The sequence below is a fragment of the Bubalus bubalis genome, chromosome 5, assembly GCF_019923935.1.
Source record: "Bubalus bubalis isolate 160015118507 breed Murrah chromosome 5, NDDB_SH_1, whole genome shotgun sequence".
Taxonomy (NCBI): Eukaryota; Metazoa; Chordata; class Mammalia; order Artiodactyla; family Bovidae; genus Bubalus; species Bubalus bubalis.
The window spans coordinates 19,588,035-19,643,490 of record NC_059161.1 but is presented as its reverse complement, the minus strand read 5'-3'; the positions used below and the strand labels follow the sequence as shown (position 1 = coordinate 19,643,490).

Here is a 55,456-nt window from a genome sequence, read left to right as displayed (position 1 = left end):
CTCAACCCATAGGAAGCACTCAGTAAGTGCGCAGACATCTATTCTAGAAGCCTAACATTCTCCCAAACCAATCCCACAGTATCACAAGGTTGGCAAGGTCCCCAGAAGTCTCCTAAGGGGAAGACTGGACACCCTCCACCCCAGCGACTCAGGCACGTGGCCCTGATGCTTTTGACTTCAGGCCTCATTTGATGACTTGCAGGTTCCTAAAAGGCTTGCCTCTTGATATTGGCCAGAGAGCCCTAACAGAAAGGCCTGGAGACTATAGCCTTATATCTTCATTTCATTTGAAATAATCGGCTTGTCCTTGTGGAATGATGATGGAAAGAGGGAGAAAGCAGAGGGGTTAGAATAGTATGTGGTTGTGGGGGGGGTACCTATTCCCTTTGAATTGCCAAATGACCTGGGGACCAGGGAAGCTCTACCTGAATATGGGGTTCTGCCCCAATTATCCTTTTCACAGAGTTCCTCATCTTAATATTTCAATAGCTATGTTGGAAAGCCTGATGAAAATGGACTCTACCATTACTTTGCTGTGAGACCTTGCACAAGTGCCTTCACCTTTCTGGGCCTCAGTCTCCTCAAACAGATCAAGAATAAGACCATTGGGCTAAGTGTGAGCAGGAAAGAATAAGGAGCTGGGAAGGGATTGCCTAAGCCCTTGCACGCTGGCACTCTCCAGTGGGTGGCTAGACCCCCAGTTCCCTGTGCCCACCCAGGAGACTCACAGAAGGACGGGCAGGGATTTCTGTGTTTCCCACTCTCATTTCTAAGGCCTTGAAGTGCCCAAGTTTAGGTACAGTATTCTGCCTCCTCTACCTTCCTCTAACCAGCCTTTTGTCTCAGAAGCCCACTTTTATGGACTATAATCAGGATACCCTCACTTCCAGTTTTGATTGGGTTTGGCCAATGGGAGGTGATGGCAAGACAGCAGAGGACTGGAGGAGAAAGAGATGGAAGTGAGATTTCCCTGGCGCCTCCCTGCTTTCCTCCTGGCTCTGTGTCCCTGGCAGTGGCAGCATTTTGTGGTCACGGCTCCTATTGGGAGGCCTCTCTTCCTGGACTCAGCTTCCACCAGTCTTCCTTGCAGAGTTCCCTCCCATAGTTTCCTCCTCTGGAGGAGTGCAAGAAGGACTTCTGTCATTAGTCGCTAGGGACCTTACACGTCTTGTCAGGTCCTTCCACCCACACACACCTCTGAACCAGTCCTTCCATTAGCAACCCCCTCAGCCATCCTTCTGAAGGTGCCTTTTCTTTCCTGCCATATCTAACTGATAATGGACTCTCACGACCTCTCTTCCAACTTTCACAACGGGCATTCCAACTGAGCCCAGGCATGGAGAGGTTCACCTAGAAGACCAAGAGGCAAGTTCTGAAGGGACAAAGCCACGATTCCTTTCCTGCTGCTCGGCCCTTGCCTTCCAGCGGCTCACACCCTCTTTGATCCTCAGTGCTAGTGAGTAAGTAGAAAGTCATCTAGTGTTCTGCCACCGGATGACACGTTTTACCAAACACTATTCTGTTGCTCACCATCACCATCTGTATTGGTGTAGAAGCTGCATTCCTCTTACGGTCTATCTTGTTTTTAGTGGACAGACTCCCAAATTCCCTTTTATTCACGCATAACACACGAATGATCCACAAGTGGGAAAGTCAACAGGGCTCCTTTGACCTTAGTCTTCTCATCGGTAAAAATCAGATAATAGAATAATATTCTCAACCTCATAAGGATGGGGTGAGGATTAAATGAGTAGCGTCTGTAAATGCTCAGCAGAGCAGGTGCAAACTACTAGCCGTTGCTTTTATTCTCGCATCTGATTTATCTTGCCTCACTTTCCTACCACGTGTATGCAGGAAGGGGAACAGGGAACCTGGCTAGGAATTCCCAAATGCCCCCACTTTCAATGCTTTCCTTGGCACGCCGTCCCCCCTCCATGCCGTATCCCCAAGTAGATTTCCTTCTCTGGCACTTTTTCATCCCAGGAAGCTCCTGGAAGAGCAAGCCAGGAAGTTGTAAACTTATGTTTTCTGTTTTCAATTCTAGACCAGTGGTTTTCACATGGTGGTCAAGGGGATCCCTAGGGTTTCCAAGAAGCCCCCATGGACCACAGAAAGTGGTTATTGCTGTAGGTCATACCTTTCAGCTTGCTTTGATCTGAGACTCCTTTTAAGATTCTGTTTAAACAGACTTCTGAGACTTAAAGTTGAGAACCCCTGTATGACTGTTCTGAGATACTGATGTTCCAGATTTTATAAGTCTCAATGCTAATTTCTTCAAAGAAGAAATTGCCAAGAAACCTTATTCCATTCTTATCGTTTGTATTCTTTTCCATTTCTGATATGATCTGAAATAGATATGTGAACAAACAAGTCTTTGTGTACTTACATGGGCTGTCCTTCCCAGGTACTCTTCACGTTCAGCCAACATTGTCCCCTTAATTCCCTAGGGAAGATAACTACAACACTGTTTAACAACAGAATGAAGGCACTTGACTTTTATCGGCACCTGATCTCACCACTGGAGTGCATCCATTCCTGGGAAACCCAGGTTGCTAGGGGACTATCTGTGCAGTTCAAGACTTTGGCACAGAGAATATGAATGGATGAAGGGAGCAAAAGCCCCAGCCTCCAGATATTTGCCTGGAATGCTCTTCTCCCACATTGACAGAAGTTTCCCTCCCATTCTCCATTTGGGTCTTTTGATCAAATATTACCTCATTAGAACTGCCTTCAGACTGGGGGCAAGAGGAACCCCCTACCTTGTCTTCTGAGCTCTCCAGTCCTCTTCCAGCCATGCCCCTTTCCACAGAGTTAGAAGCCCATGGGTCAAGGGGATGTGCCCACCCAAAACTCCTGTGCCTCACCTCTTCTTAGATCATACAGGGAGTACCCGAGACCCTAGAACTCCCATTCCAAGAGCACCAGGCCAACTTCCAGAGACTACATCAGCCTTTTCCTCAAGGTCTATTCTCTTGAGGAACCAAGGACGGGCTATTTGCTAAAGGTATGGCTGGAGCTCAGATGTGCAGACAGGGATGTTATAGGTGCAGGCACAAAGTCCCATGAAGTGTGGGACAGAGTTGGGGTGCAAAGAATGGGAGGAAGTTTGAGGGACAGGGACCAGTTACCACCCAAGAAGCCCCATTCCAGTGCACATCTTAGGGGGAGTCTGAGAATCCTAAACTTAAGTTTGGCCTTCCAGATTTTTGTGACTGTGTACTTGTCAAGATGAAAGGACAGGAATTTTACCTAAGTTTAGACTGGCTTATAATTTTAAATTAGGTAGATATACGTGTGGGGCTTCCCAGGTGCTCAGTGGTAAACAATTCGCCTGCCAATGTAGGAGACATGAGTTTGATCCCTGGGTCGGGAAGAACCCCTGGAGAAGGAAATGGCTACCCACTCTAGTATTCTTGCCTGGGAAATCCCATGGACAGAAGAGCCTGGAGGGCTGCAGTCCATGGGGGTCGCCAAGAGTCGGATGCGACTTAATGACTGAGCACACACACGTGATATGTTTGTCTCCATGTGCACTGTTTGCCCTGGCCCTGTAAATATCAGGGATGGGTCTATCCCTGACCTCCCTATCTAAAATAAAATTACCACTTCCTCTGTCAAATAAAATACCACTTCCTCTGTCACTGTATTCTTACTTTATTGTACATTTCTTCAGAACCTTTGTCAACACAGGATTTACATTCATGTTTCTATCCTTGTCTATGTAGGTTCCATGACTGTAGAATCTTGATTTTATGTACTGCCTTAGCCTTAGTACCTACAGCAGCGCCTCGCACAAAGAAACTACTAGATAAATGTTGAATGAATAACAAATCTAGTCTCAGAAGACTTACAAGCGAGGTGGGCTAACCCAGGAGGCACAGAGGAAAAAGATCACTTGTGACAACACTCTGAGGAACACCTGCTCCCCTGAAGATAACTCAGCATTGGAGCTATAAAAGGTAGAGCAGGGAAAATTAATCATTAACACTTTAATACACACGCACACAAGATTAGTTATTGGGTTACTCCTGAGAGGGATATGTAAGTGAATATGGAGATCCGTGAGCAGACTGGAGGGTTACATGTGGGGGACCTGGGCTGCTGGGAGCCCGGTGGCCAGAACTGCGCGCTGAGCAAACTCTGACGCCACCCAATGGACCACGCCAATCCAGTCCAGTCTATGATGGGAGGGGGCTTCTAATTCATTACCAGGAAGCCCTCAAATATGTTTTCCTTGGATGGTCACAGGCCTCAGGCGGTGTGGACACATCTGATCCCCGTGGGGTCATGGTGGTTACACACTCAAGAGACTGTCCTTCCACCCCTCCCTCTCTCCCACATGCTTCTAAGTCACAACTTCTCGTCGCTTGGTGGGATCCCCAGCACTTTCTGGGAACAACGTCCATCGGTCCAATCCATTCCAACGGATTCCTTTTCCGTTGGATACGGGGCCCATGAGAAGCCAAACAACTTCCCCGGGTCGCCCAGAGACTCTGTCGCCCGGGACTCTGCCCCAGCGTATGTTCCACACCTATCATTTGGCGGGCGGGGCTCGGGGGCCTGGGCTGCGCTCTCCGCCTTTTGTAGGCGGAGCCGAGAACCCGAGTAGCTCTGAGGACTCGGCGAACGGCGAAGAGAGGCGCTCGCAGCGAGGCTGGGAGACCTGCGCCGGGCTTCTGCCTTCGTCGGCTCTGTGGCCGGCGGGCGGGGCCAGAGGGCGGGGCCAGGGGCGGGACCGGACCATGGCGGGCGGGGTCTGCGGGCTCCGCCTCCCGACGGAGGCAAGAGGTGCCGCGGCGGAGCCGCTGAGCTCCAAGTCTTCCGAAAACTTGTACGCAGCGGTGGCCTCGGCGCGGCGGCCGAGGATGGGGTGGTGCGGCCGCGGCTCCGGGCCGCCGCCGTCGCGGCTGCTGATGCTGCTGTCGCTGCTGCTGGCGGTGCGTGGCGCTGGCGCGGCCCCGCGCTCTGCGCTCTATTCGTCCTTCGACCCGCTGACGCTGCTGCGGGCGGACACGGTGCGCCCCAAGGTGCTGGGCTCCCGCAGCGCCTGGGCGGTGGAGTTCTTCGCCTCCTGGTGCGGCCACTGCATCGCCTTTGCCCCGACGTGGAAGGCACTGGCCAACGACGTTAAAGGTGAGAAAGCGGGTGCCGGGGTTGGCTGGGGGGAGGCTCGCTCTCCTCGTCCCATCCGGGCGGATCCCCGCCACCTGCCTTGCGGAGCCCCCTTCGGCATTGCCCGCTTCCCCCTGCCCATCACCTCCGCCCATCTTTCTTTCGGCCCTTCCCACCCCCCTCCCCACCCCCGCGCCCAGTTTCCCAGCTCTCAGCTCCATCTTTAGCTCCCGCCCTTCGCTTTCTTTTTCCCCTTGGCCGATGTCCCGAATTTCTCTCCGTCTTCCCGCGGTCTCGGTCCGCAGACCTGCCCTGCTTTCCATGTCAGTCTTCCGCCGGCTTACGGCCCCAATGCCTGCGACGTGGTCGCCTTTGTTCCTCCTCTCTGACACCTTACACGGCTTCCTGTAGTTCAGCCTTGTGGCAGCAGCACCCCTCCTACCGAGTTCCCCAGCTGCGATGGGATCAGTACTCATTCGACTGCCCTCTTACCCCCACTCCCTCCTTCCTTGCCCCACCCCTTGGCTAGCAGACCCAGCTGGTACGTAGACTCCTTTCTCAGCTTTATCTTTGAGGCAGAGTTTCCCTGTTTCCTGTTTCCAGGCCTCTCCTGACCTGCTGCCTCCAGCTTTAGTTTCTGGGCCCTCCTTCTCTGTCTCCGCTTCCTTCTGCTTTAACCTAAGGAGCCCAGAGGCCTGATTGAGGGCAGCCTCTTGATGTGTCTTTGGCCCTTACTCCATTTTACCATTCATTGGCCTGGCCACTAATACCATGTTTTCTTCATTCTAAAGAGACCGTCAATTGCCATTCTTTTACTATCAGCCTGAGAGGTAGAGGGATAAAACGATCACTAATAGATGGATAGAGATTTAAAGGCATCCTCCATTACAGAAATGTTAATGTTTTTAAAAACTTAAGTTTTGGAGCTGAATAAATATGGCAACCATAGTAATTTATATTTATCTAATGCTTACTACAATGAATGTCAGCTTCCTGAGTAAGTACTTGATGTACAGTATCTCAGTTTCCTTTCTGCAAGTCAGGATCCCTGTGGGGTCATCCATCTGTCTAGCCCGGGTGGTGGGTATTTGGGCGGGGCTGGTATGTGGTAGTGGTGTATTTCCGATATGCTGCTCTGAATGGAGCTATTTCCTGCTTATGGTGCTAGGGCCCTAGCAAGGCTCCTGGCCTTCAGTGGTCACTGAATGAAGACTGCAGTTGTCTTTAGGGAATAGGCCTCTTCCTGGAGAGAAAACAACTGGAGCTGTTGTTCCCCTGCTGTGCTGTTGGTATTTTTTTTCAATAAACTTAACTGTTTGTGGTAGAGTAGTGCATTTGGTGGCACTAGAGCCCGCCTGTGTATGCTGGAGACATAAGAGACACGAGTTCGATCCCTGTGTCAGGAAGATCCCCTGGAGGAGGGCAGTATTCTTGCATGGAGAATCCCATGGACAGAGGAGCCTGGTGGGCTACGGTCACACAGAGTTGGACATGACTGAGTGACTAACACACAGAGATGTTGTTACATTTGTAGATGTTGTAGATGTTACATTTGTAGATTTGTAGATGTTACATTTGTAGATTTGTAGATGTTGGTTTTCAAACTCAGGCCCCCTCTTCCCTGGAGCAGCTTGCACAGTGGTTCCTGAAGTGGCCAGATGGAAAGATGTATCATATGGTCTAGCCATATGGTCTTGGAAAGTTATTTTAAAACAAAACCAATAAACCAGTTTCCCTCCAAATTACATGTAGACACTTGTCTGCAGGCCTCTACAGTTCTGTCACCTAAATATGCCTTTTCTCAGCAGTTCTTCATGCTATTTCAGTGATATCTACACATCTTGTCAAAGCAGGAGGCAGGTAGAATGTTGAACGTGGAATCTGAACACCTAAGCAGTGTTAGGTGTTCAGGGGACACTGTGGTCCTGAACATCATAAAAAGTGCTAGGTCAGTTTCTACTTTGAGGCCATAAGAGGTCCTTATGATGGAGTCCTACAGATGGACTCCATCTAGAAGATTCTTAGATCTTGAGAGTGATGGACAGAAAGATTACCTTCCAGCTGACTCATGAGTTCATTCTCTTGCAACCTAGAGATTTCCAGTGAATTGTACATCCAGACACTGATCCTGCCTGCTCCTAGATGAGGGTCTTCTCCCCACTGTAGGAAGTAAGAGTCTTTCCCTAAAAAAAAGCAAGTCAAAACTTACCCTTAGAAAGGAAAATGGTGTCTCTCGAGATGAACCGCAGTCCATGAGAGGTGGGAGGTTTAGGTGAAAACCTGGAGTCTCCATGAGCCATGGAGGTGTCAGCTCCCTAAGCAGGATCAGGTCGGGGGAACCGACTTGTCCAATCTGGTGTTGTGTTGCCGTGATAAAGAATGCCTCCACTCCAGTCCAAGGAGGTGTTTCCTGGTGAGGCCCTTCAACACCTCTGCGTTCTGAGGTTCCTTGAGAAAGTTTGGTTGTGGACCAGCAGAGGGCTGCTCTCCCACCACCACAGGCCCAGGGGCCTGTGGCCCCTGCCCTCTGCCTTTGGTATGAATGTGTTGGGTAGGAGCAGTGAGACTGTGGAAGGTCATGGGCGGGGTGGAAGTGGGGGAGAAAATTGTGCAATCCTGCCCAGTTGGCCTCAGGCATTCAATCTGACTTGCCAGGGCTCATTTCTTCAGTAACCTGTGGGCTAGGTTCTCTGGGGCAGTTGTTACCCTGGGGCAAAGCACCTGTTTCTAAGGACCCAGATCATCTCTTTCTCCTCCAGAGCAGCTCTTGTTATCTCACCATACATTTGGGAAATTGTGTTCCTTTTAGACCTTCAGGCTTCTTTACTGGCTAATCAATCAGCAAATATTTGTTGAGTGACTTCTGTGTACAAAGCACTGTTTATATTACTATTGGGTAAATCACCCAGCAGGGAAATTGGCACCCCTAAGAAGCTATATTTGAAAAGGGTCAAAGGAGCGTGGCTTAGCCATTTCTTGTTGTGGGAATTCAGGGAAGGGCAAAGTCACAGAGGCCTTTATCTAAATAGTTATTTATTACACACTTGCCTTCTGCCAGGCACTGTGCTAAGGGCCTTTCTAGGCCATTACAGGCCTTTATACAATCTTTGTGAGAAGACATCTGAGCAACAGATAGCCCTGTTTAAAACAAAACAGTTAAGTAACTTTCCCAAGATTACACAGATGCTGGAGGAGGTTCTTTATTTTTTTTTATGTATTTATTTTTAATTGAAGGATAATTGCTTTACAATATTGTGTTGGTTTCTGCCGTACATCAGCATGAATCAGTCATAGGTATACATATACGTCCCCTCCCTCTTGAGCCTCTCCCTCCCACTTCCCACTTCATCCCACCCCTCTGTGTTGTCACAGAGCCCCAGTTTGAGTTTCCTGAGTCATACAGCAAATTCCCACTGGCTATCTGTTTTCCATATGGTTGTGTATGTGTTTCCATGCTGTTCTCTCCATTAGTCCCAGCCTCTCCTCCTCCCCGCCCACCCCTACCCAGCCCCGGGTCCGTAAGTCTGTTCTCTGTGTCTGCATTGGAGGAGGTTCTTGCACCCAGCTCCTCCTGACTTTTTAGAGCCAAGCCAGGTGGTGAGGCGGGAGACGGAGGAAGGGTAAATGCAGGTGAAGAGCGAGGAGGTGACACGTGTGAGACGTGGGTGCTGAGTGACAGCGAGCGGTGTTGGTCCCCCGCTTTCTCTCCCAGGTGTGGCCCTCCCATCCTGCTGGTACCCTTGCGCTACTGGTGTAGAGCCTGGCCCAGGGCAGCCGCTCACTGAACACCCGTGCAGACTGCGGACACGAGCCTCACGGGATCCCCATGAGGCCGTGGGGAGCAGGGCTTCTGCTGCTGCCGTGGCTCCCCTTGACTCAGACCCAGGGTGTCAGCCAGGTGTGAGGTGCGGGGAAGGCATTTTGGCCATGTCATGGTCTCATGGCCCAGAAGCTGGCATCAAGGGGGAAGGGACGTGGTGGGAACAGCCTAGGCTTGGCTCTGGCTCCCTGAGTCGGAAGGACTCCCCAGAGACTCAGGTGGGATCGCGTTCTGACCTCTCCACCTGACTGGCTCCTGTGGCTGGGGCAGGCCTGGCCTCTGCCTGAATAGAGGCCCAGGCTGCGTCACCCTCTGAGGTCTCACAGCCATTCTCCTTGGCAGGAGTGGTTATCAGAGCTGGAAAGGACTTGAGAGACCTTCATCTCGGCCCTCTTTGACCCGTGAGGAAACAGACCCAGAGAGGAGATGTGAGGTGCTCATGGTGCTTCGGCCAGTGACGGCCGTGAGCAGGCCTTGGGTCCAGTGCCCCTTCCCGGCCTTGTGAGTGGGGGCGGGGACGGTGCCCGTGACTCCAGAAGGGGTGCACCCCCCCTCACCACAAGGTCTCCCTCTCCCACCAGCCCAAGGTCTACAGCTGTCCCCTGCCTACCCTAAACCTCCCCTCTCAGCCCCTCCATTTGCTCACTTACACTCTTGTCAGTGGAGAGATTACTTTGCCAGGGCAGTAATTGAATAGGGAAGTTTTTTCTCCCTCGAGAGGAGGGCTGGGCTGAGTCTGCTGATTATTTGCTGTTAGGCCTGCAGGTTGTAGTATTAAGTCACCCAACACCTTAGAAAGCCTCCTCCACCCAGCTGTGTTCCTTTTTGACAGCAGGGCACTTCCCTTAAATGTGGCTTAGCTTTACCAGCGGGGCACCCAGATAAGGCCATCTTTATTCCTGGTGCTGTTACTGGAATGATGAATCGTCAGACCTGCGGTGACTAGTGTCAAACCAGATCTGTGTAGGTCGTTATGGCTCATTAAGGTATTGACATTGATATTCCTGAGAAACATTCCTCAGCCTGGACTCTCCCAGCACCTGACTGGCCCCAGCCTCCCTCTCCCCCTCGGGCTGGGGCTGGTAAGAAGAGGCACTGGGTTTCCATTTCCTGGAGGTAGAGGGAATCAAGGCATAAAGAGAAGAGTCGCAGACTTCCAGGAGCCAGGAGCTGAGAACTCCCAGGCATCACCACCACCCCCCAACCTCAGCCTTCCCCATTACTAACACCCTCCCCACCCCATCCCCTCCGAGCTTCCTGGCTGAACAGAGTAACTCTCTGTTGTGTCCCGGGCCCTCTCGAGACCAACAGAGAGGCTCAAATCCTGGGTTCAGATCCCGTGTTCACCACTGATTACTTGTGTACCTTGGGCACAGTTATCTGATCTCTATTTTACAGTCTAAAAAAGCAGGTCTAGAGCTAAATACCTTCTTACTTTTTCATAGTGGAGTTGTGCACATTAAACTACATAAATAAGGCATGCAGTAACCTAACATGCCTGATATCATCATCTGAGTAAGGGCTGAGTCTGTGATATTGACCAACCCTTGTGTGTTGCAGAGAATGGTATGTAGCTAGAAGAGGAAACCGTTTTAACCATTCTCTCTCTCATGGAGAAGGTTGTGATCAGAAGTGAAGTGAAATTCGCTCAGTCGTGTCTGACTCTGCGAACCTATGGACTGTATGGTCCATGGAATTCTCTAGGCCAGAATACTGGAGTGGGTAGCCTTTCCCTTCTCCAGGGGCTCTTCCCAACCCAGGGATCGAACTCAGGTCTCCCGCATTACAGGCGGATTCTTTACCTGCTGAGCCACCAGGGAAGCCCTTGGTGATCAGAGCAAATGGCAAAAATACAAAGGGAGTGTCTTGACCCTGGTGAGGTAGAGGGATGAAAGTGGGTTTTTGGGTCTGGTAGGCCTTGGCCCCTTGGAGGCCTCTTGGTCCCTGTCCTCATTTGACGACCAAGGGGAAATGGTGCCTGGGGCGGTGGTGGGGTGAGAGAATCTGGAGTGTGCCATGGGTGCTCATGGAACACTAGCTTTGAGTCCTAACCCACCCCCCCACCCCCGCCACCCCCTGCCAGTCCCTTGAGAGCCTCATTCCCCAGCGAGCAGCAAGCAACAACTTGGCCTGAGGGAGAGCGGCCTGTAGTCTCTGAGAAGAGAGGAGCAGCTGAGGCCTGCTGTCCTCGGTCACCCTGCCAAGTAGCCCTGTGAGACCCCTGGCCAGGGGCCCTCACTGTTGGAAGGACTCAAAATTGTCTCTCTTCCGCCCTTAGATCTAATTGACTTGTTGACTCTCTTGAGAATAGCTGGATCTTTCCTGGGGGTCTCCCCAAATTAAATGACCAGAGCCCTAGATACAGAGCTGAAGAAGCCGAGCCTGGAATGTGCTAGATGACCCTACAGGGTGACTTGTACTTCTTACACTTGGCTGGGCCTCCCTTGGGTAGGAGAGGCACCATAGAAAGGAGCTCTGGGGTGCTCTGTCTGTGATCCAGGGCACCATCCTGTCCCTAGCAGTTTGCTTCTCCTGCTCCTGCAGGTGACGGGCATTAACCTCACTCCTTACCTGAACCTGAGGATAGGATGTGGCTGGGAGATGTTCCAGCCCTGGAGTGGCCCTTGCGTGCTATGTTGCTCAGTCATGTCTGACTCTTTTCAACCCCACCGACTGTAGCCTGCCAGGTTCCTCTGTCCATTGGATTCTCCAGGCAAGAATACTGGAGTGGGTTGCTATGCCCTCCTCCAGGGGATCTTCCCCACCCAGGGATCAAACTTGGGTCCTGCCTTGGCAGGTGGATTCTTTGAAGCAGCCCTTGGACAGGGGTCAGTTGTGTAATTCAGTTGATAGTCGCTGAGAACCTATTGAGTTCAGGATAATGCGGAAGCTTGGCAAGGAGGGTGCAAGGATGGACAGGCTGGGGGATGGACAGGCTTGGAACTGTGTGGTGGAAACGAGCACAGGGTCCTGAGCCTTGGGCTTGGAAGGTGACTCTTTCTAGGGGAAAATCCTATTCCAATTGAGTTGTACCTGACAACTGGAAGTTTGTTAGAAGGGTATAGGTGGCCGTGGAGTAGCCTGGGTGAGCATTGTGCTTTTAAGAAAGAAGAAAACCCTCAGAGTTCCTGGGGTATGATTTGGGGAAGTGGTAAGGGGATGCTGGGTGGGGAGGAACCAGACCAAAAAAGGCCTTATACCTATCTAGATGCAATGGGAGCCACCAAAGAATATTGAATAGAGAGTGACATAGATCTGCAGATAGGAAAGATCACTGGAGGCCAGCTAAGCCGGTGATAGAGCATAGTAGAACTTTGGCCAGGAGGGAAATGAGACATTTCATCTGGACAAGAAACCCTGCACTAGCTCACTGGGAGGGTGGTTAGAGGTGAGGTTAGAGATAAAGAACCCAGGAGCAGGAAAAAGAGACTAGACTAGGGAGTGGGCGGGAGGAGACTTGCGAGGGAGGGTGGACAGGACACGGAAGCTGGTTGGGATTAGCGGTTCCGCGTGGCTGGACTGCCTGACTCTGTCCCTCCCGGCTGGACTGCCTGACTCTGTCCCTCCCACGTGGTGCCCACAGTGGGGGTGGGGATGGGGAGAGCAGAGTGGCAGGGAGGGCAGGAGGGCTCCTGTCCCAAGCCTAGCACGGAGCAGACCCTGATCACTGACCAACAGCCCCATTTGTGCAGGCTGCCCTGCCAGCTAGATGTAAGACCAAAGGACACAGGCCATTCGGGCTGGCAGGTGTTTGTAGCTCAAAAGGCTGTCCTTCTGTGCCAGGGGAGCCAGGAGCTCCCTAAATGGGGTTCAATGAGATGGGGGGACATTAGGGAAATGGCATCACAGGCTGGGGCTCACCTGTCTCTGCAGAACACTTCCATTTATGCCCCACTCCCCCATCCTCACGTCTCTCTCCCACTGGGATTCAGTGCCAAGAGGAGACTGCCAGCCAGAAAGCAGAGGGGGTGGGGGGTGGGGAGGAAGTGGGCATTGCCTCTGGCCTGCCTCACAGTCCCAGACCCCCTCCTTTGTGTCACCCCTAGAAGGACCAGCTTGGCTGCTCTGAACCTTCAGAGCCTTTCCTTTGAGGGCTAGCTCAGGGTATGCAGTGGTATCCTGGCTCTTCTGTCATGGAAGTGAGGGTGACCCTTCTCCTCTGGGCATAAACAGTTCTTGGGAGATCCGATGGTTTTTCACATGTTGTAAGGGACAGTTCTGGGGCGAGGTCAGAGGTCCTGGGTCTTGGGGATGTTATTTGGATGTTAGTCTCCTGTCATCAGTGGGCTCTGGGTGGGCTGCCTGTGTCACCCCCCACTGCACCCCATCCTGTGCTCCAGATGGGAGGTGAAGGGCCCTGTGGGGAAGATGTGGGCTCCCCGAATACCCGGGCAGGCTTGCTGCTTCCCTTACATGCCCGGAAATGCCAATGCTGCAGGGTGCTGTTGGAGTCAGCCCAGACCCCCTGCCTGCACGCCCATGCTGGCCCCTGCCTGCCTTCCAGCAGCGCCTCTGCAGCCCGCCTGGTCTGTGTACACGCCCTCACAGTCCACCTGCTCCTCGCCTGCCCACCCTGTTCCCTGGTTCCCTGGCAGCTCGATGACTGTCAAGGCTCCACTCGACTCCCACCTTTCCTGCCGGGCCCCTGCATGGTCCCCAGGGCTGGTCTCCCCTGTGGCCACATTCCTCCAGGGCCCTGTGCCACTCAGCGTGGTACCACCCTTCCATTGCCACCTCACGGTCTGTGCAGCTTCATGTGCCTGTCTTCCTGCCTGGCAGGAGCAGCCTCACCATAGCGTGGCACTTTGGTGGGTACTCCCGGGGCACCTGACCTGGAGCCGGAGCTCACGAGGCCTGCCTGGTTGATGAGTTTGTTTTCTGTTTCCCAGGTCCTGGGCTGCGGCCCAGATTGGTGCCATTGTTCTCTCTGCTAGTAAGTTCCAGCAGTGGGAGACTCATGGCCTGGGGCCTGACGAAGGAGCAGGGTACCCAAGCAACTGGCCTGGGGCGCTGCTCGACTCCTTCCAGACCTGGCCTCAGGGCTTCTTTCCCAGCGGCTCTAGGTCCCAGGTGTCTTCGCCCACCTCCTCTAGACCTCTGCCTTCATCTCTGGTTGGGTAGCCAGTCCTCACCGCCCTGTGTCCCACCCACCCAAATGGGGCTGACAGCCAGCACCTTTGGCCACAGAAGCCTTCACCGAGGGTCCACTGGGGAATTCAGAACTCCTGAGGCATGCTCTTCACCCTTCTGGAGCTGACCCTCTCTAGAGGCCAGCAGGGGCTGAGGCAACTTCCCAGAGGCTTTTCCCCAGGAGGGCCAGGCTGGTCTCATACCTCCCTTCAGCCTGTGTCCCTCCTCCACCCCGGAATAATGGAGAAACACAGATTGCCGTCCTGAGTAGGCTGCTGGTGCTGGGTAACTGTGCCCTAAGCACAGGCTAAATGCAGAATAACCCAGCTATCTCAGAGGCCCTTTTTTGAAGAAGGGGCGACCTTTCTCCTTAGAGCTTCTGGGACAGGCACTGTGGGCATTGGTGGGGATGGCGTGTACTTACCCCAGGGTTTTTTTTTGTCATTTCAGATTGGAGGCCGGCGCTGAATCTTGCTGCTCTGGACTGTGCTGAGGAGACCAACAGCGCAGTTTGCAGAGACTTCAACATCCCTGGCTTCCCGACTGTGAGGGTGTGTGACCGGGAGAGGGCAGTGCGGGCCTAGCGGGGGAGTGTTGTTGGAGCACTTTGCCAGCTGCCGGTGCTTCCCTGGCATCTGCCCGGCTGAGCTCCGTGGGGGTCCTCCCAGGCTTCTGGGCCTGACCTGATTAGATCCCAGCCCCTGGAGTCCTGTGCTTTGATGAGACGCCTTCTCTAGAGGCAGAAAGGCCTGTGAACTGGGAGGCAGAAAAGGAACAGGCTCACGTGGTGTGCGACCTTCTCCCCTTTATAAAAAGGGGCTGTGTGGTGTGGTGTTGGGACCCACAGATTTTCGCTGTGAAAAGTGATCATCCCCTAGGTTGATGAGAGCTCCCAGCTCCTGGGAACCTCTTTCCAATCAACTCCTCCCCCCTCCCCCGCCCCCCGACCTCCCAGCCTTAGAGGGCTGATTTCAACCATGTAAAACCAGGGTTTAGGCTCTGACATACCTGGAGGCAGGATCAGACTCAGGGGACCTCATAGTCTCCCCAAAAAGGACCTGAGAGACACTGGCAGGCCTCATCCTCCTCAGGCCAGTGCCTTGAACCTGAGTGTCTCGGAAGTGACCTGTCTGGAGAGCCTTAGCCCGTGCCTCAGGCTGCAGGGATACCCATCACAGGAGTCGACACATGACAGCCTGTCACCCGGCTCCGGCTGCAGGCAGCATGAGTGCTCTGATGAGACCCTGCCTGCCCCCCGCAGGGCATCAGCCACTTAGTTAGCATCTGGACGCCTTCCAAGGCTCTCACGTCAGAGGCCCTGGGAAGCCCAGAGCAGCAAGGCTGTGTGCCCTCCTCAGGGCTCAGGCCCGGCTGTAATCCAATTAGTTCTCCTCCAAATTAAAGAATCCACATCCGCATCTCTCTCTCCAGCCATAGATAATTAGCCTGCTCCCCACTGCCCCCCAGAATGGCATCTAGAAAAGCAGTTTCCTCTGCTTCCACTAGGATTAAGCAGGAAATGCCTTTGAAGACTGAAAAGCCAAGCATTGTCCCCAGAACAAGAGATCTCTGAATTGAGGGGCTTCAATTGCCAGGTGGAACTGTGAACCATATCTGAGCCTGAGGACACCCGGAGAATTCCTCTGGAGAGTAAGACCCTGGGCTCCTCCAGCCACGTCCAGTTCTGAGTCCACATTCTCCTCCAGCCATTTCCAGCTCTGAGTCCATGAGACGGTCCTGTTCTCATGGCCAGTGACCTCCTGCTGGATTCAGGGTTTCTGTGGTCCAAGAGAGCTCCCTCCCACACTCCTGTTTACCACTTAGGGTGGGGGCCCTAAGCCCCCATTCCACTGGCCTGGGAGGTGTCCTGAGGCAGCAGCTGCTGCTGTTATCATTTAGAGGAGGCAGCAGAGACATTTTCTATTAACCATCTCTTTTACATTAAAGACTCCCATGATGGGACCACTCCCGTATCCCCAGCCCCAAGATATGTAACTTGAAATATTCAAAATTATTCTCCAGGGGCAGCATGGAGCCTTCTGTTCCTTCTGATGAGTCAGAGCGAGCAACCCCTTGTGGGAAGCTGAGGGAAAGAGTCAGGGTGATGGCAGGAGTCCCTGTTCACAGGCCAGAGTTTTGGTCCCACTGAGGGTTCTGCTCAGGGGTCCAGCTATTGCCCAACCCCCGGGAAGAGGGTTGGTAATGGGCCTATGGCCAGGTCGGGACCTTCTTGGGGGGTTCCATGGGGCCTGGCACCTGGGACATTCTGTTTCTGTCTGGGAGAGGCTGGGGCTCAGTGGGTGTGAAGGAGGTGGCCCAGCCACACCAGGAGATCCAGAGCTTCTCAGCGCCTACCCGAGTCACGCAGAACACGCAGCCCGGGTGCCTCAAGTGATTCATCATCTCCCCAGCCGCCCAGGTGGCTGTGGGAGGGGCGCTGGGAGGGCCCCTGAGCGGGGCTCCCTGACCTCTCCTGCCTCCACATGGGCAGCGCCAGGCTGGGCCAGGCGGGGCTGGGCTGGGAGTCACCTGTCCATTTCTTCAGAACTGCAGAGACCAGAGTGGTGACCTCTCAGCCTCTCCCAGGCAGCCTGCCGCTCAGCCCCGGCAGAGAGAGGCAGCGCGTGTAGTTCTCGCTACTGGTGCATCTCAGCTCTAAGGCCCCAAGCAGTGGCTTTCAGATCTTGGTACTGTGGCCAGCAATATTTACAAGGAGATCCAGAAGTCGATTTGGATCCGTTGTCCCTAAAAGCAGTCGTTTCATAAAACAATGTTCTTAGTAAGTGCAGTACACACTGATATTTTCTATTCTATTTATTAAAAAAAAAAATACTGGCTGTGATTCACTGAGTTGATTTTACAGCTTACTGCTAGATTGCTTCTGGTGTTTGGGAAACACTACTCAGATTCCAAATCTCCAGAAATTCTGGCCTCCTGAGAGCCCAGTCTGCCTGTGAGCAGCATGGCTGGACTCCCTGGAAAGCAGTGCAGAGGCCAGAGGTGGCCCTGGCTGCCAGCCGGCCAGAGAGACAGCCCTGGTCCCCTGGGGACTGGAGCCCGTCCTCGCCCCCACCCACGAAGGCTGAAAGCTCTAAGATGATGAATAGGCTGAAGAGAGAGTGTTGCTGGTATAAAGGGGACAGGCCCACACAGGAGTCTGGCCACCCCCAGTGACATGTGTCATTGTCCCTTTCCTCTCCTTCCTGCCTCTTGTCACCCTAAGCAAACAGCTTCCACCAGCCCATCCTGTTTAGCAAACAGCTGGCCCTGCAGGGCGGGCCAGCTGCGTCGGGGCCCAATCAGGCGGGAGCTTGTTCCCAGCTGGAAGAGAACAGAGGTGAGGGAGGGAGAGGATAGCTGGAAGCAGGTTCTGGCTTGTGCTTGGGGGACCTAGAGGCTAGAACCTGGGGTCAGGGAGGCTTTGCCATGAGTCACAGGAGTGCCCCTCAGTGGGTAATGGAACAGTGCAGCCAAGGGCCTGGCTGGGATCAAGATTACAGGAAGCAGCAGCCTTGCGTGGGAGCAGACAGAAGTCTTCCCTTTGCAAGATTCTGAGGAGATAATCGACACAAGTTCAAATCTTGGCTCCCCTGCTTACTGTGACTCGAAAAGTTGCTTAACAATGCCCTAGCCACCAGCCTCAGTTTCCTCCTCTGAAAAATGGGATGATAATATCTCCCTAATAGATCGTTGCCACGTGTGAAATGAGGTCTTACATGTGAGAGTGCCAAGGCACTGCAGTGTTCACCAGAGTTCCATGAACCTTAGTGGTCTTCTTTCCGGTTGCCATGGGCTCGTGGTGGCCCCTCTGTGATGCTGCATTTGAGGCAGCCCATCTGTCAGCAGCTGTGGAGTGAGTGTTTTCTGCGGATACAGCCCCCTGCTCACCATTGCAGAGAAGCCAGACCTGTAAGCCACAGCCAGAAAGATAAGCGAGGCTGGCCAGACAGGAGAGGGCTGTCCGCAGGGCACTGGAGTGCCCAGCTAGTTGCCAGGCAGGGAGTGACGTGTCTGTGGTGAATGCAGGGGGAATTTGGGCTCACCGAACTCTCCCTCCCACGTCAGAGAGGCCTTCATGTGGGAGGAGGAGCACCCAGAGGAGGGGGACTTCCGCAGGATGTGAAGGACAGATCGGGTTTGGCTGGGAGGGAGGAGGAGCATGGGCAGGGAGGATGTGAGGGCAAAGGCTGTGGGCAGAGCCATGTGGTGAGCTGAGAAGGCTGATCTGGCTGAAGCAGAGGCTCCTGTGGGGGCTGAGGCAGGGCCCCCGGAGGAGGGAGCCCAGGGATGGCCCGTCCTGGAATTCAAGGCTGGAAGTAGGGGTTGCAGTCTGGGCTGTTATTTTGCGTCTCTCATTATATGGTGAGATGTCAGGGAAGAGGGGGACAGGGCTCAGAAAGATGTCTCCAGACTCTCTGGAAAAGGAGATGGGTTCGCTCTCGGCAGTCACTCACGCTCTCCCAGGCATCTCCTCCACGGACAGTCTACAGGGTAGGAACCGTTAAGCTTGTGCATATCTTACAGGCTCACTGTAAGATATTTGGAGGTCATTTTCCTTAGAACTTGTTTCAAAGGCTGGACTCAGTGCCACTGATGGTTGCCACCTGCAAGTGTACTTCCTGCTTAGCCTTGTTTGCCCCCTGGGAAGGCAGCTGTTCCTGGATAGGTTGGCAAAGACCTGCCCAAGGCCATCCAGTCACCAGCCTTTGGGGACATCCCCATGGTTGGGAAAGGCAGAAACTCCTGGGCAAAGTGTTGAGAGGAAGGAGACTGGGTGCTGACTGCTCCTGGAGGAAAGAAACCTCACTGCTGGCATCTTAATGGCCTGTTTCCAAGGAAGGTGGTGGTTTCCCTTGGTTTCCCTTCCAACAGCTGACTTAATAAGGATGCACATTAATAAGAGGACAAAAATGTGCCCTGACTCGATTTTAATGTGATTTTTACATGAGCTTCCAAGCTGATCAAAGGGTAGAGGTTCTCTATTCAACTGAACAAATGTCCTTTGAGGGTTTCCATGTCCTTGACACTGTGCCAGGCACTGTGGGGCTTGCAGAGGTGAGGAAGCTGTCGTCCTGCTCTCCCAGTTGGGAGGTGGATGGGTGGAAAGATCAGGTTCAAGTTCATCATAGCTGAAGTGTAAGAAATAGGGGGCCAATGAGAGGTAAGTGTGGGTGGGGGCAGATCCCGGAAGGCCTCGAATGCTGTGAGTTCACACTTTATTCCTTGGCAGTAGGGCGTGATGGAAGGGCTTTTTAGGAGGAGTGACATGATCAGACCAGAACTGTCCTTTAGAAATCCATGCAAAATGGCAGTGAGGGTGATGGCTGGAGAGTGAAAAGATGGAGCATATTACTGTTTCTAGGGCATGAGTCAGGGGCACAGGTAGAGACAGTTGTAGTGGTCCTGGAAGTAAGTGGTAGGCCCTACTTTAGACAAGGCATCTGGTCTCGACTGCAGAAGAAGTATCACAAAGGTCAGGTTCACAGAACACAGGGCTTGGGGGAGAGGGAGGTCCTGGGCTGGGTGGCAGGGAGGAACTGGGTGTAGAAACAGGTTGGGGGAGGGGTGACTCAGTCTCCAAGAGTGTGTGTGTATTGAGTGAGGGTGCCATGACATCTGGAAGAAAGAGAAGTTAAGACAGCTGAGGCTCTGAGACAGGGTTCAGGTCACAAAGCGTTTGGACAAAGTAGATGACATCAGCCAGGGAGACAGATAATGGGTTTGTCTGTCCATTCACCCGTTTATTCACTCGTTCATTCAAAAGCAGAGATTGAGCCCCTCGTTTCTGACAGTGGCTCCCTGCGCTTTTTAAACAGAAGAGTGCCATGGTCTGATGCGTGGCGGGGGGAGAGACAGGGGCAGGAGATGACAGGGGCCATGGGCACAGGGAGGAGCCCAGGACGAGGCTGAGACGAGGGCAAGGGGAAGGCCGTGGAGATGACCACGAAGGCCTGGGTGGTGTCAGGCAAACCAAGGGAGGGTGATGACATGAGGTGGAGAAGGAGAGTGTTGGGAAGATGTGGCCCAAAAAGCCCTGGCTGAGGGGAGGAGAAGCAGGCAGCGGTGGCGATAGATACTGCGGAGAGAGTAGGAAGGGCTGGAAGGTCATTGGATGGCCAAAGAGGTCAGCCTAACTTTCCTGGAGCCCTCACAGCTGAGTCGTGGGGGCCTGAGCCACAGCCGGCTTCCTGGGAAGGCAGAGCACACTGTTCTGAGAAATTTGGCAGTGCAAGAAAATGGGACATGCCACAACTAGAGAAGCCGGCCCATCCTTCATCCCTTCCTGTCCCTTCTCTTTTTTTTAACTTTAAAAGAAAAAATAGATTTTAGTCTATTTGCAGGCATAGGGAAGGAGCTGGTAGACTAGGGGAAAAGTGAAAGAGAGAATGATCGATAGGAAAAAGTTCCTCTAGAGTGCGAGGTGCGGGAAATAGCACTCCGGTGGTGACATTGTTCTGGAAGGTGGCTGGGACAGAAGGGGCAGCTGTGTGAGGGGAGCTCTTAGAGTTCCTGCAAGCTCCTAACTCAGGCCCCTATTTGACTTCCCACTGCCCATGGCTACAGCCTTCAGAAGGCTCAGCTTGGGTCTGGGGGGCTCCCGTTTGATGGAGGTCATGCCAACCCCCTTTTCATAAGGCCCCTGCTCAGACCTTGGAGACCTGATGGTTGAAGAAGAAGAGGCACTGCACTACTCTTCAGTAATGGACAGTAGCAACTATTGCCACAGAAAAGCCACACGGCTTAAGGCGTCATGGCGTCAGTCATGTTTTTACGGCTATGGAAGCAAGTTGAAGTCTGTCCTGTCTGTACAAGGACCACATCACTCTGAGTAATGACAGCTGTAGAGTCCAACCTCTGGGATATTATTTGTGGGCAAACCAAACCCCCAGTAGGTGCGTCTTTTATTTTGTTTCTGAGAAACAAAATCAGCCTATAACATGCCCTCTCTACTTGATCTCATGTCATAAGCCTGGAAAAGTGTGCTCATTTTTACAAGTATAAGGATGGCATATAGTTTTCTTAATTCAAAGTATATTCAGTATCTACAAAGAACACTATTGGGAATACAAGTGGCATGTGCCAGTGAATGGTTTTCACCCAGAATAGAAGTTTATATTAATGCTGTAAGTAGAGAGAGGATAAAACAGGGTCCAGGTCCAGGGTCCAGGTGAGGTCAGCAGGAGCAGATTGCAGGTGGCAAGAGGTGCGTGACTTCTCCACATCTTTGCTGTTCACGGAGGAGAGGTGGGCAGGTGGCCTCCACATTTTAGTTTTCTACCTACAGATGGCTAGAACAGACAGGTCCAGCTGATCGGTGTTTCCTAGTATTTAAAAGGAACAAAGAAAGGGGATGATGATGTCAACACGTGTTGATTTCTTGCTGTCTGTACCAGGCACCATGCTAAGCACTTGAGTTGCCATTGAATTGTCAGAGTTCTCCAAGGTCGACAAGTGTCATCCTCATCTTAAAGATGAGAAGGTTCAGAGAGGTGGACAGATTGCCCAGGGTCACACAGCAAGAACGTAGCAGAACCTGGTAGACCCGAGGGCCTGCACTCAGCCACCAGCTTGGATAAGGCCGAACGGCCGTGCTGTTGGAGACAGGGGCCCAAGATGGCTACAGGTAGCCCTGAGGTTAGGGACCTCAGGAAGAGACCTCTCCCCAGCCTGCAGGCTCTCCCTCAGGCAGTTAAGTAGCCACCTGTCAGGACGACCGAACTCCGTTCCTCCTGAGCCCAGGCCGGGGTTCTGGCTGCTCTCTGAGATGGGAGCCCAGGTTCTGAGGTGCCCTCCTGTGTCCTCTCTCCCAAGGGGGTGACAGGCTGGCCCTGGGTGTCATGTGAATGGGGAGAGAGTTAGCCTGGCCCATGTGGTACAAGGCTTGTTTCCTCAGGGGCTCAAGCCTACCCTTCAGTAGAACCGAACTGGAGACGCCTCCCTTCTGGAGTGTCTGCCGAGCCAGGCCGAGAGTCCTTGGAGGCCAGAGACGCCAGCCTCTCTGCCCCTCTTCCAAGATAAGGAACCAGGACAGGTGGCCTCCAAAGGCGGCTGACATTTTCCAGGGTGGGGCTGGGGGTATGAAGTGACTCCGCTTTATTTTTTCAGACGGGCCTGCATCATTTAGTCACAGAGGAGCTATTTACTAGTCCTACGTGCTGGGTCCCTGAGCTTCGTAGAAACAGGCCGCCTCCAGTCAAGTGTCTGAGCCACAGCTTCCCCCGGGGGCTCCAGAGCTGTGGGGGCAGGGCTCGGGCGCAGGACACTGGGGAGAGGAACCCGGGTGCTCTCCAAGAGCAGACACCCCCTCCTCTCATTTTACAGACCAAGAAACAGGCTCACAAAAGTCATTTCCCCATAGCTGCCCCGCTGAGTAAACAGCTGGGCCTCCACAGCCCAGCTGCTGTGGCTGTGGTGGTCGGAGCTCCACTGACTCCTGCTGTGTGTTTGCTTCCAGTTCTTTAAGGCCTTCTCCAAGACCGGCTCAGGAACCACGCTCTCAGGTGGGTGTCCCGGCTCTCGGGGTCCCGTTGGCGCTGTCCGCGTCTTCCTCTCCCTCCTTCACCTGGGCTTCTACTGAGAGGGGAGAGAGAGCCCAGCAAGGTCTGCAGGGGGAGGAGGGCCCCAGGGAAAGCCAGAGGGGTGTCCTCCTGAACCTGCCCTCCCCAGCCAGCCTGGAAGATTCCTCCGAGAAAACAAGGCTGAAGAAGCCCTTCCTGGGAAGCGAGGTCAGGTGTTCCCAGAATAGCCCTTGTGTCGAAGTGGGATGGGCACCCAGAGGGGCAGCCGGACAGCGTGTGGAGGGCTCTTGGGGCGCTCTCTCCTGCCCTGAGGGATGGGTCCCTCTGCCGTGTTTAGGGCCAGGGGGCGACCCCCGCCTGCCTCATGTGGAGGAGGACTGACAGATGCTTCATCTTGCTCAGAGCTAGCTCATGTGCTGGGCCCTTTCTTCTGTGAGGGAAGCTGGGATCTGCACCCTTCTCCTCATCCCCCGCCCCCTTCATCACTCCCCTCCCCCATCGTCATTTACAGTGGCCGGAGCTGATGTGCAGACGCTTCGGGAGAGGCTCATCGATGCCCTGGAGTCCCACAGTGACACGTGGCCCCCGGCCTGTCCCCCGCTGGAGCCTGCCAGGTAGCTGCGGCCAGGGCGGGCCTGGGACGGGGTGGCAGGATGGCAGGCCTGGCAGTGAGAGGGTGGAGGGGACAGCAGGGCTGTGCAGCGGCTTGGGTCCTCCTGTTGCCTGTGCTGTGGACACCTGTGCAGTGGGCTGGAGGGCTTCCCATTGCTGGAGAAGCCCTGACTTCCTGGGACTGAGCGGGGTGAGAGGGCCCACCCCACCAGCTGGGAAGGGAAGGATGGGCCGGGATTCTCTGGGTCATCCCTGCTCTGCTTCTCACAACCTATGCTCAGGAACCTTTGAGGAATGAGACAGGATGTCGCTCAGTCTGACACAGGGAGGGTCCCTGAGAAGGTGGGCATGGGGAGGAAAAAGGGAGACCAGATGCCATTTAGAGGAAATAGGACGGGGAACTGAGAGGCACAAAGCCCTGTCAGATGAAGGTGCTCCTTTCCTGAGCCGTGGCTGTGCCTGGGGGAGGGGGAGCTGACTCTGCACCCCCCACCCCGCCACCCCACCCCCGTGCTGCAGAGCATCCGGTGGCTGGGATTCAGGCAGCCTCCCAGGATTGCCTCTGTTCTAGGAAATCAAGATAACAGGGTGCACAGTCTCTGGCCCTAACTCCCCCATGAGGGAGACAGGGAGATTGAAAACACGAGGTCCTGCCCTTCTGGGTGAGAACTCCAGATAGGAGACAGCCCACCTGAGGGGCCAAGAAGGAACAGATGCAAATACCAGCCAGGACTGCTGGAGGTGCCCAGCTGCAGGACACAGTGAAGGTTCCAGAGGCTGAGAGGGCCTCGGGAGGCAGACCCTGGGCTTAGGGCCCCCTAAGTGTGTGTGCTGGTGTCTCGAAAGCTGAGGCCCTGCTGAGAGATTGTGTTTCCAAGTGTCAGTGGCTGTTGAGTCCAAGTCACAATGCTTCTTTTATCCTCTTTCCCAATTCTTCATCCTCCCAGAGAGCCTCCCAGAGACCCTGGACTGAATATCTAGTCTTGGTGTGGTTTGGGGGGTTCCATAAGCAGACCCCATCTCTGCAGGAAACACCCAAGCCAGCCTGTGCCCCACCCCTCACTTCTGACGTTTCTCAATGACTGTGTCTCTATGTCTGTCTCTCTCATACCCACACTTCCCTCATGGTGCCTTTCAGCCCAGAGGGATCTCGAGAACAGTCAACTGGGTAAACCTGCCAGCCTCTCTCAAAGTGATCCTTCTAAAGAGCTTTAGGGAGGAGGCAGAGACGTGTGATGGAAGGTGGGCTGCCTCCTCCAGAAGTGTGAGAGGGAATGAATGGGGTGGGGGTGGGCTGTGTGGACAGCAGGCTGCAGGGCCTGCTCTTCTGCCAGCCTGGGGACACCTGCTACCACCTCAGCGGCTGTCAGTATCCATCCACCCACTGGGGCAGGCTCTGGCCCCCACCTCTCTGGCATGTCGTTTTTACCGTCACTGGGCTGGAATCCATTGGCCAGCTGTTGTGTCATTGGATCCAGAGAAGGGAGACAGATCATCAGTTTGAGGATAAAAGTAGTGGCCATCATGTCCTGTTACATGTCTGATGAGGTTCTGCTTTTTTATTGAAATGAGGACACAGATCATTTTTGTATTATGTAATTGTTTTCTGTTGAAACTCTGCATTTTTAAAACGATTTATATCTTAATTATTTGATTTGGGGGGAATAATAAAATTTGACTTATTAATTTCCACCTTTGTCCTGGGACCCTAGTTTCCTTGTTTTAAAATGAGGAGGTTAAAAATCTTAAGATAAGATTAGGTGGCTTCTAAGATCTCCTGCACCCACGACTTTCTGATTTTTTAATTCCTCTTTTATGCCTGCTACAGGAGAGGAAAAAGCAAATCTCCCAGTTGGTAGTGACTTGGCACAGACTAAGACTTGTGTTTGATAGCTAATAAACACCAGTCTCTTAGGGGACCGATAAAAACTGCAGTTCTAAGTCTGGGCGGTACCCTGGGCCAGAGCATAGAAATAACTGGTCTCAAAGCTCGCCTCCCCAGGTCTCCTCCCTAGACTGCCCATACTCACTCCTGACTCTGAAAAAACAACCCAAATAGCTTGGTGAAATGAACCAGACATTAGTTTAGGTTTAGGTAACAGAGAATCTTTTGAGAATCGGTGTTTGGTTTACTCCTGCTGCAGGCTGGTATGGAGACTGCGCGAAGCCTTGTGTGAAAGCAGCAGATGTGTGTGGCTGTCCCCACAGCACTGTGTCTGCCAGGATGGTTGTCACCAGGAGTTTTTTTTATTCTCACCACAGAAAGAGTGACTGCCAGTGGTGTCTCTTGCAGGTTGGAGGAGATTACTGGATTCTTTGCAAGAAACAATGAAGAGTACCTGGCCCTGATCTTTGAAAAGGAAGGCTCCTACCTGGGTAGAGAGGTGAGCTGCCTGCAGGGTTCCTGCATCTCCTGGATAGACATTGTGGGAGAGAGAGCCCAGTGAGTTCAAGAGCAGGGCTGGTCCTATGCGCTTCTTAGCCCAGCACTGGCCTTCCCCCTGCTGGCGGAAGTGGGGAAGTATAGGAGCCGGACCTTTCCATTTAAAGCCTTTTTGTCCGTTTTGATCTTCCTCTTGGAAACTGAGGGCTTCCTAGATGGCTCAGTGGTAAAGAATCTGCCTGCCAATGCTGGAGATTCAGGAAACTAGAGTTCGATCCCTGGGTCCAGAAGATCCCCTGGAGGAGAAAGTGGCAACCCACTCCAGTATTTTTGCCTGAGAAATCCTATGAACTGAGGAGCCTGGAGGGTTACAGTCCATGGGATTGCAAGGAGTTGGACACGACTGAGCACACACGTTTGCATGGAAAATGAAAATGATAACATCTGCTATTTATTAAGCATTGCTAGATGACACATATAGTTGCTAATTTTTCTAATTAACAAAGATGGTCAAATAACAGGCCGAAAATCACACAGCCAGTAAGTTGGTACAGCAGGACTTCAAACCAGGTCTGTCTGCCTCCAAAGCTCGTGTTGTTCCTATGCTACCCCACCCCCAAAGAAGTGGAGTAACAAATCAGGGGGAGGGAACCTCAGAGAGCATCTAGTCCCTCTTGAGGATATGGGGTCCCTTCCCAGGTGAAGCAGATAACAAAATCAGGCTGGTTGGAATCTCCACTCCAACATTTATGATCAGTGGTCCTCAACCTTTTGGGCACCAGGGACTGGTTTTGTGGAAAACAATTTTTCCACGAACTGAATGGAGGGGATAGTTTCAGGATGATTCAAACACATTTCATTTATTGTGTACTTTATTTCTAATCTAATGCTACTGCTGATCTGACAGGAGGCACCAGTCTGCAGCCTGAAGGGTGGGGACCCCTGACTTATGTGATATGGCTGTGATCGTTAGTCAACTTTTCTGATCTCATTTCCCTGTCTTTGAAGTGGTGATAATTACCTTTTGTCAGAGAGTGGTTGGGAACAGCAGGTGAGACAGCATAGGGGAAGAACCCGGGTGAGTAACTGGCAAAGAGTATGCACTTTATAAAGATCCATCCCAGCCTGCTGTGTACCGCCCGCCGTTCTGTGGCTACATCATGAGCTTCTCAGGCCCCTGGGCTTATTCCAGGTCCTAAGGTGGGACAGGCCAGTGCCCGGGAGATGTTCCAAGGCAGTGCTAGGAGATAAGGAGGGGATGAAATTAACACCACTGTTGGATCTGGGTGGTTCTCCTCCTGAAACTTACCAAGTGCAGTAGAACACTCTGAGCTTTCTCCAGACCTCTCAGCCTTGAGACGGGAAACATGGAGGTGGGAGGGGCAGGGAGCTTTGCTGAAGGATGCCTGGCCCTTCTGGGGTCCCCTTCCACACCTGGGGTCATGCCTGTAGAGATGACTGATGAATGTTCATTGGAATAGCTCTCCCCACTATACTCCCTCCATCCCTCTAATAACCAGGGGCAGGGGACCCATGTTCATGCAAAGGCGCTCAGGGATGGGTGGTTTGAGAGGCAGGAGGACACGCTGGCCAAGAGCCCTGGCTCTGGAGGCAGATTGACTTGGGATTTACAGCCCAGCTCAGGCACTTGTTAGCTGTGTGATCTGATCACGTGATTTCACTGCTGAGCTTTCAGCTTTTGCCTCTACTGTACAATAGGAGTTTGATTTTTTAAACGGATACTTACATACATACTATTTACTGGTCATTATTAGAAGCATTCTTGTAAAATTAATCTATTCAGTCTTCTTAATAGCCCTTGGAGGGGGGTATTATTACAATTTTGCAAGTAAGGAAATGGAGTCTGGGAGAGATTTAGTCTGATCAGGCCAGGATTTAAACCCAAGCAGCCATGGTATTCTGGGCCACCTGGCTTAGTCTCCTAGTAATTGTTCCTATTTCACAGTGAATGTTATTTTTGAAGATTAAACGAAGCAATCTATATATAAAACATAATACATACTCAATAAATACTACCTAATATTATATTTCTCCTTCTTAATGCTAGTGCATTAAGAAGGAGAAATTAAATCGATTCAGTCGTGTCCAACTCTTTGTGACCCTATGGACCATAGGCTTCCCTACCCATGGGATTCTCCAGGCGTGAATACTGGAGTGGGTTGCCATTTCCTCCTCCAGGAGATCTTGCCAACCCAGGGATTGAACCTGCGTCTCTTACATCTCCTGCATTGGCAGGCGGGTTCTTCTCCCTCTTAACTCTTTCTAAAAATAAAATCATTGTGTCTAAGCGCTTTTCTGATTTGGAACATAGGTAGAAGTCTTACAAATATAAAAATGAAACCACATTTTATTATGCCTTTTGCAATTCATTGGAAAGAAAATTACATTAAATTGGGACTGTCCTCAAAGATTTGAGACATGTGGCCTGCACAGTTCCAAGGAGACGGCATTTGCGCGCCTTGCTGTGGGTTGGGCGTGGTTGGCGGTTGTCACTCATCACGAAAGCCTCCTCTTGGAAAGGCTGAGAGTCTTGCTGGAGCACAGCTGTCACCCAGATGCATGCCCAGGGCTCCCTCTGCCCAGTGGCCACCCCGCCCCGATGTCCCCCTGTCTCTGCAGGTGACATTGGACCTGTCGCAGCACCAGGGCATAGCAGTGCGCAGGGTCCTGAACACAGAGCGTGACGTGGTGAACAAGTTTGGTGTCACCAACTTCCCGTCTTGCTACCTGCTGTCTCGGAACGGCTCCTTCTCCCGGGTCCCCGCGTGAGTGTCTCTCCACCCCTCTCCCCCATCGTCCCCGTGTTTCTCCTTTCTTCCTGCCTGGAGAGGCCGCCAGCCTTTCACAGGGGCTGATGAGTTCTTTGTCTTGCAAGTCTCCTGAGGAGTCCCTGGGCAAGCAGGGAGCACCCTCTGCAGGAGGAGCAGATGTCTGCCTACGGCAGGGTCGGGGAGTCTACAGCCTGAAGTCAGGGCCCAGGATGCTGCACATGCACTTCCGCCCCCCAGCTCAGCAGTCCAGGCCCAGGTCCCTGGCACACTCAGCACCCAGCCAGTGCCAGTGCTTCTGCACCAACCCCACTGCAGCCCTGGCCCTATTCCCCACCCTCCTCTCTTCACAGACAGACTCCTTGGCAGGCTGCGGGCCTGGCAAGCACTCAGCTATGCCTGACCCTCCCTCCCTTTGGTTTTCTAATTGCAGAAAAGTTCATTAGGAGCCAGACAATAGCCAGTTCCAAAATGCCAAGAGAAAACAATCAGGCCAGCCGCAGCCCCTCTGTCAGGCTCCCGCTGCTGAATGGCCCATTAAATGGCGCCAGATGGTGCCTTGGTGCCCTCCCCGGGCAGATGATTGATGTCCGCCCGGCCCCGCAGGCAGGGGCCCAAGAGCCAGGGAGACCGAGGCCGGCCCGAGATGCCCAGTGAGCCACTTCTTGGGGCTATCAGTGCCATCCCGCTCCGGGGCTGGGCGGTGTGGCCCCTGGTCCTCCTGGCCACCCGGTAGCACGGGGCCAGGGCTCATCAGGAGCGCAGCCTGGGAGGAGGCAGGATGGCAGCGGGGACAGGGAGGGGCAGGACGTGCCAGTCCTGGTGGGAGTGGAGGCATTGTTTCCGCTCTTGGAGTTGGTGAAGGGGAAAATGGTTTGTGACGATGCTGCTTCCGCGCCATCTGCTCGTTGATCAACATCGGTCTGGGACAGTGGAGTGGAAAGCAATGTTTCTTGATGCCGGCTCCCCCGGGGTGTCCCATCACACTGCTGGGCTTCACGTCCTTCCCTCCAGTGGCCCCGACTAGGAGGCATCGCCTGCCCCTGAGGACTCCTCTTTATGAGAAGACAGGGAAATCAAAAGGATTGGAAGAGACTTGAGAATTTTAGTGGTTTGAGGGGTTGTGGCTGTGATTTTTTTTTTCAAAGTCAGGCATCAAACTTCCGTTGACCTCCCTGGGGCATGATGTCGCCTCTGGTACCTTGGAGCCAGCTTGTGCACTTCCTTGAGGCCACACACGCCACTTTGTATCTTTGGTCTCTGGGGAGGATCATCAGACCCACCGTCCAGTCTGCGGCCAGAAGTAGCACTCTCCCCAGAAGACCCACCTGCTCCCAAACGTGCCCTGTCCCCTGCTCCCCCCTCTCCACCTCTCTGGGGCAGGTTGAGGAATTCACAGGCCCAGCCTCTTTCCCAGGTGGGATTTTTATTTCAGGCTGGTGTTAAACAGACTTAGCACAGCATGGCCAGTGAATAGAAAGATTAACATGAGGCAGGGGTGCCTCGCTTTTGACCTCACTGAGGATAAGATCAAACCAAGTTCAAATATTTCTTGATAAACATTTTCGTCAGGGGACCCACCAGCCTTCTCTCTTGTCATGAGTTAGCTCTGGGGTTTCACTCCTTCGAGCTCACTGCCTCTCCCCGGTGATTCCCTTCCCTCACAGGCTTACAGAATCCAGATCTTTCTACACCACTTACCTGCGGAAGTTTTCTGGGAGCACCAGGGGGCCTGTCCAGACCACAGCTGCGCCAGCCACCACCAGCGCAATCGCTCCCACCGTGTGGAAAGTTGCAGATCGGTAAGGCCTTGCCTCATCCCTTCCCCTCCCCACCCTCTCCTCAGATCACAGCCCCCCGGCTCACCCCTTCCTTCCACACACTGTTCCTTGCCACAAGCCTGACTCCAGAGGGCTGGCCTTGGCCTTAGGGGGACCTGGGCTGCTGGCCACGCGCTGGAGAGTCTTCCTGTTGGGGCAGCAGCATCTGACGACTGCGTTCTTCATGATGGAATGCATACGTTTTGATGCCCACATTCCTTAAGCTTAACTCTATTCAAGACCAATTAGAATCAGCTTGGGAGGATGATCTGCAGCCTCCAAAACAACTTCCCACCCAAGCAATTATTTCTCCAACACAGATTTTTGAGTACCTGCTATGTGCTAGGCACCAGGAATACCAATTGTGCAGGGCAGGTGTGGTCCCTGCCCAGAGATTACAGTCCCTTCACAGCATCCCTTCTAGGAAGGCACCTGACCTCACTTGAATGCCTCTGGGGTCAAGGAGCTCACTACTTTTCTTCAGGGTAGTCAGTATCTTTGTGCTCAGCTGTAAGCACGAGGAAACTGTTCTCTCTCAGCCTCTTGAGCCCTGCCCTGGGAGTAGAATTTCTGCCTTGGGCAGGGAGACAGGGCCGTGGACTCTTGCTCTGGCCCCCAGGAGTGTACCATGTGGAAATGGCTGAGCAGGAAGCTCAGAGCTGAGTCCAGAGGGTGGTCTCCAGCAGGGCGCTGCATAAGAGAACAGGAAGTGGGGTCATCAGATTCCAGGAATGATTTTGCATCCCAGCATGAGGGACTCTAAGGATGCAAAGTGCTAATGGAGAGGTTTTTAGTAAATCAGGTGAGAAGGAAAGAGAAAGTGAGAGTGATCATTGTAATTATTCACATTGTAATTCTTCCGATTATTCAGATTGCTGTGATGGCTGGCACTTCTAGCCATGCGTGCTGGGCTCTGCTGGTACTTCTGTCCATTAGCCCCTTTAGTCGGGGGCCACTCCTCGACGCAGAACACAGGAACGGAGAAGGAAACTGAGACTCCAGGACACAGAAAGGGAGCAGAGAGAGGGGACTTGGGCAGGAGGGTAAAGCGCAGGTGGCCACAGTGCCCACCTGTCAGCTGACCTTGCTGACTCCCCACCACCTCGGGAGGCAGGAGGGGCAGAACTTCGTTTTACCCATGAGATCACTGTGGCCAGAGAGGTGGGCTGAGTTGCCCAAGCTCCCAGGGCTAGCCCACCATAGAACAAGACCAGAACCCAGGGGTCAGGAGGCAAGGGTAAAGAAGCAGCCTGTCCTTCAGGTCCCTGGGCCCAGATCCCACAAAAGCAGTGATGGGCATGGGGTGGAGCAGCCAGCGTGGAGCCTGCAACCCTTCTGCCAGTGCTGGGGTCAGCCCAAGAGGTGTAAGATGGATCCCTGCCTGATGCCCACAGTCTGGCAGCTGCAAGAGCAGCAATCAAAATAACTGGAAACCCCACTTCCCCATTTCCAAACCCCCATTCTCAGCCTTGGCAGGCAGTCAAACCCATGGTCTTTCAGAGGGCCTGGCTTCCCCAGAGCCTTGTTGTGTGGGTGCCCCTGTGGGTCTACTCTTCTGTCCCTCAGAGTCTTTGTTCAGATCAGAGCATGAAGCTCAGTCTTCTCCTTGTGGTCTTCTGTGAGTGCTAGGAGGGGTGGAGCTGTGGACCTGCAGAGAGAAGACCCCACTCTATGCCAGGAGCTACCGAGGGTTTTGTGTTTGTGCTTTTGTTTAATCCTCTCAGCAGCCTATCTGTGAGCAAGTTGTTACTATCCCCATCTTACAGATGAGGAGTTGAGGCTCACGTTAAGTAATCCACCCAGGGTCACACAGCTAGTTACTGGCAGAGCCAAATGTGAGCGTGTAGGACTCTGTGACTGTCGGGAGTGTCTCCTCTTCCCTCCCTCTGGCCCTGGGTGCTCCTCCTCTTCCCCTTGCCCACAGTTATCACCCCTTTCTCTCCCTGGTTCCCTCTGGGTCCTCAGCTCCAAGATCTACATGGCTGACCTGGAATCCGCACTGCACTACATCCTCCGGATAGAAGTGGGCAAGTTCTCCGTCCTGGAGGGGCAGCGCCTGGTGGCCCTGAAAAAGTTCATGGCAGTGCTGGCCCAGGTGAGCGGGGCCCTGGGGCCCCTCATTCCATAGCTCCACACGGGACGTGTGTGCATCCCTGCAGGCCGGTGCTGTGCCCGCCTGGAGGAGTCAGCCCGGCCCCTTCCTCTGGAGCTCGTGGTTGGGTTCGGATCTTTGGACCCACCAGCTGTCGCAGTCCACCGTGGGCTGCTGCCCTGCGGCCCCAGTCACGCGCCCCCTAGCCCCCCGGGACAGCCCCCTTCCCCTGTGCAGGGAGGTAGGTGGGATGTGGCGCCAGATGCCCGGGGGGTATTCCCATCTGCACACGTCTGCCTGCCTGAGTCCTCTGCCTCAGGCCAAGCCTGGAACGTGGCCTCTCACTCCCCATCATGATCACTGGGAAAGAAGCCGTGGACCCCGCAGTGAAGGCACGAGGCTTCTCTGAGTCTCTTCTTTCCCCTCTGAGACTCAGAGTCAGAGGGAGCTCCCTGGCCTCAGCCACGCCTTCCTCACTCCTCTGTAGTTTTCTGCCAGTGTGGCTCCTCCACATTAGTAGCCATGTACGTGCAGCTCCTGCTTATGAAGGACCTGATGTGTGTCAGGCATTTAATCCTCTCAGTCTCGCTTCAGGGTGGCGAGTACTACCCCCCTTAGGAGGTGCAGGTTACCCAAGAAACCTTCCTTAGGCCTCCTGGGAGGAGGTGTCATGGCCAGGGTTTGAACTGAGGTTCCAGGTTCAGTCCCCTGGAGGAGGAAATGGCAACCCACTCCAGTGGGTTGCCTGGAGAATCCCATGGACAGAGGAGCCTGGCAGGCTATAGTCCACAGGGTCGCAAAGAATTGGACATGACTGAGCAACTAAGCACAGCACAGCTAATCTAAGCTGGCTTCCCTGATGGCCCAGATGGTAAAGAATCTGCCTGCAATGCAACAGACCAGGGTTTGACCCCTGGGTTGGGAGGATCCCCTGGAGGAGGAAATGGAAACCCACTCCAGCATTCTTACCTGAAGAAATCCCATGGACAGAGGAGTCGGGTAGGCTACAGTCCATGGGGTTGCAAAGAGTTGGATACGACTGAGCGACTAACACACACATACACACCTCCAGGCGCGCACACACACACACACACACACCTCTCCAGGTTTAGAGCTGGGCCCTTTCTCTGCCATGCTCCTTACACACACACACACACACACACACACTCACACACACACAAAGACACACACACACACACACACACACACACACCCTCTCCAGGTTTAGAGCTGGGCCCTTTCTTTGCCTTGCTCCTTACACACACACACCACACACACACACACACACAGACACACACACCCTCTCCAGGTTTAGAGCTGGGCCCTTTCTCTGCCATGCTCCTTACACACACACACACATACACACAGACACACATCCTCTCCAGGTTTAGAGCTGGGCCCTTTCTCTGCCATGCTCCTTCCTCGTCTCTGAAGATGAGATGCTGGCTGCCTCCTCTCTCTGCACCTGCCGCCTCTTCCCTCCCCTCACCCTTCTCTGTGGCTCCAGGCCCCCTGCCAGCGCTGCCCTACTTAAATCCCAAGGCTCTGGCTGCCCAGGATGCTGAGTCAGATGCGGGCTCCAGCCCCTTCAGAGGCTGACTGCTGACTCAGCTGCCCTCGCCCTGGGGGCAGGTCTGAGCCCCTCCTTCTGGCGCAGGTCTGGGGCAGCTAGGGCTCCCTCTGGGTGTGGTCTGCACCTCTCCCTCAGGAACTGCTGCCTGCCCAGCCCCTCATCCCACCTCACCAGTCCTGGCCTCCTGGTCCACTTGGCTTAGTGATGGGCAGGTGTGGTTACACCGAGGACCCTGGGAGGTGGTGAGTGCTCGCCACCATGCCATTCCAATCTCAGCCAAGACAGCCTTCGGCCCCTCTCAGGTGTCCCATGCAGACCAGGCCCCTGTTCTTCAGCCCCATCTGATAATAGAGCCTTTCCCCACTGGCCCTGTGAGCCGCTTGGTTCTCAAGTGGCTGAGGCCCAGGGTGGCTGGCCCAGAGAATCAGGAGAGGGGAGGAATCCTGGAGTAGTTCTGTAGGCTGTCTTCCTGCTCGACACATGAGGAGGGGCAGCCAGGAAGCTGGGAGGGACACCCTCACCCCACAGGCCAGTCCTCTCTGAAGGACTCCTCCCAGGGGGGCTGTCAACTGAGTGCTGCTTGCGTCTCTCAGCTGGACTCAGAGCTGGTTTTGGTTTGTGCCCCCCACCCCGTGTGAGGGAAAAGAACTCGACCCAGAAAAGTCCTGACCAGGCAGAGGCTTAAGTGCTGCCTACAGAGCTTCTGCCCTCAGCAGTGCTGGAACTGAGTTTAGGGTGAAGTCCTCCCTGCTGGAAGACACGCCTCTCCGAGAGGAGAGGGCTGGCCCTGGGGCAGAGGCAGACTCGAGGTAGGAGCTTTGGACCAGAGGGCACAGGCTTGGAGGCCTCTGAGCCGAGCAGCACAGCCCCTGAAACTGTAGAGACTTCTGGCCCTACCCTTGTTGTGTGGTTGCTTCTTCCTGAGTAGCAGTAATAGGAGCAGATACTCATTTGAAAAGACCCTGATGCTGGGAAAGATTGAAGGCAGGAGGAGAAGGGGGTGACAGAGGATGAGATGGTTGGATGGCATCACCGATTCAATGGAGATGAGTTTGAGTAGACTCCGGGAGTTGGTGATGGACAGGGAGGCCTGGTGTGCTGTGGTCCATGGGGTCACGAAGAGTCAGACACGACTGAGTGGAGAGAACTGAACTGAACCATTCCTTGAGGGGCTTCCCAGGTGGTGCTAGTGGTAAAGAATCCACCTGCCAAAGCAGGAGACGCAAGAGACTCAGGTCTCTGCATTGGGAAGATTCCCTTGGAGTAGGAAATGGCCACCTACTACCAGTATTCTTGCCTGGAAAATTCCATGGACAGAGCAGCCTGATGGGCTTCAGTCTGTGGGGTCACAAAGAGTCAGACATGACTGAGCGCGTGTGCACACACCATTCCTTGACCTCTGACAAGGTGTCAGACTCTGAAGAGTGCTCCTTTGTGTTTTAGCTTATATGTATTTCTCAGAACAAAATTCCACGGGTGAGTTCTAGCATCGTCGCATCACACGCACGTCTGAGCTAACCGTCACCCTTGCCCACTGCATGCCTGGGGCACCGAAGAAATCCTGGGGGGCATAGTGCTCCCTCCACCTGCTCAGCCTCGGGGACCTGTCCGCTGTGGGTCTGCCCTGCGGCCCAGCAGGGAATCTCCCTGCTCCCTCACGGAAGCAGCTGGCAGGACTGGCCACTAGGTGGCATGTGGTCACCAGAGTTTCCCTGCTCCCAGCACAGGGTGACTCCCTGCGGTCCAGAGCCCCTTAATTCATCCTTCCTCCTGACACCGTGGCCTTAGAGGGCGTCATCTTTCCTAATCAGGACAGCGGGTGAAGGTCAGTGAGGAAACGCTGACTTGAAGCTATAAATTTGTGTTGAGAACCCAGAGGCCAGTGTGAGCTGACCAAGAGGCAGTGTGTCAAAGCACAGGATTCTTTCTGGCCATTTCTCCCGCTGGGGGACAGTGTCCTGCCTGGAGGTTTGATAAGAACACGCCATGACTCCCTCAGAAGACTGGACAGGTTTTTCTGTTTAGGGATCATTCCTGTCTTCAGCTTCCTTCTTCTTACAAATGTTTCTCTGTGCTCTTGTCCCCCAAGTTTCGAATATTGTCCTTCTGACCTTCTTGATGATTTTTCTGACCTGCTCTGCTACTGCAGCCCCCTCTCTCCTTCCCCCACCCCCAGTATGCTCGTGCGTGTGCTCATGCGTGCACACACACACACACAACACATCCATCCTCCTCCCTGGAGTCCTTGTGGTTTTAAAGTGCTGATACTAATCAGATTTAAGTTGACTTATCTTCAGAGTAGCTTTTCCTGCTCCTCAGAGACTACAGGGAGTTCCCATCAAGATTTGGATCTCGGCTCTGGCCCCTGCGCTGCCTGGTCACCACTGGCAGCCCGTGGAATACAAATGAAAGGCCATTTGCCAGCCCAGCCCAGCTGGTCAGTTCACTAATCAGCTGCTCTATCAGAAGATTACCTGAACAGAGGCCCGTGTGGCACAGGGGTCCCAGCCGCCCTGGGCAGTGACACAGGTGCTCGGCCTTCCCCCCAGTGGGCGTGTGGTCAGGGGTCAGAGCCCCAGCCTGCAGCCTGGAGTAGGGGCGACCTTGAGGGCCCAGCCTCACTGAGCACCTCTGCCCAGCCCTCTGCCTCACCTTCCCAGGTGTCCCAGGGCAAAGGTAGTGAGTGAGGAGTCCACATTTGGGTGTTTTTTTTTTTTTTTCCCCTCACATTTGGGTCTTAGGATGTTTTCCTGGTGCTTTTGGAACATTCCAGAACATACCTGAGCCCCCTTCCGCCCACCCCCACTGCCCTCCCCAGGGGAACTCCTGGGGAATTGCTTCTCACTCTCCATTTATCCCTTCCATAGTATTTCCGTGGCCGGCCCTTAGTCCAGAACTTCCTGCACTCCATGAATGACTGGCTCAAGAAGCAGCAGAGAAAGAAAATTCCGTATGGTTTCTTTAAAAATGCGCTGGACAGCAGGAAGGAGGTGAGTCTGGGAGTCAAAGAAGCTTTCTTCCATGTTCCATATCTATGGGAGCAGAAGGGTCCACCTTGTCCCCTCTGACCTCCTCACCAATCCGCATTTAGGAAGGAGGCCGTGATCTTGGTTGAGTCCTTGTGTTGATCACGAGTGAACCACCATCTGTTGAGTGCTCTCTCTCCAGACCTCACTTAATCCTCACAACATTAGTAGAAGGCAGATACTGTTCCCATTGGGCAGATGAAGAAGCAGAGGTCAAGTAACTCTGTGTGTGTCTAAGGCCACACAGCCAGTAAGTAGTTAAGCTGGGCTTTGGAGCTGGTTGTGAGACGTCCCTGGTGGGAGAGCTTTTTAACCACAGCCCTCTGTTGCCTGCTGGGCTCCTCAGCACAGCTTCTCTCCAGGGGCGCTTTCTGGGCTCCTGCTGTCACTGCTGTTTGCACAGGTGGGCACGTCAGCCAGCACAGGTGCAGAACTCACCGACGTGGGGGGGGGGCGGCAGGGTCAAGCCTGAAGGACCCTTAGAGATGAACCGCTCATTCTGCAGAGGGGGAGGTTGAGGCTAGGGGAGGGACATGACCTGGTCTGTGTCACGGTCTCTCAGCCCTCCTGCTCGTTTGATGGGTGTCACTAGTGGAAGGGAAATGCCCACCTCAAGGTGATAGACTGAGAAAGGGACCGTTTGTGTCAGGGCTGCGTGCAAAACTGGAGTCTCCTGCAAGCTGCTCTCCGCACTCCCCACGCAACTCCTGTTTCTTCTCTGCACATGCACTCACGCTCCTGTGTGTCCCCTAGGGCACTGTGATCGCGGAGAAGGTGAACTGGGTGGGCTGCCAGGGGAGTGAGCCGCATTTCCGGGGCTTTCCCTGCTCCCTGTGGATCCTGTTCCACTTCCTGACGGTGCAGGCAGCTCAGGAAGGTGTAGACCATTCTCAGGAAAGAGGTGAGTGGAGGCCCAGGCACCCGCTGTGCCTCAGCCCACCCCATCCCGCCCTCTGCTGGCACCCTGCTGCAGGCCTAAACTTAGGGGAGTCTGCGTTTGCACCTGGGGACACATGACCAGTGTGGACCCAGAGCAGGAGGGCCTGGAGGCCACTCTGTCCTGCCACTCCGTCCTGCTCATGGCCCCCGGGGTGGTGCCTCACAAACTCAGGGGTGTGAGGCTGCTCCCTGGCTTTCTCGAAGCCGCAAGCTTGCTTTATTTTTACTCTTCATGAAAGAGATCTAGTTCTGTTTTGTATATTCCTGTAAAGAAAAAAATCTATGTCTTCTTTACAATGTATGCAGCTAATACGGTGGACTCTGAACAACTTTACTGTATTTCCCCCTGAAAAAATCATTTTCCAGGGGAAGCTGGGGAAACCTTGCCCCCTTTGCCCTGTTTTATCCCCAAACCATGCAACTGCTCTCCGTCACTCACCCTGCCTCTCAGCCACACAAAACGACTGCATGGGTGGGCACCCAGTTTAGCCCCCGTTCCCTGAGGCACCAGGCTCATGCCAAGCCCTGGCCCAGCCTGGAGGATGCAAAGGTGGGAGAGACGTGCCCTGCCCGCAGTGGACTGTGAGGCAGGTGGGCACAGGGCTGACGGGCTGTGTGCCAGGGCCCAGGGGCAACGGGGAGAGGAGGATGCGCGGGGGTGGGGAGCGAGGAAGTGCTCCACGATGTTGGGAAGGGCAGGAGGAGGTCAGTGAGGGGGAAGACGGACCGGAGTCCCGTAGGGAGGAGATGGCCTGTGCGGAGACAGGGGGACCTGGAGGAGTGGCCAGGCGTGCGGACAGCCAGCCGGTCTGTCAGCCACGATTTACAGAGCGTCTCTGAAGAGCCAGGCCCCACGCTGGGGGTCAGGTATAGCAGTGCTTGCAGCAAGACATCCCTGCCTCGAGGGGACAATATTCCAGTGGCAGGAGGCAGACAGTCAACACACAGATAGATCACTTCAGGTGCAATGGTGAGTCTGTGAGGAAGACAGAGCCCGTGGTGGGGTGAAGGGCTGGGGAGGGGTTGCGTGTTCAGATGGGCTGGCTGGCTGGGGCAGGCTCCTCTGAGGAGGGGCCCAGTGCTGAGACCTGATTGGTGAGAGGGAAGCAGTGGTGGGATGTCTGGGACGGGAGTCCCCCGGGGCCGCCTGAATCTGCTCAGGCTGCCATAACGAGCTGCTACACACTGGGCCTTAAACAACAGAAACGTGTCTTCTCACGTTCTGGAAGCTGGAAGTCCATGATGAAGGCGTTGGCAGGGTGGGTTCCACGGAGGCCTCTCCTTAGTTTTGTAGATGGCCATCGTCTCCCTGGGTCGTCACATGGTCCTCCCTGTGGGTGTTCCTGGCTGTGTCCAAATGTCCCCTTCTTACAAGGACACCAGTCATATTGCAACAGGATACACCCCAGTGACCTCATTCTCACTTAATCAACTTTTTAAAGATGCTGTGTCCAAATACAGTCACATTCTGAAGGACTGGCATTAGGACTACAGCATAAAAACGTTAGAGGACGCAGTTCAGCCCGTAACACAGGTCAAGGACTGGAAAAAGCAGGACACAAGTCAGGCAGTTTGCAGCCCCAGAGTGGGCCAGGAGGGGGCTGCAGGAGAGGAGGTGGGCACTTGGAGGTCCTGGGGAGGGAGGGAATTGGGTTTCAGTCTCTGCATTATGAGAATCTACTGGAGACCATTGGCAGGGGAGGGATGTGCACGATCGATGCTTTAGAGAGATGACTGGGTGGAGGGTGCGCTAGAGCAGGGCAAGGTGGAAGCAGGGCAGCCAGTTAGGACATTGTAGAACTTGTCCAGGAGAGGCGGTGGCAGCTCGCACTGGAGTTGTTAGGTGAGCACGTGTAAGAAGGGCAGATTTGGGTATGTTTTAAAGGCAGAGCTGATATGACTCAATAAGGAATTGGATAAAGAATGTGCAGGATGAAGGACTTTGGTCAGACCCTGGACTTGGGCCTGAACGTCTGGTGGATGATGGTTCTGTGAGCTGAGAAATGGGAAGGCTCGGGGGTGGTAGTAGATGGGGAGAGGGCACATATAACCGTGTGCATCTGTGGAATCTGTGAATGGAGATGCAGACAGTCAGCCCACAGTTCTGGGGCGAGGTCCATGATAGAGACACAAATCTTGTGGGCGTCAGCATGTAGATGGTAGTTAAGACCTGGGGACTGGATGAGTGCATTAGCAGGTGGGCAGAGAAGAGTGCAAACAGGCCTGAATTCTGGGGCATTCAGCTTCCAGACCTCTGCTCGGTGGAGAGCAGGGGCCAGCAAAAGGAGACTAAGAAAGAGCTGTCATTGCAATTTCAAGAAGGCCCCCAACATAAAGAGTATCAAGAGAGAGGACCCAGCTGAGTGGATGCTGCTGTGCTGGGGGAGGTGGTACCAAGGGAGGACCTCGCTGGCAAGAGCTGTTTCAGGGTTTAGTGGAGAGAAAGGCCCGGGTGGATTGGGCTGAAGAGAGAAGAGCCGGGGAGAAGTTGGAGGTACTGGGGGAGTGATTGGGGTATGACCCCGGTCAGAGAGAAATTTCTTTATTGTAGTTATTTTTTCCTGTCGGAAGGAGCCCATACAAGGAGGAAATGGATGATGCCATAGCAAATGAAAATATGGACAGGAGTGAAATCTTGGAGGAGGCGAGAGGGGTGAGGTATAGAGCATGAGGGCAGGCAAAAGGAGCGATGGGGGTGGACGCAGGAGCTGAGGGGACTGAGGCGGTGAGAGGCAAGGTACACCTTGGTGTGGACACCGAAGTTGCTAAAACCAAGGGCCCAGGGAGTGGTGGTGAGCAGGACAGAGAGCAGGGTGCTGTGGTCCCAGTGGGCAGAGGGGTGGGACTAGGACACGGGCTTTTAAAGGGCTGGGGGTTCACTGCAGGAAGGAGACAGAGTCTGTATGCAGCCAGCAGCAGGGAGGGTACTTCCACCACCTCCAGCCCTGAGGTGTGTGGAGTGTGGAAGACAAAGGGGTTCAAGAAGGGCGGGCTTGAGGGAGCAGTGGTATCTTCAGGGAGGAGCCCTGTGGTAGGTAGTAGACATGAAGTGGTAGCTTCATGTCGGAGCAAGAAGAGGCTCAGAGCCTGTGATGTTGCCAGTCCAGAGAGCCCAGTGGGAGGGCATGAGGGGGCTGAGGAGAGATGGAGACAAATTAGGGGATGTGCAGAGCCAGATCAGGATGGGCTCTGGGTGTTGTAGTGCCTGAGGGAGGAGACACAATGGAGAGCAGGTCACAACAGGAAGCCTGAAGCAGGAGGAGCAGGGTAGGGACCCACAGGTCAGGTGGTGGGCACTCCAGCCCCTGCTTAACTCTCCAGCCACATCTCTAAGAGCCTGAGTGTCCTGACGATGAGTTTGGACTCTATCCTAAGTGTCAGGAAGTGATTAGGGCCTGGATAAGAGTCAGACAAGGGAGACTGAGGTTTAAGAGTCTGGGGTGGGGGATGGAGTCAGAGCTGTGACCACCCCTGGAAGGTGAAGTAGGCAAAGAGACCAGTCCCCACATCAGTTAGGCCCAGTGTGTGTGCCCTATGCAGAGGAGGCCGTGGTGGGCCTGTGATGGGGCTGGTGGTGGGGTCGGCAGGGCCAAGCAACCTGCAGGGCCCCCGGTGACTGACATCTCCTCTCCCCTGTAGCCAAGGCCCAGGAAGTCCTCCAAGCCATACGGGGCTACGTCCGCTTCTTCTTTGGCTGCCGAGAGTGCGCTGGCCACTTTGAGCAGATGGCCTCTGGCTCCATGCACCGGGTGGGGAGTCTGAACAGCGCCGTCCTTTGGTTCTGGTCCAGCCACAACAAGGTCAATGCTCGCCTCGCAGGTAAGGAAGGGCCATCTCCAAGGCTAGAGTCACCTGCAGAGAGAGGGTGAGGTGGGGGAACTTGGGAGTCTTGGACCAGAGGCAGGAGACGGGACCCTGACTGTCCCCCTAGGTAACACTCCATGTGTCACGATGCTGCTTAACACCCAGAGCCCCTTCACGGGCTCTCCCAGCCCTGCTGATGTACGCCAGCCTCACTAGACCTATTTTCTAGATGAGGAGACTGAGGTTTCGGCACCCTGAGATCCTGGGCCTCCAATGCCATTGCTCTCTCTCTGCCCAACACCACGGCCACTCCCTCTGGCCCGCTGGGGTCCCTTTTCCTGGCTTCCCTGTTCTGCTTCCTGGCTATTGACCCCTTTCTCAAACCAATAAAGAGAAAAGAGCTGGGTTTCCCCCACCCCCCCCCCCCCCGGGAGGGGTCTAATGATAAAATGTGCTTGAGAAGAAAAACCTTCCTGGAAGCCAAGGACCGATTCTCACAGGACGAGGCCTTGTCTTCTGCGTTTCCCTTGTCTATAGTGTTTTCTATTCCCCCGTGTTAAGGAGTCTGATGGGTCCCACAGACAAAAGCATTAAACTCCAGGGGTGACCAGCAGCCATCTGTGGATGGAAGCCTGGGCTGCTCTGCGGGGAGAGACAAAGTGCGATTGGCTGGGACAGACCTCCCAGGGGTGGGAGGCGGGGGGAAGGCCTAGGGCAGTGGAGCAGGTGGCGTGCAGGCAGCTGCCCTCGTCTGCATCTCCTGGGGCCTCCTGGTGGACTTCTAAAGGAGACACGTGCCATCTCTCCTCCCACCCCTTCTCTCCCTGCCCCTGCCCCGCCCCTGCCACCAAAAGCTCATCTGAGCCTCCAGCCTCGTGTGACCTGCAGGCTTCCGGCTTTCCCGGGGGCCCAGCTGCTGCTGGAGGGCCAGGAAGTCAGTGCCCTTACTCTCTCTAGGACTGCCCTTTCAGATCAGCCAGTAACAATAATGAGCAGGGGCAAATGGAGCACTCACTTTGCAAGGTCTGCTCGTTATCACTTCTCACTGAACCCTGGGAATCTCCCTGTTGCTCCCTCCCCAAAAATAACCCTTCTGATTTTACCATTCTGATTTTTACATCACTTGCTGCTGCTGCTTCATTCTGCCCAGCCACTTTTTTTTTCCCCCTATTAAACCCTTTAGGAGAGGTGCCTCCTCCAAGAGAGATGGGCTGATTGCCATTCCCCAGGTGACGCTGGGTAAGGGGCCGGTGGCAGGTCCTCTGGGGCTCAGCCTGGGGCTCTGCCCACAGAGCTGGCCCCGCTTGGGGCTCCAGCAGCCTGGCAGGAAAGGCAACTTCCTGTCTCTCTCCTGAGTGTCCTTTCCCCAATCCAGGCGCCCAGCCCTTGGGACCCACCTGAGGAGGAAATTTCACTGTGCTGTGTTGAGTCGCCCAGTTGTGTCTGACTCTTTGCAACCCTATGGGACTGTAGTCCGCCAGGCTCCTCTGTCCATGGGGATTTTCCAGGCAGGAATACTGGAGTGGGTTGCCATGCCCTCCTCCAGGGGGTCTTCCCAACCCAGGGATCAAACCCAGGTCTCCCGCATTGCAGGCAGATTCTTTACTATCTGAGCCACCAGGGAAGCCCAAGAATACTGGAGTAGGTAGCCTATCCCTACTCCAGGGGATCTTCCTGACCTAGGAATCAAACCGGGCTCTCCTGCATTGCAGAAGGATTCTTCACCAGCTGAGCTACCAAGGAAGCCCAGAGTTCCACTACCCGCTACCTACCCCAGAGGGCTGCAGGGGGTGCAGGAGAAGCCTTGAAACTACCATGTGCCTTGAACTCTTGCTTTAAAAACATTACAAAAAGAATGTATCTTTACTCATGTAAAATTTGGGAACTTTCAGAAAAATGCAAAGAGGGTTAATGCTAATGGACCTACCAAAGCCTGCCAGACAGATCATTCTGTGTCTTCTCGCCCTTTCCCTTGTCTGGTCCAGGGGTACAAACCAGCAGTGAAGGTGACAGAGACAGTGTGTTAACACGGGGAAGTGGCTGGAGGAGAAACTGTGGCGTGGCGGGGGCGAGGAGGAACCTCCTTGTCCAGACGGGCACTACTGTGGGCTCCGCTGTGGGCCAGGCCCTGTGCTAGGCCTGTTATCTGCCCTCTCGCATGCATATCCTTTCCTGGGGCAGTGGTGCCCCCTTTGTGCAGATGAGGGAGCTGGCATCGTGAATGGAAGGGTGAGATCTGGGTTTCTGGGTATCCAGCGTGTCACAGGCAGTCTGTATGTGTGCTTCTCTCCCCAGGCGCCCCCAGTGAGGACCCCCAGTTCCCCAAGGTGCAGTGGCCACCCCGCGAGCTCTGTTCCGCCTGCCACAATGAACTCCGGGGCGCGCCCGTGTGGGACCTGGACAACATCCTCAAGTTCTTGAAGACCCACTTCTCCCCAAGCAACATCGTCCTAGACTTTCCTTCAGCTGGGCCGGGCCCCCGGAGGGGTGCAGAGAGGATGGCAGTCATCCCAAAACAGGTGGAGCTGGAGCTGGCAACCGGAAATGTTACCCTGGCCCCTGAGAAGGCTGAGATCCCGGTGGGCTCAGGGATAAAGGCCCCTGGAGCCACCATCCCAGTGGCAGGACTTGGGGCAAATCACCCCAAGATGCAGGCTGGCCTTGGTGCGGCCACAGACGAGCCAGACCCGGGAGCTCCTGAGCACGTAGTGGAGCTTCACAGGGATAAGTCAAAGCAGCCAGAGAGGGAGCAGCGCTTGAGCAGGAGAGACACAGGAGCCGTGTTGTTGGCCGAGTTCCTGGCTGGGAGGAACCTCCCCGGAGGTCCTTCAGAGCTGGGCCGAGTGGGCCGCAGCTCCCAGCAGCTGGCGGGCATCCCTGACGGGGAGCCCGAGGCTGGGGCTGGGCAGGGCCAGGGCCAGTGGCTGCAGATGCTGGGCGGGAACTTCTCCCACCTGGACATTAGCCTCTGCGTGGGGCTCTACTCCCTGTCCTTCATGGGCCTGCTGGCTGTGTACACCTACTTCCGGGCCAGGATAAGGGCTCTGAAGGGCTATGCCAGCCTCCCCACTGCCTGAACTGTCCAACTCGGGATGGGGGCAGGATAGGAAGCTGCTGTCCACGGGCTCTTCCAGCCCTCTCTGCCTCCCTCCCCTTGCTCCTTGTCCGGGGACACCCAGCAAAAGCAGTTGCTGAAGTGAAACCTCCCTGGGGCTTCTGGAAAGGGATGGTCCATAGATAGGGAGACGTGCAGAGGGCCTGGGTTCATCTGCCAGCACAGGCAAGGGCAGCCTTGGGCAGCGGGGTCGGGAGGCTCCGTCCCCAGCCTCTCAGCGCCAAATTCCTCTTTTTCAGCTTATTTGAAGTCCTGCCTCATTCTCCCCGAAGCTTCAGTGTTTCCCGCTTGGTGTTGGCCCTAAACTGGGGCCGATGAGGCTGCAGTGTCCAAGGTTTCCCCTCTCCAGAGGAGGGGCCCCGGGACTGGAGTGGACCCCCTCCCTGCTTCCCGGGACTCCGTCCATCCTGCTGCAAAGAGCCCTTTGCGCCAGAGAAGGAAGGACTGCCTGTGGCCCTCTGTGCCTGCCCATCCTCCAGCCCCTCAGAACCCCCGCCCCAACCCCCGGGTGGGGTTTGGCTTTGGAAGGGGCCCTGGAAGCTTCTGGAAGTCCTGTTGTTCTCCCAGGTGAGGTCTTTGGGAGGAGAGCCTCTGGCTGGCTCCCTTCCCAAACCTTGGGTACAGGAGGAACACAGGCTGGAGCCGGTGTGTGACGGTACCAGGCTGGGGTGTGGGGTTTACGGAGGGCTATCTGGTTTCTAGTGCCTTAGCTGTGAGAGGGCCAGTGAAGCCTTTGCTCTGAATGTGCTTTCTGCATTGGGCTCAACCCATCTCTCTGATCTGGGTCTTCTGTCTTTTGATTTTAGTCTCCAAAATAGATGCTAATCTATGATTGTGGGGGGAGCCGAAGCGAGGAGAGTGCCGTTCCTCTCGAGGGTCACCTCCCATCGTGTAGAGGTTAAAAGGGTCAGAGGGGAGGGTGATGCTGTCCGCAGGCTCGATTCCCACTCCCCTCCACTGTTAGCAGGGGCTGTGGAATAAATTATTTTGTTAAGGCAAGCACCAGTGTGTTCTTTAACTTGCTACTAGTGTCCAGGTCTGGATTGCTGTTGTTGTTTACTCGCTCAACCGTGTCCAACTCTTGTGACCCCATGGACTGTAGCCCATCAGTCTCCTCTGTCTGTGGGATTTCCCAGGCAAGAATACTGGAGTGGGTTGCCATTTCCCCCTCCAAGGGATCTTCCCGACCCCAGGGATTGAACTCGTGTCTCCTGCATTGGCAGACACATTCTTTACTGCTGGGCCACCCAGGGAAGCCTGTCCAGGTCTGGAGAGAATATGCAAAACCCAGCCTCATCTGGGATCCAGTCACCTCACGGGGGATCAAGGGGCCTTGTCACAGCCTCTCACTCCTGGACGGGCCGTCCCCCACTGCCCACAGAGCTCTCTGTGCCTGGAGCCCCTCCATGCCACCTCCTCTCCACCCTCCTAGGGAGCCCCTGGCCTGCTCTCAGCCCTGCTCCAGGAACCTTGGCTTGCACCTGCCTGGCCCTCCTCAGCCAGGTGGCCTACATCTTCGCTGTCCCTGGAGGAAGGAGAGAGGACTTGTTTGTGAGAGCCGGCCTGGACTGGCTGCTCAGTGGGGAGGAGTCAGCCAGATTAGAGAGGCTGCCCCTAATCCGGCCTGCTGGGTTTTACAAGGATCAGAGCCACTGATAATGAACCTCATTAAGGGGGAGCAGGAGCCTCAATCCGATTTGGGGTTTTCTCTTTGACATCTTCCTCTGCTCAGATGGCCTCGGCACTGGGCAGAACAGGTGGGGTGCCAGGCCTGCTCCTCTGCTAGGGCAGCTGGGTGGGGAGGGGTTGGCCCCCCTCCCTGCTTTGATAGCCCTGGGTCACCTCTTTAGCTGCCTGACTGCATGAGCGGATGACGGCTTGGGGCCTCTCTGCAGGCCTCTCGTCTTCCCCAGAGTTCCCTCTCTGTGTCCCCACTCTAGTCATCCACCTGCCTGCTCCATCCACCCAGGCCGTCTCTGCTCATCTTCCCCTGACCCACCGGGCCCTGGTTGAGAGGCTGACAGGCCCACAAGAGGGTGAAAGAGGCCCCCAGCCCCCGCCGGGCCAAGACCACTTGAGTACGCCTGTACCTCCACCACCTGGTACCTGACTTGATGCCAGGAGCAGAGGATTTCTACCAGCTGGCCCTTACGGCTCCAGTGACCATATTTTCTAAAACCAAGCTCTGCCATTCAGAATTAGAACTAGGCTGAAAAAGCTGACTCTGCGACTATCCCCGGTGCCCGAGGCAGGGGGTAGGGCCTCACTTGGGGCCACAGGGGGCCCTGGTGGTGGTTGTGGGTCTCTGTCCTCACCTTGGCCCCTGGCAGACGGCCCGAGCAGCTTTCCACCCTGTCCCAGTCCCTCTGATTGATACACAGGGGTGGGCCTCCTGAGCAGGACTGCTGCCTTTCACCTTGATTTCCCCAGGGCTCTCAGCAGCATCAGCATCGATAAACTGGCTTCGCCCACCAGCTGGTCCCCTCCCCCACCCGGGCTGCCAGCCTGGAAGCCGGGGCTTCTGTGATTTGAGCACCGCCCGCCTGTCCTTCCAAGTTGTTTTCTGTACCTTAGGAGAGCTCCCCTGCAGGAGAGGGTCCTGAGGGGACCCCTGCAAAATAAAGGGTCCTCGTTCCAGGGCCTGACAAACTCACCTCTGCCTGGGATGTTCCATACTGACTTCAGAAACGATTTCCTAGAGGAGGGCCGGCTGTACTGGGTGTTGAAAGATGAGTGGGTGTTCCCAAGGAAAGTGAGGAGGAAAAAGGACATCGCAGGCAGAGAGAGCACATGCCAATTCCAACAAAGGAAAATCACAAATACAAGACATTCTAAGCAAAAAGCTTTAAAAGACATTTGAGAATTTTTTTTTTTTTTCCAATGCTGCACTGGGCTAGAAGCTGGGGATAAACAGGAGAGAGACATGGTGTTATGGAGCTCATGCTCTAGAGGAAAAGACAAACAGGTGAGGGAAAAATAAAGATTGTGATAAGTGCTCTGCAGTATAGAGAACGGGAGGTAGGTGGGGAGGCTTCTCTGAGAACTGAAGGAAGGAAAACCCAGAAGGGATTCTACGGGCAGAGGTGGAGGGACTGCTCCATTCAGAAGCCACCCCTGGGCTGTGGAGGTCCCAGAGAGGTGGCCCACCTCTCCCCTGGGTCCTCCCCGTAGCCTTGGCACAGGCTGTTCATGGCAGAGGCCGATGTCGCCTCCCCAAGCCCTGGTCTCGGCCCTAGAGGACAGCGTGCTTATGGGTGGGGTGTGATGGCCTCCAGAGGGTCCTGGAGTGCACAGGGCTCAGTCCCTCTGCTCACCCTCTCTGCCCCTTCCCTCTAGGTGTCATCTGTGCCTATGCAGGGCTGGGACGGGGAGGAGGGGGCCTGGCCAGCACCAATCATGGGTACCAGACAGGGAGGAAGAAGTCTAGAAGTCACCAGATGAAGAGAAGGTAAGGGGCCCTCTGTCAACAGGAGGGGTAAAGTTAAGAGCGACAGTCATGGGGTCATTGGCCTTGGGCGTGTTGAGGAAGACTCCACAAGCATCTGCTTCGATTCTAGGGTGAGCGCCACCTGTCAGGGCTGGCAAGTTGCCAGGTGCTTCTTCGGCAAGACTTGCTCATCTCTACACAGAGACAGCAAAAGGCGCTTCCTTGGGGGTGGCCGGACTCTCTGGGAGGAAAGTGGGCCCCAGGGCTGCCTGTTAGTCCCCTGCCTCCACCATCACGTTGGGGCCTCCTGCCCTCACCAGGGTCTTCCTGGGAGCCTCTGCCACCTCAGAATCAGAGCTTGTGGTCTGAGGGGAACAGAATCTCGTCTGTCTCGAATCTGCTCTACCCTGTCCGCATCATGTTTGCAAACCTCAGCCCTTCCAACGGTCACAGAGTTTAGCACATGATGTTAAGAATACTGATCATTTGAGGGAAACTCAGCTGAGATCCCATTTTTGCACCATACATTGAAATAAATCCCAGTGATGAAAAAACTAACACCTAGGGAAATATAGCCGAATAGTGTTTTTGTTAGCATAAGAGCAATGGCAAAAATAAGTGATAGTTTGATCTACTTGATAACACCAATTTTAAAAAATACAGTTTAAAATAAAATCAAGCTACATATGTAAAGAACTGGGAAATATGTGCAATAACAGTTACAAAGGGATATGTCTATTATGATACATGGCAACTGGAGAAAGATCAGTTTGTAAGTATTGACATAAGATGTCCAAGGATACATTTCTGTAAACATAAATATTACTATTTATTACTATCTTCATTAATATGTATACATATTTAACAACATAATTATTAAATATAATTTAATGTAAATTATTAAATGTCATATATCCATATATATTAATAATGTAATTTATAACATTGTTACATATATGTGTTAATGTTTAGAAAAAGTCTAGGAGAATATACACCCAAGCTATAATCAGTACAGTTATATCTAGAAAGTGAGGTTGGGTGGACTTAAAACAGGGTTGGGACTAGAGTGAGCAAGGTTGGTATATAGGGTGCAAAATTTAAGTGAAGTGAAATGAAGTCGCTCAGTCGTGTCCGATTCTTTGCGACCACATGGACTGTAGCCTATCAGGCTCCTTCATCCATGGGATTTTCCAGGCAAGAGTGCTGGAGTGGATTGCCATTTCCTTCTCCAGGGGATCTTCCCAACCCAGGAATTGAACCCGAATCTCCCGCATTGCAGGCAGACGCTTTACCGTCTGAGCCACCAGGGAGAGTGAGCAAGGGAGGTATATAGGGTGCAAAATTTAAGGAGACATTTATCTACAGGGTCCCAGTAGGGCAGGTCAGCCTCTGAGAGTGAGTGCCTCCTTAAATTTGGTGCACAAGTGCCTCCATGGCATCACTCTAGCTCTGGCTCTGACTTAAATACTTAAGTTTGTTTTTGAATTTTTGCAATAAAGATTTTTGAAAAGAAAAAATAGCAAGGAAAAGAAATAGAACTAAAGGATCTTCAAGATCTATCATAAATAAGAAAAGCATTAAAGCCCTATTAAAAATAATGAACCAAAGTATTAAAACCAAAAGAGAGACGCTCCTTCTATCTATCCTGTTGGCAAAAATGGAAGGGAAAAAAAAAAGATAGTGGTAGCTAGAGTGGGAGGAAATGAGATGCCTCTGTTATCTATTGCTGTGTAACAAACCACTCCAATGCTTAGCAGTTTGAAACAGTAACAGTCATTCATTTTGATCATGTATGGGCACCTTGAACAGAGTTCAGCTGAAAACTGGCTCATCTCTGCTCCATGCAGTATATCTGAGTGTGGTCCATCCGGCAAGTTGAGGCTGGCTGTCCCCCGGAAGCTCAGCTAGACAGTGGGCGGGAGGCCTCTGTTCCTCTCCACATGGAACTCTCCGCAGGCTTCTTGGGCTTCCTCACAGCATAGTAGCTGATCTCCAAGAGCAGCCATCCAAAGAGAATAAAGTGGGGGTGCATGGCAGTTTTTTGTGCTGGCCTCAAAAGTCAAATAGCATTACTTTTGTCATTCATTGTTGGTTGAGGCAGATTTAAAGGCTTACCTGTGATGCAGCTGCAAAGGCCTTCCCTGGTTCAAGAAGAGGATTCCACCCTTTGATGGGGCAGTGATAAAGTTCTGGAAACTATATGAGATGGAAGAGATTGTTGAGGTCACCTTCATACAATCTGCTTCAGAGCACTCTCAAACACTGATAGTGGTATTATGAACTGATATAAATTTTGGGAAATGTGTAATTTTTAATGTAACTGGTAATAAGTTTTAAAAGCTTTAAGAAAATATGTAACCTTTGATCCAACAATTCTACTTTTAGAATTTATCCTGGGAAAGTAATTGAGGATACGTACTAAGATTTGCTATATAATGATTATTTATAATACCAAAATAACATAGACCTACAGTCTAAGTTAGGAAATTGATTCAATTCTGGTACATCATTACAATGAAATACAACACAGCCAACAGAAATGATTTGAATGTGTACTTTTTAGCCTGAATATATTTCCACATCATATTGGTAAGTGAACACATGAAGTTGCAACAATAGTAGGATCTTATTTTTTAAAAAAGAAGCACACATATACTTATGGATACCGGATGTAGGCCTGGGATACATGCCCCAGAAAACTAGTGGTTAAACAGTCAGTGGTGGAATCATAGGTATTTGTTTCTCTTTTGACCTATCTGTATTTTCTTATTTGCATTAAATAAATATGTATTACTTGTACAGTTGAAAACACTTTTAACAGGCCAAGAATATGAACTGTCAATTCATAAAAGAAGAAATACAAAGATCAAAAAATATATGAAACAATTTTTCAGTAATAAAGGAAGTGAGAGATTAATGTAGTATCTTTTCTATACATCATGCAACGATAAAACCTGATCCTGGAAAGGTGATAATGTATGTTGGAAGAATATTTCTGAAAAAAAAAATCCATCTTAAAAATGTTTATACCCTTTGATTCAGTAATTAAACTGCTCAAAATGTATCCTAAGGAAATAATCAGAGATACTGACCAAAACCTGGAACCTACCTACATGTTCACCATCAGAAGACCTGCCCCCACCGGGCAACTGGGTTTCCCAGAGCTGTGGTTCCCACCTCTTCCTTTTGCATTCCCTGTTTGGAGGCCAAGAGGCAGTTACCATTTATCATCACATTTGCACTGCTGATTTAGAAGAGGGCAATACTTCTCCACATCCGTCTCTCTAACTCCACAAGGCACATTTCAAGGAAAATGAAGAGAGCATTATCTGTGAAGAATGTTCCTACATATTTGATACTCAGCAGAGCATATGTCCATTTTAAAACGGAGCTAGCTTACTGTATTTCGGACCTCAGATGCCTGCCCTGTGGGCATTTGAGTTGTGATCTGACTTTAGACTCAGCTGAGATCTCACTCCATCAGGAAAGCCCTCTGAGCCCCTCAATCCTGAGTCAGGCATGCCCACCCATGAGAGCACATGCCACCCAGCAGCATGGTCTCCTGGCTGTGGCCTCCTCTCCCATCTCCTCTGAGCTCCATGAGGACAGTCTTCCCCTCTTCCACTGCAGTGCCAGGACTTAACACAGTGCCTGGCCCATCACAGGTGGCCAGATGGCTTCTGAATCAATGGGCCTATATCCTGGGATCTGCATCTCTCAGAGCATGTTGTTCCTTTGTATTCCCCTTTCAGTGCCACTCAGTGCTTTGAGCCTCAAAGATGCTTAGGATAGTGTCAGGATGAGTGGAAAACAAGACTCTAGTACATTATTAAGGCTGGTGTGCTGTGCTCAGTTGCTAAGTTGTGTCCAACTCTTGGTCTTCCCTGGTGGCTCAGTGGTAAAGAATCTGCCTGCAATGAGGAGACCTAGATATTATCCTTGGTTCAGGAAGATCCCCTGAAGAAGGAAATGGCAACCCACTCCAATATGAGTGGGTTCTCCAATGGAGAATCCCATTGGACAGAGGAGCCTGGTGGGCCACAGTCCATAGGTTCAGAAAGAGTTGGACACAACTGAAGGGACTGAGCACGCATACACACACACGTCCAACTCTTGTGACCCCATGGACTGTAGCCCGCCAGGCTCCTCTGGCCATGGGATTCTCTAGGCAAGGATACTGGAGTGGATTGCCAATTCCTTCTCCAGGGCATCTTCCTGACCCAGGGATTGGACCCACATCTCCCATGTCTCCTGCACTGGTAGGCGAGTTCTTTCCTGCAGAGCCACATGAGGAGGTTGCCCACTGTGGTAAAAGGATATTTTAGAGTCAAGAGACCTGGGTTCAAATCCTCCTGCTGCTTCTCACCAGCCATATAACCTTGGCAAGTGCTTCTCTGAGCCTGAGTTTCTTCATCTGTAAAGAAGGTAGCACAGGGCTAAAAGTGTATGTGACAGGGCTTGGCACGTCATAGGTGTTCAGACATAGTCCAATGATCAATACCATCAGCCTTCCCTCCTAATCACGGCAGACTAGGGATTGGGAAGGGGGTGGACTCTAGAGACCCAAGCAACAAAGGAAAACCAGGTAGCCGACACCCGTGGCTGCTGGAAGCATCGGGCCCTGGGTGTTGGAACTGGCCTGGAGGCCTGGCCGCTCCCTCTGGCTGTGAAACAGCAGTGCCAGGGCCTGGCTACCACAGCGACTCAGGGTCATTCCTCCAAGACAGGAAACTCCGTGTTGTCAAAGTCTTCTCTCAGAGGCCAGTCTCATTCATGGCCAACCACAGGTCAGACCACAGGCAGTAGCCTGAACCGTGGGTGGTAAAATGGACAAATTACCCTGACGAGTTCCAATTTCCACTCTCCAGGAGCAATTCCCCACAGGCTGGTTGCAGAGCAGCAAGTGTGAAACGTGGCCTTCATGGTGGATTACCCGCGTAAAGGAAGCTGTCACCTCCAGGCATCAGGGAGAGCCTGGGGCTAATTCTGCTGCTTCCTGGGAGAATTCCTCTCTGTGTGCAGCCTGTGGCCTGAGCAACCCTTCCTGTCACGGCTGCCCTGTTTCTGTGACGGAAAAGACTGAATCCATGCCGCGCGCGCGTGCGCGTGTGTGTGTGTGTGTGAGCAGGCCACGGCCACACATGCTGCAGACTGGGAAACACATCCGGCCCTCTTCTAGAAAGCTTTAGGCGGGTGTCTCCTGAAGGGCAGTGACATTCATAGCTAATAGGTATGCGGTGCCCTGCCCTCCAGAACTGGAGTTCTAGAAGCTGAGGCCCATTATAAGTTCACTGTAAAGGGTTTCATTATAACTCGGCCCTGGGATGGCTGAGGTGCCCAGGAGCCCTGAGAAGTCCCCTCCTCTTCAGGAGGAACAGAGGTTCACAGAAAAGTTAGCATGAGGGGGCAGGGGTAGGGGAAAGAGGGGGAGCCCCAAGAGTGAGTAGGTGGGACGTGGCCTAAGCAGGAGTCTGAAGGAACAGTCTGTTGGTTGCAGCTTGATCCTGCAGACAGCAGGGGCTGGTGGGGTGTTGCAGCAGGAGATGATACAATCTTGGGTGTTTTTTAGCAAGATGTCTCTGGTGTGAGAGGTTCAGGCCTGAGGCCCACCTTCTCAGCCAGTACATGTAAGACCTTGGTGTGGCTGCCCAGCTGTGCTCTGACCCTTGCCCACCCCGCCCCCCACCACAACTGCCTCTCTGGCCACCCTCATAAGCGCCCTCCACCCCAGGCTGGACAGTAAGACTTGTGGGCGCCCCAAGTTTCAGGACCTCTTGGAGCCTTCCTGGCCCTCCTCACGTACACCCCGTAATCAGGCTCTTCCTCCCCTGACCTCTGTAGGCCAGCAACATCTTTTCCTTTCTTATTGCTCCCATCGCATTGCTAAAGACACGTGCTGACGACACGGCCTCCTCCATCAGACTTGAACTCTGGGGAGGCAGGGGCTGAATTTTTTCCATCCCTGAATCTCGTTGTTGGTCACCCCGGCTGCTCAGCGAGTGGCTGACGAATGAAAGCACAGCCTCCACTCACACTGGTAAGGAAAACGCTTTCTGACTTTGCTAGCACCCATCTTCTCTCTGTCCAGGCCAGTTCAGCTCTCTCTGCCCTGGCTGCACTCAGCACCCTAGGGAGAACAGAGATGCCAAAACAGTATTTTGGTCTCAGAAGCACTGTGAGATTTGTCCACTGATAGACTCTTCCTGGTGAGGTTTTGGTACACAGTGTCTCCAGCAGAGCTCATACACACAGGGGTCCCAAGCCCCCAAGTGCCATGCCTTCGTGAAGCTTAGTCCCAGAACTGGTGCAGGGTCACATCTGTTGTGTTCTGTTGGTTAAAGTAAGTCACGGGACCAACCCAGATTTGAGGAGCAGAGATGCCACAAAGGCACAGGTACTAGAGATGTTCATTCGGCATCCCTTGTGTGACACACGACCACATGACCTTTTCTGACTAATATAAACCCCACAGGTATACTCCACATGTATGGTATGGTATGTGTGCACTTTAAGGATGTGGTCACATAGGTGGCAGCCATATTTTTTCTTCTAAGTGGTAGGACAGATGTTAATCAGTAATACATTTTGCAACAGGAAGAGAGTCCATCATGAACAGAACTCAAATTGGATTTTATAGAGGTGAAAGGGCATTTTAAAGGGAGAATGAGGGAGTAGGGAGGGAAGGCTAACCGGGGCTTAGTACAGTCAGGGACGTGAGTGGCAGCTTATTTTTGAGAGCAATTCATTTTTGTGTTTTTTAGGAAATAGTCAACAATCTAAAATTCAGTTAAAAATCACAGCCCACTTTGAAAAAGCCAAGATTGAATTGTGAATTTTAGAGATCACCTCTCATCACTGTAGTTTAAATAAATGGTGAAAAAGCAAGTCACTCCAAATGGTAATTTTGTAACTATTTACAATAATTTAGGCTCTAACTATAAAGCATATGTAACACACACACTAGCAAAATTACACTTTCAACTAAACCTACTGAAAAGCAAAACTTGGTGGGAAGGGATCATCCTGGGCAGAACTACCTGGAGGTGGTCCTGGCTGCTTCTGAAGAGCCAGCCTGTGACACCTGCTGGGTCCATACAGAGACCCCCAGATGCCTGCCCCGCAGGGCCCACAGATGTAAGTCTGCAGGGCAGGCAATGGGCTAGAAGTCCCCTCAGCTGCTTCCTGCCTGAGGATCTGGTCCTGTGATGTCTGAGGTGGCCTGAAAGGGGGGCCGGGACTTGGATAGAAGGGAAGCAGCAGCATGCACCCTGGGTCTAGGGCAGCACCCTGAGGAC

The 55,456-nt window shown here is 53.5% G+C and overlaps 1 protein-coding gene across 2 annotated transcripts; it reads left to right on the top strand.

Annotated features, from left to right (window-relative positions):
- The first annotated feature begins 4,439 nt into the window (after positions 1-4,439).
- On the top strand, positions 4,440-45,733 carry QSOX1 (quiescin sulfhydryl oxidase 1). Of its 2 annotated transcripts, XM_006048590.4 has the most exons (13): positions 4,440-5,133; positions 14,513-14,613; positions 22,518-22,563; positions 23,093-23,195; positions 25,487-25,577; positions 28,217-28,362; positions 30,033-30,167; positions 32,151-32,280; positions 36,718-36,840; positions 37,630-37,777; positions 41,455-41,634; positions 43,915-44,138; positions 44,974-45,733. In XM_006048590.4, the coding sequence occupies exons 1-13, from the start codon at positions 4,455-4,457 to the stop codon at positions 44,980-44,982; spliced, it is 2,115 nt and encodes a 704-aa protein (XP_006048652.3). In that variant the 5' UTR covers positions 4,440-4,454; the 3' UTR covers positions 44,983-45,733. The 2 variants fall into 2 exon arrangements, with proteins under 2 accessions (XP_006048652.3, XP_006048651.3); XM_006048589.4 differs by having other exon boundaries at positions 43,915-45,733.
- Positions 45,734-55,456: the final 9,723 nt, after the last annotated feature.

Bases quoted from the DNA above. Each gene is read 5' to 3' on its own strand.
- QSOX1 (XM_006048589.4), top strand. From the start codon at position 4,455: ATGAGAAGCCAAACAACTTCCCCGGGTCGCCCAGAGACTCTGTCGCCC. The intron at 30,168-32,150 runs GTAAGGCCTTGC...CTGGGTCCTCAG, and splicing joins GTGTGGAAAGTTGCAGATCG to CTCCAAGATCTACATGGCTG. The intron at 41,635-43,914 runs GTAAGGAAGGGC...TTCTCTCCCCAG, and splicing joins GGTCAATGCTCGCCTCGCAG to GCGCCCCCAGTGAGGACCCC.